Source organism: Erigeron canadensis, chromosome 5 (genome assembly GCF_010389155.1).
Source record: "Erigeron canadensis isolate Cc75 chromosome 5, C_canadensis_v1, whole genome shotgun sequence".
NCBI lineage: Eukaryota > Viridiplantae > Streptophyta > Magnoliopsida > Asterales > Asteraceae > Erigeron > Erigeron canadensis.
This window is the reverse complement of record NC_057765.1, coordinates 9,443,272-9,515,360: the sequence shown is the minus strand read 5'-3', so window position 1 is coordinate 9,515,360 and position 72,089 is coordinate 9,443,272. Positions and strand designations below refer to the sequence as shown.

The following is a 72,089-nucleotide window of genomic DNA, read 5'->3' as shown; positions in this document are numbered from 1 at the left end:
TCCTCCGCCGCCATATAGCTATCCATCATCGCCTTCTGCATCTAAATCTTCTCCTCCCGAGCTCGTTTTTTATCCTCATTGTCGCATTTCAACTCCGCGACCATCTTCAAGAACTCCTCAGATGTAGTAGAGGCGGAAGCAGCAGCCTGCTTACCCTTAGCATTACGGCGGGGTGGCACGGGTCTAGCAGGATGTACTGGTGCATCATCCATGTCATTCCCTCCCTCCTCTTCTTGCTCCAACTGGTCCTCATTCAAGTCAATATGGACCGATGCCTCCCCCGATGAACGTACATGGACAGACCCTTCCGTTCTTGCCCTTTTGCTACCCGACTCCTCACAAATCCCCTCCAAAGTAAGAACCTTCGACTATTTCGGCCCTTTCCTCAAAACTTGCCACGCCTCTACATGTGAAAACCCGGACTTGTTATTGTATTTCCGCATATACAATGCCACGGCCGCCTTAAACACATCCTCGTCACTTTGGCCACTCAACATCTTATTTTTCTTAACATTGTAGATACCACAAAAACCCGACACCTTATGCTTCAAATCCTTCCATTTCGACCGACACATTTCCGGGGTACGTCCCGAATCACGTTTCAAGTGAGTCCATCTGAAACTTCACCTTCTTCCAAAACGAACCCGCTGTTTGGGCGTTTCCGACGTATGGATCCCCGGAAACGTTTAACCAAGCTTTTGCCAAACACGCCTCTTTTTCCTTCCCCCAATTTCGACACTCTCTTTTACCTTTAACCGAGACTTGGGTCTCGGGTATTGCTTCCTCTTCTTCCTCCTCGACCTCTTCTTCTTCTTCTTCTCCTTTTTCTTCTTCTTCTTCTTGAACCTGTTGATTTTGACTCGCGAAGCGTGATGATGAACCACCCGCGAAACCCGAAAACCCGGCTTGAGTTTCATTTGCGAAATTCATAAACCCGGTATTAATTTGTTGTACACTTGATGGGACGGATTCGAAAAACAATGGATCCATTCCACTCAAGAAATCATCAACGGGTTGTGGCGTATACACATTTTCGGTCGTGTTTCTTTGCGAAGGAGGAGGTGGCATAACATCGCGATTGTTTGGCGGTGGTGGGTTTCTGCGTTTTTTCGGTAGATTTGAGAAATTAGATTCTTTTTGTTTCTTCCCCCTATTCATTTTTGATGGTTTAGATTGATGATTTAGATTGAAAAAAAAAAAATTAAGAAGAAATGGGAGAAGGCGTGCGCACAGAAAGAAGAAAGAAGAAAAAGAAAAAAATGAAAGAAGAAGAAAAGAGAGAGAGAGGGACGTTGGAAGTGGGCCATACCCTTTTTTTTTTTTATTGTAACGATCGTCTAGAGCGGCACGTAGACCGGCACCACTGTGCCTAACTTCCTCCCCACCCCACCCAACCGGTACCGGGGGTCGGCGCGGTGTGCCAACCGGTACCGGTCCGGTGCCCTGCCCACTCCGTCCAACCTGAGATGGGTCAATGACAGTTGGTGGTTTCAAGATTTTCTTGTGAAATTAGCCTACTCTTAGATTCACTGTCACTTTAATGCTTTATTTACGTTTGACTTTTATGGTCACTGTCTAAAAGTTGAACTTAATATCAGTATTCATGTTATTTGAAGAATTTTTGTAACAACGTTAAACCTTTTAAAGTATATTACAAGTAAAGATATGCTATGCTCGAAATGTACTTTATTCATCATAATAGTAATCATTCAATAAAAAGTCATCTGCAGGCCTAAAAAGGTCAGATAGTAAGCATCTATGTCCATCCAGAACAAGCTAATAAAGTAAATATATGATATAGGAAACAGGTTTATGACATTTGACCTTTAACAAGTTTCTCTTATGAACATGGTCTAATTAGTTTTCATTTCATGTGTATATCCAACTTTCAACCTTATTATAATCAGGTGGCAAATTACTGTAGTACGCGTCTTCATACCGCTTTACAAGAGGAATTAGAGCCTCTTATGGCGAGCTGGGCTGGAGACGAAAGTGGTATTAACAATGATAATAGTTGCAGAGAAATGTGGAAGAAAGCATTTTTTAATTGTTTTCTTAAGGTTGATAATGAAATTGGAGGAAAACAAACAAACGGTGAACCAGTTGCTCCGGAAACGGTGGGCTCCACAGCTGTTGTTGCTGTAATTTGTTCTTCCCATATCATAGTTTCAAATTGTGGTGATTCAAGGGCTGTTTTATGTCGAGGGAAAGAAGCTATGGCACTCTCTGTGGATCATAAAGTAAGATAAAAATCTCCCTTATGTATCAAGTCTTGAACTTTGGATTTACATATTAGGACTGATTATGTGTGAAGGCACAAATGTTATTAATTTAGGACACATTGCATTATGCTTTTTATCATCTCGTAAAGTAGTCATTTTTGGATAATTAATTTTATGACAGCGGCAACAATACTGAAAATGTTATGTTTTAATCTCATATATCATTTTATTACAACTATCTTAATTGCTAAGTGCTCAACATCTGATTATGTTGCTATTACATCTTTAAACATCAAAAAGAACATCCAAACACCATCTTTTATCATCCATTTTATTACAACTATCTTAATATCTTAATATCTGCTTTTAATTGTTGAATATTTTATCTGCTTTTAGAACCCCCATCAAAACACCCTTTGAAGTATACCTTTGTACTATGTATGATGTTTAGCTGTATTGTTTTATAAAACATTACATGTCCTAGAAGAACCCTTCAGGTTTCATTTAATTGAAGTTTCATATATGTACGTGTATAAATGGAATAGCCATTGTGATAGTCATCAAGAGAACCACTTGCAATTCTTTTACATTTCTTGATGCTATATTTAGCATTCTTGTATATTTATATTGATCTCCTTATTTTTATACACTGGAATAGCCAAATAGGGAAGATGAATATGCAAGAATTGAAGCGGCTGGAGGCAAGGTCATACAATGGAATGGCCATCGTGTCTTTGGTGTTCTAGCAATGTCAAGATCCATTGGTACGTGTTCATCATTTATTTGTCTTATGGGTAAAACTAACTTTTGGGTATTAGTTTATACGTTATAGCCGTGTTTTTTACTTTTAACCAGATGTATAAAACACACTTCAACAATAACAAACCTCAGACAATCCATGGATAATAGGCATTAATGTGGAGTTTCCAATATGTGTGCATTGGACAGGTAGTTTAGTGCGTCCAAACAGGCTCATCCTTACTACGGGTCATAAATAGAAACAATATTGGAGGTTATATACACTATTATTACATTTTGGGCGACTTTTACCCATTTGACCACCTATTACCTATTTAGATATTTTTTGTTCGACCTCTCTGAGATAGAGGCTAACTCATATCGGCTCACTCACTCCTATAGCAAGGAATACTACTATCATGAATACTTTCAGGAAAAGAATCATCTGATTGTTATAAAATGGGAATTTATGTGGGATGCAGGTGATAGGTATCTCAAACCTTGGATCATCCCTGATCCAGAAGTGACATTCATTCCACGAGCCAAAGAAGATGAATGTTTAATTCTTGCAAGTGACGGTTTATGGGATGTGATGAGCAATGAGGAAGTATGTGAAATTGCCAGAAAAAGAATACTTGTTTGGCATAAAAAGAATGGCGGGACCAACCTTCCTCAAGAAAGAGGCGAAGGAATTGATCATGCAGCACAAGCGGCTGCAGAAAGCCTATCAAACCGCGCTTTGCAAAAAGGAAGTAAAGATAACATTACAGTGATTGTTATAGACTTGAAAGCACAAAGGAAGTTTAAGACAAAAACATGATGATAGTAAAACAAATTCATAAGTGTACAATGTTATTGTCTAGTGTATTTAGAAAAACAAAAAAAGCCCATTTGTTTTTGCATATGGGAATTATGTTTGTTTGTCAATGTAAATGTTTAGGATGTTTTTGTAGCGAAGGTTAGGGTTTCATTTTATTTGTTCTCTTATTGTTCATCCTCCAAGTTTAAAAGGCTTTGTGAGGTATTGTAAATTTTATTGGAATAAAGTGTATCATCTTATATGTTTGACAACTATTATACATAGTCATACAGATACAGATGTGTGCGTATATGATATATTTGTTTGATCTACTGAAATTTTTGTAAGTATTGTATCAATTATATATCTGATAACTCAACGCAACATACAAATTTTTATGATCATAGATGAAATGAAATTAGGGCTAATCATCTGCAGAGATGCTAGCTGCAGTTACCAATCAAGGGGGGTTTTGTATTACTTATAAACAAAAAGGGGTGAAGTGTAAATTGTCATTAAAATTTGTTCTTCTTAAAATGCTGTTTGGATGCCGGGATCATTTTCCCATAAAATTATAGGCTTAAGTGAGTGGATGAACGATGTACTTTTCCTCATTTACATGGTTGCCCGTTGAACTGGATTATTAATGCGTATCATCCATATACTTTTCAATTTTTTACATGGTTGGCCAACTGTTAACCTGATGACCTTCTATAACAGGTTAGTCTCTATTTACATGGTTGCTCATTGAACTGGATAACTAATGTAATTTCCCTCACTTACATAATTGTCCATTGAACTGGATTATTAGTATATATCACCAACATACTTTTCTATTTTTTACTTGCTTGACTAAATGTTGACCTGATGACCTACAATAACATGTTAAACTCTATATTTACTTTTTATAAACCCGGAAATTATCTTCATCATCTTCATCAACTTTCCAGGCAAAATTTCCGGTAAAAATTTCGGCAACCATGCTTTCGTTTATATTGCTAGTACAATTATACTATTATGAAGTAAGTTGCGTAATCCCCCTTCCTCCCTTGCAGTAAAAACTCTCCTCTATTATTAAAAATGAAAACATCTTATATATACTATAAGACAGTTGAACTAATAACTTATTAACCAATCAAATCGCTCAATTTCATCAAATTGATTCTCGCTTATGTCATTATTTAGATTAACTACAAACTAAAAATTATAAGAATTATTATCCAAATATATTACTATGTTAGTATTTATATTAATTTATAGAAAAACTCTCATTAATTTACACTTTTTTGTTTTCCATCAATAATTTACACTTTTTAACCCGGAATACTTACTTTATATTTATTTTTAGCCATCAATTTGAGAGAATTTTTTAAAATTTACAATAATTTAATTAATTAAAAAAATTTCAACATATGAAATATTGTCTACAAAAATTTATTTCAAAACCTAATGACTTATTATCAAATATTAAATTAAGATTTTATAAATTATAAATAATAATATTTAGTTTAATATTTAATATAAACACAATTTGAACTCTAAATACATATCTCAAACATAATAACAGATGACTGTATACAACATCATTATCCTAAACACAATAGGAATCACAGAACATGAGACAGTCACTGAACAAAACACGATTTACAACCAAGGGTTACTTAAATACTTACTCCAAATCAATATGAACTTCATTTAAGATTCATTCCATCTCTCAATAAAAAAGAATACATAATTATCTCCTTTTTTATATATTAGTTTTGCATAAAAATGTTTAAAGTTACAGTTGTCACTCAAATCAAGAGTCTTAATTGTTATCAAATAATATAAAAACAATCCTAATTGTTATTATCTAATTATTATAGGACGGGTTATAGAAAATAAACCTATGCGAGGTCTGCATTATGATCAAATACATATACTTGAATGTCAAGTACAGGATCACAAGTATGTTTATATTTTAATTCTTAATTATTTATTTAAAATAATATCACATTATGAGTACAACTGGTTAGATAACATTATGATTAGATAACAATTAGCATATTTTTATAATCCAAATTATTATAACATGTGACTTGTAGGATGACCATGGCAACAATTCCATGAATACTTAATCCAAATCAATATCTCTCAATAAAAAAGAATACATAATTTTCTCTTTTTTTATATATTAGTTTTGCATAAAAATGTTTAAAGTTACAATTGTTACTCAAATTAAGAGTCCTAATTGTTATCAAAGAATATAAAAACAATCCTAATTGTTATCTAATTATCATAGGACGGGTGATAGAAAATAAACCTATGCGGGTCCGCATCATGATCAAATACATGTACTTGAATGTCAAGTACATGATCAAAAGTATGTTATATTTTAATTCTTAATTATCTTTTATAATAATATCACATTATAAGTACAGCTGTCTAGATAACATTATTATTAGATAACAATTAGGATTGTTTTAATAATCCAAATTATTATAACATGTGACTTGTGAAATGACTACGACAACAATTCCATGAATATGTCTCGACTAATAATGTCAGTGACGAACCTATGATTATTGTACTACAACTTGACAAATATAACACTTAGCCGTATATTTTCAAAATTATAAGCCTTTATGACTTAAATGTATGAAGATCTAATATTGATGATGTCGTTAACCCCGTGTCCAGTGTTGGACACGGGTCTAAAATCTAGTATCTACTATATGCTTGTATAGTTATTATATAATATTATAATATGGTTACATAATAATCTCCTTTATTTCTATCCATCGATTGTAATTGTTGCTTTTATATTGCAAGTTTTTATGGAAAATTTATGAAGAGGATAAAATAAAAATAAAAATAGAGATTAACATGTTAGGTCAACATTTGGTCAACCATGTAAAAATTAGAAAAGTATGTGAGTGATATATATTACTAATAATTCAGTTCAATGGCCAACCATGTAAATGAGAAAAAAGTACATTAGTCATCCAGTTCAATAGGCAACCATGGAAATAGAGATTAACCTGTTATAGCAGGTCAGCAGTTGGTCAACCATGTAAAAAATTAAAAAGTATATGGTTGATACACATTAATAATTCAGTTTAATGGGCAACCGTGTAAATGAGGAAAAGTACATTGTTCATCCAATGACTTAACCCTAAAATTATATGTAAGGTTACTATCCTTTGTGAGTTTTGGTGATAAACGGATAGTATCATTGTTTTTATGAGAGGACTCATAGCTTCTTTTAGCTTAATTTATCACAATATTTGATTGAACTTTTAAGCGTATGTATATAAAAGCCAATGCAAAGTATTTTATTTTACAATACCTTTTTTTTACATAAGCCAATAAACTAACCCAAAACAATTTATAAACTTATGTATCAAAAATATAACTAAAAGAGAAATTTAGGGTACACTTGACACCCCTAATTCTAGTCTAATTCTTTATCCTAATTAATGCTCAATTTTTTTTATTCTTTTTTAATTAAATTTTCTAGGGTCAACCTATATTCTATTAAAAAAAAAATCTTTTTATGCTTAAAACTCTCCAAATGATTATATATATATATATTATTCATGTTTAATCTATAAACACCCCAACTAAGGTGAAACAATGAAATGTACTGAAAGTCGAAAATTCAAAACAAAGGATTTAAATAACATTCACCATAGCTTTATTTATTAAAAAGAATTTACAAATGTATAAGCATGTGAACCAATTTTCAAGTACAAATGCGTCCACCATACTGGATATTAAGTTCACAAAACAAATAACAAGCACATGAGATAGTATACTACAATGATCAAGGCGGATTCCATTGCCCATCACAAGGTTTGATCTTTGACTCCAAAGTGCAATGCAAATAATCATGAAGCATATAAATCCTCAAAGCTTAAGCTTATTTCCTGAAAAACATGAAGAAAAAGTGTCAACTACGAAAACGTAGTTAGTGAGTGCATAGGTTTTTATATAAATCTTGGTACATATCCATTTTAACACTTAGAAAACATATTATTGTTACATTCTGAAATACCTAAACCATATGACCGACAAAATTCTCATATCAAACCATCAAGCTTTCCAAATACCAAAATGTCATTTCAAGACTTGGAAAAAAATCCATGGTAACTTATAAAGTTCTCATTTGTCAAAATGATCGTGAGAGAAATTATATCACATCAAAACCATTCGGTCATTAAGATTTCAATATCGTCAATTTCATTAACTTTCAAGATTCCATATAAGGTCCAATGCCCAAACCGTATGTTCAACCATAATATCCATCCATAATAATATCAATAACATTTAGCCAAAGGCATAATTTGATGAGTTTGTGCTTGAGCCACTACTAAAACCGGTTATGTCCTAATAAATATAATATAGAAAAATCCCAAAGGGGTTCATTAATCGATAAGCACATGCTGTCAACCACGTGCGTATTGTAATAAAGGGTCGTGCCATGGAGACGACCAATTAAAGTAATAGAGGACGGACTGGAAATGGAGGTCGCCACGGAGGCAAACCAAACATCCCACCGCTACCTATCTTAATGGGTGAGGGGACAAATCCTAGTTGAGCAACTTTCAAACTACAGGCCTCTCGAAGAGTTAATAGTAGTGAACCGAGGTGAAACAGTTTGACAGTACTCAAGCTCATCATATAATATATAACATGTTGAACATACAATATAATCCCAAATCATAAGCATTCCTTCAAAGCATTATTTCATAAATATAAGGCAATTTTAATTATAATGCTTTTCACTCCGAAAGTAAAACACATCAAAGAGTTTGAAAGGGGGCTATAACTCACCTTGATATGCCACACATTATATTCACATATCCAAAATGGGTACTTCCCATCTATTGCTTCCTTGATCATGTACCCGTCATGTTCTTCAATCATATTTCAAGCCAAGACTATCCCTACAAGAGGACTAATATACATAAGTTCTTATCTTAAGCCATTACTTAGAAATGCCACTTTCATTATATTGCTATCAATTGTGGGATTCAAGTATATTGCTAACATTCGCATCGTTTTGGTTGTAAAGATTGATGGTGTAAAAGGTTACTTCCATTATATATGCAATTATAAGTTGTCAGAATTTCGATAACTTGGCTTCATTTGTAGTTTTGTTTGGCATCTTAGGTTATCATATGCTAATGCCATATTGAGTTATATTAACCTTATTCATCATCCGATGTGCAACCGAATTAGCACAAATTAACATTTGTGATATCAATTTATAGATTGATTAACGTAATTACTTATGTTCATTCTGCTTAGTTATATTTCGCGTTACTTCGTTTACGCTCATCTTTTAACTCACATACTTCGCAGTGTGTCGTATGATTACTTGGCTTTATGAAATTCGTTTAAGTGATATGGGCCATTACCAATTGGGTCAAAGTGTCATGGGATTTTAAATGTTTTGGGCTTACATTAGTTGTTGGGCTTAACCTTATTTGGGTTATATGCTTAATGAGTTATATTGGTTATTGGGCTATTTATGTTATTGGGCCATGTGGGCCTACTGATTTATGGCTCAATGGGTTCATTATTTGGGTCTGGCTAGCCCATTATGTCCTTTGTGTATTTGTTGGCCCATTTACACAAGTTATAATGTTACTTATAAATTTTCTGTTTTTATACTTCAAATTTATGAAATGTTGGCCACTAATTCGGGGTTCTAATTATTTGGAACCTCCTGATTTTTATACCATAACCTATATTTGTTCACTTATTATGTAAATTTTGGCTTAATTTTTAGGTAATGTTTACTACCTCTAAATATTTTTAGAAGTGAAAGTGGTAAAAAAAAGTCATTGTTTTGCATATCCAAATGTTTTGTAAAATTTCTTTGGGTTATGCTCTTAGTAAAAATTCCGTGATTTTATTTTCAGTTTAGCACACATTGAAGCTACTTTTCACCAAGTATGACCTCCTGGAGCCTTTTGGTTTAGGAGATAAAAATTGTTAAAGTTTATAAAATATTCATACAAAAGTGCAGTCTTGACCAGTTTCAGTAGAAAAGTCATATCTTTCGTTTGGTTCAGTATTTTTGAGTAATTCCAGTTGGAGGTTAAATTTAACTATTTTATCTACAAATTTTATTTTGAAAGTTTTGCTTGAAACTGCCCTCACATGCCCAGTTTACCCATTCCAAGACAGAAAATGGTTTCTGTCAGATTTGTTCTTGATCTTATCAACCCACCTATGACCTTTCTTGCTTAATTAACACTTTAATTTATCACTTACAAGATTAACACTCATTTTGTATCATTTTAACATCAATATTTACTGATTTCAAACATATCCAAGATCATTTATCATCATACTAAACTGATTTTATACAACACTTAATCAACAAACATAGTTCTTGCAAAAATCATCCAAGAAGTGAATGCATGTGACCATCTAACCATTTTAGCAACAAAACCTTTATTGAATCTTTCTTGAAACATCAAAAAGAGTTTATTTATGAAAAATCACAGAAACTAAGCTTCATTCTTATTAACAAAAACCAATTTTGTAAAGATCTATCAACAAATTTAAAAGCTTTCTCATGAACCATCACTTTTGGGTCTTATTTGAGTTGAATTCTTGAATCTTTACTCTAGATCTTGACATGCAATGACATGAGAGGAAAGATTCTATCAACATGCCCTCATTAAGGGTATTTTCAAGAAGATAATCAAAGAAAAACATGGTTTTTGATAAAGATCTTTTAGTATATACAAAAATAAGATAGGTTAAAGAAGGAGATGATGAGTTATACCTTTGATGAACTCAGATTTGAAGATGGTTTTTGGGCAGAATTTTCATGGCTTTCTAGGCTCCAAACAACCTTAATCCTTGCTTGAAATAACCCTTAAACATAGCTAGTATTAACCCTTGATTAATCTAGCCTAAACCCTTATTATTGTTGTTGTTTAGATTTGATTTTGTCTTGTCTTTTTCTTTGTTATATGAGCCTAAAGTTTGAAGAAGAGGGTGGAGGAAGAGTGCAGAAAATTTGAGAGAGAAAGAGAGAGATACGTGTGTGTATGGAAAGTGTAAATGGAATTATGGTGGAGTGAAAGGTTGAGTATAAGGTTGGTTTTAATTTTCTTGGTGAGAAAAAGAGTTAAATGACTTTTGATTGGGTGTGGGGTGTTGGGAAGAGGGGGAGGCCGGTTTTGGTTAAGGAAAAAGGGAAGGGATTTCAAATTTTTTATGTATATTAAGTGTATCTGTAAGTATATCTAGCATAGGTTCATGCTTGAAAGTTTATTTACTAGTTATTTAGTTGTTTTCAAAACATATTGTCTAAGTATATATATATATTTATATAGCCGTATGTATGTATGTATATGTTTGTATTTTTGTTTTGTCACTTAATTCATTGTATGTACATTTTGTATTTATATTTGACATATATATACTTATTATTATCGTTCAAGCACTTTTATGAGCATATTGGTTTATAAATATATTTTTGAGATGGTCATCTTATTTTCAAGACCATTTATACACCAATTGGCTTGATGATTAAATTGTTGAACATTTTATAAGGATTTTTTGTTGTTATCACAACTTATGAACCTTTTATTCTTATTTATATAATCCCAACTTCTCGAAATAAAATTTTGGTTCACTGACATTCCACCAAGTTCGATTAGAACTGATTTATAGCTTGAGATTGTATTGAATGATTATGGTTATTGTTTATGGTATTTCTAAGGCAACTGACCTTCTTTTGGCTTTCCATTGAACTAGAGGGCAAATTTCACCATTCCCTAAATGTCTAGAAGGCCAATTCTCTTAACAAACCTCTAGGGATAGATACCTAGATGAATATAAGTAAGTTGTCCTAGTTGGAAATTGAGGGTTGTTACATAATCATTATTATTTGACACTAAATTCTTATGTTATCATTATTATTCATCTCTTTTAATTTAGTTAATAGGATAAAATTCTCACGATTTCTCAAAAAAAAAAAAAAGGTTTGATTACCTCACGAATTCTCAACAAAAAAAAGTTCGACTTACTCAACAAACAAATTTTTTTTTTATATATATATTTTGAGTTTAATCATTATTATTTGACATTGAATTCTGATATTATTATTAATCATCTCTTTTAATTTAGATTGTTGTCTATTATAAGTTTATTATGTCTTCTTCTTCAACTAAAAAAATAAGACCACGTTAGTTCATCTTGAAGATTTTAACCCAACACATGTTAACCATCATCTACGACTCCGTGTTGTGCATGTATGAACTGTTTTGGATTGGAAAAATTCGAAGAAAATCAAAACATTCGAGATGGTTTTTAATGATGAATTGATATGTGTTTTTATAATTTTTTAAAAACTTCTACTATATCTGCATATTTGTTTTTGGGCTTATTTTCTTTCTTTGGACACACAAGTAAATATATAATTTAAGAAAAAGGGGTAAGATTTTGTATTTGGTTACAACTGCAGGAGATCGAAATATCCAACTACCTTTCTTCATTACATCTTTCTTTATTTCTTTTTTCAAACTGTAAATTTTTTATTTAACTAATTATTACAAATTAATAAACAAATATAAAGAATTTTTCAATAAAAAAGGAAATTAAATTTTTTTCTAACTAAAATCGATAAAAGTAAGTAAATAAGTAACTCCCAATGCCGTCTTCCACGGGTTTTGGGTCCCAATACCGTCTTCGACGGTGTATGGGGGAGGTTGATATGTAGACAGCTTTACCCCTACCAAAGGTAGAGAGGCTGCTTCCAGGTTCTAGCATAGGTAGAAAAGGACCTTCAGCCTTGCTCGACATGAGGATCGAACCTATGACCTCTGTTTTCAAAGACATAAGTTCCAACCACTGATCCAACCCAGTTGGTTTTTCTAATTAAAATCGATGTTGATATGAAATTAGAAAATAAAAAAGTAAAAGGGGGGAACGGCTTATATTTGTCCCCGTGCCTAAGAAGAAGAAAAACTATACAATCGGGGCGCAAAAAACACCAACTAACAAAAACAACATAACAACATCGAAGAAAAAGCCGCACACATCCTTTGGTTAGTGAAAGTAAAAAACCCCCTTTGGTTTCATTCGTTATTATTAGTTTTGGTTTTAATTATGTATATATAAAATGTTAGTATATGTATATATTGAATTGAATTAATAAATACAGTGTTGTGAAGTTAGGGAGGGGAATTGGTTTGTTGAGATGGCGTTTAATAGAGGAGGAGGGGGACGTTACGGAGGTTATAGTGCTGGAAACCATGCTAAACAAGAACCATTTGAAGTCTTTCCTGTAAGTTTCTTTTGTTTTTCTGCCTCTTTAGACATATTCTTGTTTTTGTTGATTTTTTATGCGTTCACTTTATGTTACTATCCTTGATATATTTAATTCTCAAAATTAATAAAAGAAAGGGCAGATGGGGTTGGTTGGGTTTTGCTTTTTTTAATCTTGGGTGAGCTCTCCTCGCGGTTACCCAATGGTATTTCTTGGGGGGTGGTAACGAGTTTAGCGTGGGTTCGAGGTCCACATACGGCTCGTTTGGATGTAACTGTGGAATCTCGAGATATCTAACAACTAACTTGGTCAAAACAGGTTGGGTTTAAACGGTTTCGAGTCATAAAGTCTTTGGCTTTCTTTTATACTAGTTGATGTGTTAAATATGACTACAAAAACCATGTTATTACAACTTAGAAGATTGGAAGGATTAATGACACACTTTGGGAAATTTTTAACTTTACGATGCATCTGGTCTTCTTCCATTATGATCTACATTGACCTATTCGTAAGTAAATTTCTCCAAACATCCTGCATTGTCGAAAGTTCATACAAGATTCTGCCTATAATACTTATGTCAATTTGTCAATTCCCAGAGCATGTTCTTTTATTAATTCGTTGTGAAATTAATGCAACACCATAGTTGCAAAAAGCGCATTTCTAGGCTCACACGCCTACCAGACTTGAACCGTGGGTTTTTTTTCATGCTGAGCCAAGTCACATTCAGAGGCTCATCTATGCATATTGCCTTGGTTTTGAGGCTCTTTAGTGCCTAGGCATGCTTGATTAACATTTGTGCCTTTAGTCGTTTTTTGTGGACTATATATTGGCATTTGGATCGTATTATTCTTTTTAAGTCTGGCCATGTTATTCCGACTTAAAAGAGATAACATTGGAAACCGTGACCTGATGTCTAAACAGAATATCACACTGTGCACAGACAACTGTGTGATGTACTGATAGAAACTCAAAAATTAGGCAAGCAAACTGATCGATTAATATTTTGATAGGCCCAATTCGAGAACGGCTATTTCTCCAGTACAAGCAACAAAAAGGAGTACAATATTCTGAATGGAAAAAAGAAACTGAAACTGGCTTGCCATATAATATTGTCACTTAATAACTGCTACTAGAAACCAGGGAGTGGACTGCTTCCCTCCATTCCATTATTACAATGCTTTGTTGACCCATTGGGTCAACCCAAAAACCAAACATAGCATTGAATTGATCAGGTTAACTGGGATCCAGATCGACAGTCGACCCGATTATGTTTCCTCTTGTATACTTGTAGCTGCTTCGTATCATTTACACTGCTGTTGGCTTATTAGATAATCAGCTCCAGGGGTTGGGAATCCAAACACCATAGTTTCTTATCTTATCATCTATGAACTGAGTTTATATTTAAGACATGTTATTAAGTTGGCCTTTTATTTTAGAATGTTTGCTCTGCTTCCCAGCTAGATTTAACGCATTTAGAACCTGTAAATTCATTGAAGATATTATTCAAGTGATCGTCTGGCATTTATAAACATATATTTGTAATTGCAGGAAATCAAGGAACTCCCTGATGTCAATCTTAAACAAATAGGACAAGATTTTAGGAGTTTAGTATCATGGGGTAATGAATTGCAGAAGTTTTGGATTTCATCTCCTTATCATTTGGGGAATATGGGTCAAGATGCTAAAAGTAAGTATTCCAGTTTGTTTGGTACCATTTTCCTATGCAAAGTATCAATTTAGAGTCAATGAATCAAGAACATGCTAAACTGATAATGCAGAACACCCATTAGATTCACCATTACCAGACAACGCGTCAGCTACCGTATTCTCATTTCCATTTTTGTATTGGATTTCAAATTTAAACCCTTGTAAGCCATTTTTGATGCTCTTCTGTCACTAATCATTGCTCCAGTAAATATGTGAAACTATGTTGATGAGTACGCACTAGAAAGTGTCTACCCAATAAGTAGGGTTGACTGAATTAAGTTATTGGCTTAGATTCCTGCTTCAAAATTGCTCCAATACCATGTCCCAATGCATCTGTTAAAATAAATTGTATTCACAATAAAAAGCTTCAAATAAAGTAACATACTTTCTTTCAGTTCCATCTCGACTAATAGCCAAAGATTGCTCATATAACCTTTACCCTCATGGGATTGCTGGAACCACTCCAAGAATCACCTCTTCAGACCATCCCAAGAATGAAAAGGTGCACGCCCCTCGCTCCACCTATACCATCACGAAGCCTGACCCTCCATAGACAAAACTGCAGCCTGTAGTTGATCATAACCTCAATACCTATTTCAAAGTACCTCTCCATTCGATAAATCCAATCTTGTGCGTCTTCACCTTTGAATATGGGCATTATGTAAATTCAACTTCATGTGAAACCATTCCAGTCTCTAACTTGTCACAATCACCCATTCTGATTTGTGCTTGATAAAAATCTCCTTGACTGTTAGATTCATTTCCTAACCACTCTGCTCGTTTTTGTTCACCTGATGCACTAGTTTCCATTTGATACGAAGTTTAAAGAAATGCAACCTCATCATATTGAGGCTTAGAAGATAGTTTTTTGGTTTTTTAAGGGGTTCAAGGGCTGGGATGACTAAGTTCTGTTTGTCAAGCCATTAAGTTATCAGTCTTGTTTGACAATGCTTTAAGTTGCTGTTACACCTTTTAAGAATTTCCAATACCTCTTTACATGCTTCTGATCTATTTTGAACGTATGCCCCCAACATTTTTCTCCAGTGTCTTGAGTCGATGATAGAACCCAGAACTCAACAAGGATAAGTTACTGATTTTTATTTCTAGAAGACCAAAAGATTACAAGATAGTAGACCCAATTCGAGATGGGTTGATCTCCATACAACCCTATTCGAGATGGGTAATTCTCCTAAAACAAACAAAGTTTGCTAATTGTAAATAACCAGACATGACCCAAAATGAAAACTAAGCCTCCTATATAAATGCTAACTTTGCCCATGCTAAGAGTCACCCATGACCTTCTGGTTTCTTGCCAATGAACCACTTCTTCATATTTAATATCCTGCCTAGTAACATTAATTGGGTCTGACCTTTTGGGATCTTATCAGTCGATCATCAACTGCTTTATGATACCCTGCTAATTTAGCTTATGAATCTGTTTTTTAGACTGCATGTTTACTTTTACTTTTGTTTTTTTCTTTTCTACTGCCCAAGATCAGGTATGTGCTCTCTGATACCAATTTGATACGAATCAAATCGGAAAGTATCATTAAATAATGAAAGAAATTAAAGAAACAAAGAAATATAGTTCCTACACTTCGGGAGAAGTAGGTTATCTCGAGTCTATTGACTCCACAAATCTATCGATACCCCTTACTTGGCCTATGAGTTCTATTATAACTCTCCTAAACTTGAGTAACAAGAAAGACTAACAAAATAATTAGGAAACTAGTAAGAACTCTCTAGCCCAAGTTAATTTAGTATTTGTCCGAAACCCCTAAAGGCTCTTGACTTGCTTGGAACACCTTGGCCTTTAAATTTCTCCACCGGCCACCGCTGACCACTATTTGTATCATAATGTTGTCCTGGTGGGTTTTTTACATTATCCATGAAGACTGCATATCTGGTCTTCAGATTCCAATATTTCTTGTGTCGTCTTTTTTGATGCTGATATCATTTGATTGTCATGTATTCTTACACAGAAAATGCTGGTGTCTTTCCAATGATGACTGATGAGTATTTTCCTGCTGAACTAGGTAAAACATTTATGTGTAACAGTATCTTGTCACATGTTATACCTTCATCTATTAAAGACTGCTGAGAAGTTTGGTTGCTTTTTCAAACAGTTGCAGGGAAGGTGAAGCATATCAATAAGAAGATTCGATGGGATCCGCAGTCAGGTTTGAAATTGTGATTTACAAAACTGTCTTAATCTTGGTTTCAAGTCACATATCTAACAACAATATTTTTTTACGGTAGACCTACAGAAGTTGGATATTTTTGAGAAGCTGGATCAAGGACCTCAGGTAATTTTGTTTAGTCAATTTGAAATATGATTAGTTCTTTAAAAAAAAATGCCTTTGGCAGTACGTGTCTTTAAAAGAAGCAAACCGTGCTCTTATATCTGTTGACTAGGGTCAAGATGCTGGTGACAAGGAAAAGAACGAGGATGAAGATGATGATGATGAAGACAACGAAAATTTCGAGGAGGAAGAAGACGCTAGTGGTGATGATTATGATCAGGTATGTAAATTTGATCTCAATCATGTAACATTGGTATTTTCATATGTAGCTAAGCAGTTAAACTATAACTAGGAGGATGTTATTAAACTATTTCATATGTGCAAGTAATTAGAAAACTATGGTATATATGATTTTTGAAACAGTTTTTTTAATCTAAACCACTAGGGTTCTTCAGATACTAAATTCATTTCACTAATGCAAGAATTAATCATCCCATTCTATCATAGTATCATTGCACTATGTAGTTAATATATAACCATTTATTTTATTAAATAAGATTAATAGAATGATTTAGGACGTTGTAAGCTTTTGAAAGCATGTTTTATGATTTTGGGGATGTTTGACGTGCTTGAAATGTTTTAGTTATAGCTAATATTGTTTGACCTTATGTCAATCAAATAACACTCAAATTGACCCGTTCTTATACGAATGGGATAAATCACCACCTGTAGGACTTAATCTGGTCTTGTTTAGCTATTTGCTTAGGTTTCGTAAGAGATGCTTCTTTTTTGAAGCATAGATATATTGGACATTCTGGCTTCTTGGAGCATACTTTAGACCAATTCTAGTTATTGGACTCAGCTAGCCTGTTACATTGGTGGAACCAGTAGGTCAAAGTGTCTATCCTGGTTAGGGCACTTTCAGGGTGAAAATGGTACTCGCTTTATGATGTAATGTCTTTCTGTTGAGCAATTATTTTTATTTCATTCTAATATTGTGCAATTTATGCACATTCGTTAAATAAAGATATATATGGTATTTATTGTAAATTTGATAACCCCGCAGAACATTGAATTTGATGATGATGAAGACGAATTCAACCCGGTTGAGGATCATGGTGATGGTATGCAATCATCCCTTTTTAAATCCATATTAGTTTAACAACTTGAAATATATCCACATATTTGGCATATCTTCCTGCTATAATATATATATATATATATATATATGCATATGGGCTCTCTGGATATCCAGGCCATGTACTAATTGGTCTACTTTTTGTTGCAGATGAGGGTTATTACTAGGAGATAAGAAGTCTACAGGTATTGATAGTAAATCTCTTGATATATGTTTCTGTTTATAGTCAGAGTTCAAAGATGACAAGGATTAAATTTGAGGGTGAGGCTATTCAACAAGGTTATTCAGAACCTTGATGCATTCTTTTTTCACATATAACCGAATTCCATGACCCAACAAATGAAGATAGTAAAAAAAAATTTAAAAGATAAGTGCTTATAATGTTAAAGACTAAAAAAAAAAATTTTAAATAAAATAATTTAGTAAGGGCAAATTTGATATTTTATAAAACCTCTTTTCATAATGGGTGTTTATTAAGGGTAATTTATTAATTCCGTATGTAACTAATGAAATATATAGAATATCAATCCATCCCCCCCTTTTTCAAACTTTGAACTACCCAAGATTCCTCTATTTTTTATTCATTAATTTAAACATCTCTACCTAATATACTTATAATACCCTTAATGAAATAATTTACAACATAAACCATTCAACCCTTAAAATAACTACACAACCACCTTTAACATCAATTATTTTAACAATTGCCATCATTGCCGTCCCCACCACCCGTCACCGCCACCATTTTCGACACCATCGCCGTCGTCACTACCATTGTCGGCGCATTTTGCGGGTATATAATTCGTATCTAAAAAATGAGGGTGTGATAATTTTTATAAAAGAGTATAGATTATTACGTGCTAACAAGATATGTTATTTGTTGAGCGTGAAATAGATGTGCAATATGGACCTGTAAATTTCATTATCTATGTGTAGATAACATCCTTAATTGACATTTTTGAAAAAATATAATTCTAAAGCAGCTACTAGATTAATATTTTTTTCGTAATTGCTTCATAACTTTTTCGTTTTTCACTATTTTGTAAGACTACATTATCATATGATATTTAATATATGTCTCCAAAGAATATTGTAAAACTTGTAACTGTTGGGTCTATTTAAATACTGCTAAGACTAGCCTAAGACTAGTTTTTGTGTAAGTTCTTTTTTGACAAACTATTTCATCATGTGTCTATTGCTAGCAAGAACATATAAATAGTATAATGGTGTTCCTTGAGCTAGGAGGGGATCATTAACTTTCGTCCATATATTGTTAAATGTTAATTTTTTTTTTTTTTTCAATCTTTATCTTGATGGTTGTAATATCATAATTCTTGGAACTATTTCCATCGGTGTCACTCGGATCTTTTTGAAGCCAGATCAAAATGTTGTATACTTTTAGTATTCCATGGAGTGTCTAAAGCCAATTATATTATAATTATAATATATATTAAAAACAAATTATCGAAAAGCGTGTAAAAATAGTATATTTTTTTTATTTTTATTTTCACCACATAAGTTTCAATCTTTACATTTTTAGCACTAAACTATAATATTTTTTAGTAAACTTTTTGTTCTATTTATTTTCACCACAAAACTTTCAATCTTTACACTTTTAGCACTAAACTATAATATTTTTTAGTAATAGTATACTTCTTATTTTTTTTACTTTCACCACAAAAATTTCAATCTTGACACTTTTAGCACTAAACTATAATACTTTTATTAAACTTTTTAGCGTGTAAAGAATAGTATATTTTTTTATTTTCACCACATAAGTTTCAATTTTTACATTTTTAGCGTTAAACTATAATACTTTTTAGTAAACTTTTTGTTCTATTTATTTTCACCACAAAACTTTCAATCTTTACACTTTTAGCACTAAACAATAATATTTTTTAGTAATAATATACTTTTTATTCTTTTTACTTTCACCACATAAGTTTCAATCTTTATACTTTTAGCACTAAACTATAATACTTTTATTAAACTTTTTAGCGTGTAACGAATATTATATTTTTTATTCTCACCACATAACCTTCAATTTTTACATTTTTAGCGCTAAACTATAATACTTTTTAGTAAACTTTTTGTTCAATTTATTTTTACCACAAAACTTTCAATCTTTATACTTTTAGCACTAAACTATAATATTTTTTAGTAATAGTATATATTTTATTCTTTTTACTTTTACCACAGAAGTTTCAATCTTTACACTTTTAGCACTAAAGTATAATACTTTTATTAAACTTTTTAGCGTGTAACGAATATTATATTTTTTATTTTTTTATTTTCACCACATAAGTTTCAATTTTTACATTTTTAGTATTAAACTATAATACTTTTTAGTAAACTTTTTGTTCTATTTATTTTAATCACAAAACTTTCAATTTTTACACTTTTAGCACTAAACTATAATATTTTTTAATAATAGTATACTTTTTATTTTTTTTACTTTCACCACAGAAGTTTCAATCTTTACACTTTTAACACTAAACTATAATACTTTTAGCATGTAAAAAATAGTATATTTTTTTATTTCTTTTATTTTCACCACATAAGTTTCAATCTTTACATTTTTAAAACTAAACTAGAATTTTTGGTAAACTTTTTATTCTATTTATTTTTACCACAAAATTTTTAATCTTTACACTTTTAGCACTAAACTATAATATTTTTTAATAATATTATACTTTTTATTCTTTTTACTTTCACCACAGAAGTTTCAATCATTACACTTTTAGGACTAAACTATAATACTTTTTAGTAAACTTTTTATTCTTTTTATTTTCAACACAAAACTTTCAATCTTTACACTTTTATCACTAAACTTTAATATTTTTTAGTAAACTTTGTATTCTTTTTATTTTCACTACAATATTTTAACTCCTTACACTTTTAGCACTAAACTTTCATAGTTTTTAATTTTATTTTATTTTAAGGTACGAGAAAGCGTTTATAGAATAGTATACTTTTTATTTTATTTTTTATTTTCACCACAATAGTTTCACTCATTACACTTTTAGAACAAAACTTTTATAATTCTTAGTAAACTTTTTAATCTTTTTATTTTCACCATAATATCTTAACCCCTTACAATTTTAACACTATGTTTTTCTACTTTTTGATAATCTTTTATTTTAACTATAACATTTTAACCTCTTACACTTTAGCAATAAACTTTTTAACACATTAAAAAGAAATGTACGGGAAAACTTATAAAGAATAATAAACTTTCTATTCATTTTATTTTCACCACAACATTTTAACCCCTTATACTTTTAGCACCAAATTTTTATACTTTTTGATTTTCTTTTATTTTCACCACAACATTTAAGTCTCTTGCACTTTTAACACTAAACTTTTATGTGAACGACTTTCACTTTCACACAAAACTTTTACAGTTCATTTTTAACTAACAAATGTCAGTTTTTAATAATTTGAATAATACATATTTTTTCAAAAAGTTTATGGCACATTATCTCTTGAATAATATTTTTATTAAATCGTTAACAAATGTAATGTCTCCCGGGGCAACGCCCGGGTGACATATCTAGTTTCTACGTAAAGATGGAGAAATTGTGTGAACAAATTCAATTTTCCCTCAAAATGGATGGAAATCAATTTACGAAGAATTTGAGGTGTTCATCACTACGTCAAAACTAACAAGACCACCCAAATAGAGCCAATTCAACGATGTTTTTTTTTTTTTTTTTTCTGTTTTATGCACTGGAACCTTCTCCTCGTAGCTCTTGACACTTGCCACGTTGCTTGGGCTCTCCGTTTGCCTGGTGAATTAGAGAGGAGATTGCTAATACCTCGGTATAAGGGTAGTACAAGAAGTCAGTATGATAGCTTGAAACATAAAGAAAAAAATATGTCAAACCAAATCACAATGATATTGGCTTTGGGTCAGTAATATATGCTAAAATATGTTAATATGCTAAAATAAAAAACCTAACAGATAGTTTAATTGGATTTCGATACTGATTATTTAGTTATTACAAGCAGTTTCTTCTTATTTTTTTGGTAAGACAGCTAAGCCATTTGACCATTTCTAATGATAAATTTATAGAAAGCTTACGAAATGAACCTGAAGTTACCATGTAACATTCGTGACTTTTGACCTCAATTGACTTGTAATTAAACGTAATTAAGTGAGGACGATTTCGTGAATGTATATGATTTATTGAACGTTTTGATATGTATTAACGTAACGTTGAGTTTAAATGTGTTAACGGCTTCGTTTTGGCATTTAAATGACGAATAGCTATTTGTTGAAATTAGCGGAGCGGGGCCTCAAAAATGAGACCCCATGACTAACCTCTCTCTTCCCTTACCACACACTCTTCTCTTCTCTTTTCCTTATCCTTTTTTTTATCCTCCCTCTCTCCCCCATATCATTCATTCTCCTTCTTCTTCATTTACCAAAATGCTCCACCATAAATTGTTCATGAATCCTTGCAAATCTTGTGTTGTTAGTGTTAAATTAACTAAACTTCTTAGCAATAATAACCTACATCATCAAAATCTAAGCTTCTTACAAGTTTCAAGTGTTCATCCTCCTCCTAGCTCCAAATTCGGATTTAAGGGCTTTTGGAAGATTTGGTAAGTGAAACCTAACTTAATTTCTCCATTTCATGTCATTAAACATGTTTCCTAGTCAAATCTTATGGGTTCTTGCTTGATTTCGGGTCAAAAACGGATTTGGGTCGATTTAGGGTTTCATTAGGGTTTTGGTTGAATTTGAGGTGAATCCGGATTTGTATGATGTTATGAATGGAATCTATGATAGGGGTTTTGTTTGTTTATGTCAAATGATGTTTGTTTGTGCTTCAAAACATGTCTTGAACCTTCCTTAGTCGATCTTGAAGTCAAGAATCTGCCCAGTCGGAGCACGGCCGCTCAGACAGACGCATCGTGCTTGTGGCCGTGCTACGTGCCCAGTTATTCCCGTACTGCAGACGCTCACACGGTCGACCGTGCGAGCGGCCGCAGTTTTTCTGTCCTTTCCTCAAGTTTTTCGTTCGGTTATCGGTCGACTTTTAATGATCCAAAACTTGTTTATTAGTCTTATATCATCATTTTAAGGTCAACAAAATTGATTAAACACATTCCTAAACACTTTGATTTTTACGTCAAATTTTGGTACTAATTAAGTCATTAAATCGTATTTAACTAAAACTCTTCAATATGGTTTAAGCATTCTTGGATCACTTTTAGATCACCCTTGGAAAGTGTGGCGTACGTAGTTTAACTAGTTAGACCTTACCGTTGGGATGCCTTTGTGATATTTTGATATTATAAAGTAGGTTGTGATCGTTGTTGAAGTTTGGTTGTGGACCCTTGATGACCGTTGGACATTCTTAGCGTGATGTTAACTTGTTGTAGCCGCTTAAGGTGAGTTTCGTAAACCCTCCCTACTCAATTGAGATTCGGGCTGAAAAGTGTACGTGCTTGTTATTGTCGTTTAATCGATTGATTGATTTCTTGATTAACGTATTGACTTGTTGCTCGGTTATTATGCTTTCGTTTATGAATACTTGTTGTGGTTTGGGTAGTTGTACATACATGGAAGACGGTTATACTTTCAATGAATAGGAGATGTGGTGGGAAGGCTGCGGGTGACCCTATATATAAGCATCAATGATTCCTTGAAAGTAGAATCGTATGAAGTGTATGTGCATTGTGTTGTTGGATGATGGAAAACGTTTTGAAATGGAACGGGACATAGGATCTCGCATGATAACATTTCCCCCCTTAACGTATTATAGATTTGTGATTGTGATACCAATTAAGTTCATGTTGATGGCATAGCGATAAGCCCACGATTTGTGGCATAACTTTGTTGTTAATGATGTTGTTTAACATGTATATTGAATATGAATGCTTAGTTGTAACGTAACGTTGATCATGCCGTTGAAATATACGTAAGACATGCCGTTGAAATATACGTAAGACATGCCGTTGAAATATACGTAAGACATGCCGTGATATTACGCATTTGAAATATATGTAAGTCGTGCCTAGAACGTATTTTACGCATTTGAAATATATGTAAGTCGTGCCTGGAACGTATTTTACGCATTTGAAATATATGTAAGTCGTGTCTGGAACGTATTATACGCATTGTTTATCATGTAAGTCGTGTCGGTTTATCGCGCATTATTTATTATGTAAGTCGTGCCATTATAACTATAATTGAACGTAAACGTTGACTTGTATTGATTTGTGATAACGTGAAACCTTTTAGGGTTTCCTTGGAACGTGATTAAGTACTCTAATCCTCGTATATCGTTGACGGTTGTTATCCCGACACACTTATTTCCTGTTACTTGTCCCTACGAACTCACCAACTTTATGTTGACGCGTGTTAGTACACTTTTCAGGTGACAGGTTAGCTCAAAGATGTATTGGATGATTGATTGCCTGGTTTTGCTAGAATTGGATTTGGACTTGGACTTCTTGGATCCGTGATTCATTATTCCCGATTAGGGTTTATGCTTAGATGTGATCCGGTTGCTTGCACTACTAAATGGTTCGTATGGATTTACTTGATCCTTTTATGCATTTAGTTTACTCTACATAATTTCCATATCGTGCTGTGCTTTTCCTGTGATACCCCATGATTCCGCCTTGTTGGGGTGTTACATACCAAGCCTATGAGGCTATGATTTGTGTTAGAAGAAAATGAGACACAGTTATGAGTTGTATTTTTCCTGCATTTTAATATATCGTGGGCGGATTATTTGGGAATTGAATTTGCATACACTCGCTAAAGGCAATTAGGCAAACTAAAGTTATCATACTTATGATACGATATTTACACTATGAAAATAGAATATCATACCAAAAAAAGGGACAAAATAGTGTGTATGAATCAACCCAGCCTTTCCGGCCCATCTCCATTCACACTAAAAATGACCCATTTCAACAAGCTGATCCATTTTGATCCATTTCTACCCTGCTAGCAGTACTAGATAAAAGAACTAAAAAATCACTAAGAAATGATTTCCGCTAAAGTGCTTTCTTCTGTTAACTTTGAATGGAGCTTTTCAAGTTCCTTTTCAACGCCAACAGCTCCTAGATGCTTCAAGATATACCGACAATGCTTCATTTACAACCGAAACTGCACATCCATCTGGAGCGGGATCATTTTCCGTGAGTACCTGACAATTGTATTAAGAAACATATAGATATCATAACAAAAAAAAAAATTAAAAATGGAGATACAACTACAAATGTCGAAGACACACAGCTGAAGTTGAAGATAAATCCCAATAATATGGCATGATAATTGGGTGTACCGTGAAAGATGATAAGTTGGCTAGGGCTGAAACTTCCTTTGCATGGCTTCTCAGAAGGTCTGTAATTTCATCTGTTCGAGAAACTGCAAAACCTGCTCGCCTGAAAAAGGGAGAACATTTTTTATAATACAATATGAATACTAGATGATCACGTAAAGAATACCATCGATAAATTTACATGCACTCATTGAGTAATAGCTGAGACGCAGAGTTCAAAATCTCTAAAAATTAAAGGCGGACTTAGTGATATATGTATCTTAAATATGCCCGACTGTTCCAATTTGATATACGGATGCTGCTTCTAGATGGTAAATGGGAGTTGATTATATTTCATGTAGCATTTCTATTTTTTTACCAAAAATATGTCCTCCCTTCTCATTTTATTTTATATAATAAATATTAAGTAAATAAATAGTTAAATTTCTTATACAACTGGATTTTTACAGATACAAAAACATTTGACTACTGTAACTCTAAAGAACATAAGCACATAAAACGCTACCACAATTCAAACAGTCTAAAATGCAAAGTACCTCTCATTCCTTATTGATGCAGGCAGGTCAGCCCTAATTGATCTGATTGATTTGACCGCAGACTCGATCACTTCCATCTCCTTCTCTGCCGTTTCATTTGTCCAGGACTGCAAAAAGTGAACCATAACACTAGTATAAATTTCTGCTCACTTGATCCAACAAAAGACCTGACATAAGTAATGATAATTTTGCATCTTAAACACAACCTAATACAGCCAAAATAGAGTTATTTGTTGCCTTTTCTGGACTAAAATGCCATGGGTCAACCTGGACATACTTAAGAACGGATTGATTACTCAAATGGGTAACGTAAAGTATAGTTGAAAAAGGAAACGGATCAAATGGGTCAAAAGTCACACAAAGTCCATTTCAATTCACAAACCCTCCTAGCTCATTCCATTTAAAATATTACTACAGTATTATCGAAACTATATGACTTTTGTAAAATATCCAGTACAATAATTTATTATATATATAAAATAATAAAATGGGACAATGTTCAGGGTGAACCCTGTCCGGCCTGCTTTGGCCCACTTGACTGGCCAATTTACCATATCTGATTCTAGAAGGAAAAATTAGAGCTCAATATCTAACCTCCACAACCGACGGATATTCACATATCATAATGGATGTGATGTCTCTCGTGTATAATGCTTTGGTGAGGGAAGACGTTGCCACAATTCTTCAGTAACATATGGCATAAAACTGCAGAGACGGAGCCAGTACCTTTTTTGCGTGGGGCAATTTAGAAAGTTATTTGTTAAATTTCTAAGAGTTGTATCCGAAAATATAAAAAAAATGAGCCCTAGCTCGAGAATACAAAATGGACCCTCAAATTAATTTCGTCACCACGAGTGTAACACTCATATTCAAAAATACGAGTTTATTTTGAAAAAATAAAGACTGCACGCGTGAGACAAAGTTTTATTAAATGAAAATGTAAATAATGCAAAAAATCCAAAAAATATATTTATTATTTAATAATTAGCTTGTATATATATCTTTCCTACATAACTATTGTGATTATTATAATTAATTGTTTGTGATAAACGTATATAATATTTTGAAAGAAAATCATTTTTCAAAAACGACTACATTATTAGTGTACTACACGTTTACATATCCAAACAAAGAAATCTTTTTCTTTACCTTTTTTTCATTTGTTCTATTAAAAATCAAAACAACTCAAGTTTTTTATTCTGCCAATAGAAAGATCTATCTCAAAGTTAATGCTTCGATGACCAATGACTTTTAAATAATAAGCTTATAACAACGAAGATAAACATGTGTATGTATTTCTTAATTATTTTTTCCTTAATTTTAGAAAAGAGTTACAAATATACCATTTAATTTTTAAAAATTTACATTGTACCAAAATTGGAGTGGAGACAGTTGACCCCACTGCCCCCATAGTAGCTCTGTCCATACCTCATCGCCATAGAAGTACGGTTTAATAATTTCAATGAAGATATCACACAGCTGATATCTCCACCAACTGTATACAGCACTCGATGCATTTGAGAACTTGTAGGAATCCAACGATGATATGGTTTTTGAATTTGATATAGCTTTGTTTAGTACAGAAAGTATCCATTGGCAACTAAATGGCATCTTCTCAACAACAATCTTTGTTGGAGGAGTATAATCGTCCCCAAATTTGCTCAAGGCAAATCTCACAGCATTCCATAGTTTATTACACCACTGTCGATACCCATTAACACGTAATATGTCCAGATTTATTTTGTCGGACTAGAGAGAATCAAAATCCAAATATTAGCATTCAATTAGATAAAGATTTAAAAAATGACAAGGAAATAGTATTGTGGAGATGAATTCAACCGATTTAACTTGCAGATATGTCAATTTCAGGTTATGGTTTTATACTTGCAAATAATACAAAATGATAGCATAAAAGAAAATAGGTCAAACGGGTTGCATGTATCAAACTAGTTGAAATTCAAGTGTCTTCTTAGTGTACAACTTTGTCAATCATATGAAGAATAGATAATTAAAAGAACTTTCCTTTCTTTCCCATAGTCACATAAAACGTGGTACGTTTTGGTACGGGTACGCAATTCGCTCTTTGTGGCGAATTCGGTACGTAGGGGGTATACTCATTTCGGTACGAAGCGGTACGAATGTTACAGTGTATTATGAATTCGGTGAGTGTACCAAAATTTAAAACCACAAGTAAACAAAAGTTTATAATAAAAAGATAGAACATAACATTAGGAAATACAATAGAAATCAATCACCAACTAAAATCTAATCAATTAGGTTTTCCCAAAGCATTTCTTCAAGGCGAGCACTTGAACCTTCCAAATATGAACTCTCGGGATCCATGTCCCACCTTTTGTGGGGGCCTGATTTATAGGATTCTTGGAGACGGGGTTGACATCGAATATTTGAGTGAATAAACACAAGTTTATCCGCTCTCTTGGTGTTTAAACGATTCCTCTTTACATTATGGATATGGGAGTATGTACTCCAATTTCTCTCTGCCGAAGAACTACTAATTGGTTGGGAGAGTACCTTTATAGCTACTTCTGCCAATTGAGGAGTTGCTGATCTGTAAGTACTCCACCAATCGATTGGATCCATTGTCATTGCATCAGCTTGGGTTGTTCTCTTAGCATAAATTCCTTTTTTCGTATGAAAGAAAGCAAATTGATCTCGGTATATCGTGAATTCATTAGCATCTTCAGCAATTCTTTGAAATGCTTCCATAACACCGTTCACAACTTCTAAGTCTTTGTTAGGTGTTTTTCTAGGCATACCACCAGGAGCCAATTTCTCTAAGTAGGATCTATCATAAAAGAGCGAATTGCGTACCAAAATGAGTATACCTCCTACGTACCATTCGTACTGAAATGAGTATACCCCCTACGTACCGAATTCGCCACAAAGAGCGAATTGTGTACCCGTACCAAAGCGTACCACGTTTTATGTGACTAGGCTTTAGTCTCTGGTTAAGACCATCCAGGGATATGCCAGAAATGATTTCAACAGGATCTATCACATTGCCCAAAGACTTGGACATCTTGCGCCCCTGTGCATTGCGGATCATGGGATGTAAATATACCTAAATCATAATTCAAAATCGATTAATAATTAGATTAAAAGAGTAGTCAAACTAGACAGCAGCTCATTATGACAACACTAATGATGACTACAGGAATTATACATTTATGAATGCGTTGATCGAGTTTATTATAACAAGTCAAGCGTATACATAGATATATAACATGGCAAAAAGGGGCACAGGCAAGGTGTACAGCCTCGAAGCGAACCGAGGCGTAAGTTCGAGGCGATAATAAAAAAAGTATATAAATTATATATCTAATTTCTTATATTAAAAAAGAAAATACTAATTTATTAAAGTTATATGTAATAAAAATTTATAAATATACCAAAACTCATACATATTGTACTCTTATATGACCTTTTAAAGAAAAATAAACGAAAATGACATATATATATATATATATATGGGTTTTGATCATTTGAAAACTAAATTTTTCGTTAAAACTTGGAAAACTGTCAAAACACATTGTGTTCTGAATTTAACACAATGTGTTTTTAATATGTTTTTCGAAAACACATTGTGTTAAGTTCATGTCACAGTGTGTTTGAACAATTTTCTGATTTACAACGCTATCAAAAACACACCGTGATTTAAAACTTAACACAACGTATTTTAGATTATACAATAAAAACACATTGTGTTTTATAAAAACACAATTAAAACACATTGTGTTAAATTCAGATCACAATGTGTTTTGACAGTTTTCTAGTTTTCACAAAAAAGTTAGTTTTCAAATGAACATTTCACTATATATATATATATATGATTATAAATTATAAATAGGCTTGACATACTTTTCAAAAATATAAATAGACTTACATACTTTTCAAAAAAATAAATAGACTTGACATAATAAAAAAAAGAGAAAATTACATTTTTGGTCCCACAAGTTAGCAGGATTTTTAGTTATTGCCCTTAAGTGAATTAATTACAGAAAAAATCCTGAAGTTGGTCAAATTTTTTCACTTTTTACTCTGTGACTAACAACCGTGTATTAGCTCTGTTAAGTGAGGGGCAAATTCGTCTATTCACCATGATCCCTTCTTTTTATTCTTCCAAACTCAAACACAAACCCAAAATTTGAAAATTACAACGACCGGAAAACAAAATGTTAACTGAAAAATACACACCGATCGCACACACACACACACACACACACTTGACACACACATATCTGAGATCGGAAACAAGGGTTTTTGGATTCGGAATTTCTTGGATCGGGATCGGGTTTGGCTAGATTTGGTTGGATTTGAAGGGCAATTGCTTTGTTTTGTCTTTCTTTCCGTTTCAAACAAGTTTTTCAAGTGAGTCAAGTTTTTCTGGCGAAGTCTAGATCGGATTTATTTTGGCTAGGGTTCATCCGTGATTGATTTCCGAGTCCATATTGCAACATGTTTCGTGTTCTGATTCGGAGCTAACAAGAGATAAATCTAGATTTTACTTTTTCGATCATGATTTTCAAATTTCCGGCCGTCGTGAGTTCAGTGGACATTTCATTTTCAGCAAAACCTAACGAATCTGGTTTGTGTTTGAGTGTGAGAAGAAGAGATCATGGTGAAATAACGAATTGGTTATTCACTTAATGGACCTAATAGACGGTTGTTAGTCACATAGCTAAAAGTGAAAAATTTGACCAACTTTAGGGTTTTTTATGGGCAATAATTGAAAATCCTGCCAACTTAAGGGACCAAAAATGTAATTTTCTCAAAAAATAGTAAAATTTTTCAAAAAGTTGACAAAAGTGACCGACAAAGTCCCGTACAACTGTTGACAGCTGTACTATACTAATAATATATATATATATATATTAATATAAAAGTTTCTCCTTCCCCATCTCCTCCTCTACTAGAGGAGGAGTTCAGCTGATGTCACGAAAAAGTGGTGTCAACTAGAGGGATAGTCCACATAGGATTTTGATGTCATGGGGTGATGAAATTCGTGTGTTTTTTGAGGTGTTTATACTATGTGTAAACGTATAGGAGGAGATGGTCCCCCCCAAAAAAAGGGAAAGTAATTTGTGGGGTTTGAATGTAAAAAATGGGCGTGCCTTTCAAATAGATGTGTGGGAATGTGTAGAGAAAAAAGAGGCTGGATTTTAAAGGAGAGAGAGAAATTTTATATTTTGAGTAAATCTGTATGTGTGCGTATGGTTTCTTAATTTTTTTTCTCATTCATCTTCTTTATTTTTCTGCAACTTCTCTTTCTCTGCATCTATTTCATCTTCCTCTTTCTCTACATACATATAGTTATATTATTATTTTGGTGAATCCGATTTTATGTAGTACATATATATATATATTGATTAGGTTTTTTTTCTCCAGATTGGATTAGGTTGAAGCTAAAAATAAAAATGTGTGAAGGTATGATTTTGGTTACATATCTGCATTCTTTGAACTCTTAGAAAGTATGAATTTCTTAACATGATATTTATTTTTTATTGATTATTACTAATTTACTATTTTGATAGAATGTGATGGCTGTTAATAAATTTTTAATTTTGATAGATTTGGTGCAAGCTTTCTTTGCTTCGATTAGAGAAGAAGAAGACTAACAATTAAAGAATTTGATATTGGTAAGTTTTAGTTTTATTCATTCTTTATTCATGAACATCTTCATGTTTATTTGGTTTCTTCTTCTTACTTTTTTGGTTTTTTTTAACAAGTTTTTATATCCGAAAAATATCTAAGATGGTTTTTTATATAATTTTTTTAGATCTGGAATTATTCAAGATGGCTCATGTTTTGAAGATGATTAATATAAGTTTTGTTTGGTAAGTCTTTTGTTTTCTATATGTGTATGTAAATATATATGTATATATGTAAATCCGAGCTATGAATTTGTTTGGTATATCATCTTGAATCCAAAAAATAGAATTTTGCTCGTGTTTTCTTAACCATCATCATGAATTAAGAAAAAATGAATAGGATTAAAAACAGGGGAAAGAATATGAAGTCTTTATTTCTGTGTTTTGGAAGTGCATATTATGTTGCACCTTGCACCAGAAGTTCTACATAGATCATATAGCCTTGAAGTTGAAATTTTCCTCCTCTCATATTGTACTCATTTAAATCGTTACAAGCTATAAACTGGTTGAATTCTCTAGCACACCTCGCTTTAAGTTGAGAGCCTTTTCTTTCTTCCGATGTCCTAACGGTATTAAAGTCACCCATGATTAACCAAACTCCCGATTCTCCACCTATAATTGTTGACAAAGAGTTCCACAAGTTTCTCTTATCATTGCTATTTTGAGGAGCATACACATTCACCACAAACACAACATCTTCTATCTCCTTGATTTTGCCTGTAAGAATCAAGAAATTATTATGCTTTATACAATCAATTTTTTTGAATACTGTTGGATCCCAGTATCCCACATACTAACCAATCCACCCGCCGACCACGTGGCTCAACCACCTCGAACTCCATACTTTTTATACCCCAAAAACCACGAAACGTCTCTTCAAAAACCCCTGAAGCATGGATCTCTTGAAGAGCAATGAACGAAACACCTTCTTTATTTTTTATACTCCGAACCCAATTACCTTTTCCAACCCCCCTAACCCCTCTTATATTTAAGGACAAGCAATTCATTGATAACCTGCATTAATACCTTCACCTGCTAAAACCTGTTCGATCTTCTCATTGTTACTCTCTATAAATTAACTGCCAATTCTATGCCAAATTTAATAGTTTCCTCAACCTCAATCTCCATACTTACCGAACCTTGGACTTTATCCTTCCCATGATCCCGACTAAACGTATTGTTCACCACTACATCAATGGACTCACCAACCTCCTTCGTACTCTCTTTGTCACTCAAAAACTCCCTATCTTTCTGCCCTTCCAAGTCTTCCATGATCACAAGAGGATCATCCTCTTTTGGTCTTTTCTTTGGCCGAGATGAATCGCTGCCCACCCCAAAACTCCATTCTCTATTATTTTTAGACATTCCTCCATTATGTTTCTTCCCTTTCTTATTAGTAGGAGGGGACAAAAATCGAAATGGAGGAGACTGAGCCCCTTCTGACCCACCTGTCGCCTCTTTATTAACAATCTCTCCCTCTTCAGTTTGCACATCTTCATTGGACTTGTCTTGTGGCTCAGAATTGTTCGTAGAGGAAAATTTTATTGTACCACACGACGGACACCAATCGATCAATTTCTCTTCCACCCACACCCTAAAAATCTTACTACGCCACCGTAAGGAAAAAACCTTCTTGACCCTCTCCCCATCACCAACTAGAACACCCACACATTCCATAGACTTGTTGACGTCGCTCTCCTTTTCCACAGAAGGGCTGACCAACTTGCCAATCCTAGCCCTTACTTTGTTAACCACCTATGCAGATGCAAGGTGCAGCGGTAGACCAAACAGATCAACCCAAGCAACCCTCTCAAACGGAATTGACTGACCAATCCACGTCTCCAAACTTGAGAACCATCCCTCCCAGATCGTCTTATTACTCAAAAAGGACCCTGCCTCATGTTTATCATTGAAAACCAATAACATATTTAAACCGTCCAAGTATTGTAAAAATGAGACATGCCTATCACTATCTCCCAGAATTGAATAAATAGAATTCAAATATTCAAACTTGAACAACGTGCAACTAATGCACGTTTGAAAACTTGAGATATACCTAGATAAGAATCGTCAAGCGCGATTTCCTCAACCTGGTGACGATTGCTTGATTGCACTGACTGCCCTTTAAGAACGTCTTTAAACAAAACACCTTTTTGGAAATTACTACCCGAAACCCTAGAAAAAATATTTCTAGGTTTAGGGTTTTCAGAACGTACCCCTTCCTGATCTTTCTTTCGAAAAGAAAATGATTCGTTCTCCTTAGCAAACCGCGCCACGTTGATTTTCAGAGTCCACTTCCCCATGTTGACATTTTGCATTGATGTCTCCATTTCGTTAACATTTTTTACACCTTTGAAGCTAACAAACCCAAAACGTTGACCCTCCTTGTTTTTTTTTTTTTTTGGCGATAAAAACCCTAAATAAATCTCTAAAACCCCTCATAATATCTGCCAGATGCCATGGTCGGCACCCCTCCGGGATGTTGGCCACAAAGAATTTGGTGACCGGGATTTCAGTCGATCCTTGTGATGACCTATGTTTCTCTTTGTACGAAACCCTATGCCATTCTTCCTTCCCTAGATCGCCGTCTTTGGTTGCGTGATCGCACATTAAGCCTAATAATATTGACAGAATTGTTGTTTTACATATTGTTTGGTTATATGTATATATATAAATAAATTAGCAAGTTATCAAAATCAAAAAACAAAAATAGAATAACAATTAACTATAACTCTATTGATGCAAGAAACAAAAATAGAAAAACATACGATTTCTCCACGACACTAGGGCTATACGACTTCGCCATCTGACGAGAAAGTTTTTTCTTTTCACCTGGAGGTGTTGCAGGGTTGATATAATCTTCCGGATTGTTGTTCGACATTTTTTCACGAGTAAACTTTACAGGTCGATTATTATAAACTAAAAATAAAACTTGTGTGAATTTTAACTAATTAAATACAACGTGATCAACTCATATAATAAAGTCCTTCCTAGTTAGCTCAAGTGGTTGAGCACCTGCTTTACAAGCAGCAGGTATTGGGTTCAAGACTTGGGAAGTACATAGGAAGTTTTTCTATGAAGGCTTGGCTTGGGTATACCCAGGTTCAAGTCTGAGGAGGCAGGGTTTACCCCTATTGATCGTCGTGGCTTCAGGCAGATTAGTAGGGGGTTTTCCACCCATCGGGTATTTGAAATAGATATTTCTACTTTGAAGGAGCTCTCTAACGCGGACCCGGTTAAGACAACGTATGTTAGACCTCCTGCTGTCGAATCGTGACACGAAGTTCTCAAGCAAAATTCACTTTTCCAAAAAAAAAAAAACATTAATAACAAAATAATAATAATTAAATACATATAATAAGGAAAGTTATAAGAACTCTCAATACTATATATATATATACCCTTTATACGTGTATTTTATTTTAATATATTTGCCTCAAACCATTATGACTTTGTTGGAACGAATACCCAGATAAATCGATCACGTAATATTTGTATCCTAATAATTTTGTTATATTATGAATGAACACTTGCGTATATCTGGTCTTCACACGGATATGAGTGATACACATTGAAAAGGGCATATAATAGAAAGTCAAATATCATATTCGTACCACTTCGTACCGAAATGAGTATACCCCTACGTACCGAATTCACCACAAATAGCGAATTGTGTACCCGTACCAAAGCGTACCACGTTTTATGTGACTATGCTTTAGTCTCTTGTTAAGACCATCCAGGGATATGCCAGAAATGATTTCAACAGGATCTATCACATTGCCCAAAGACTTGGACATCTTGCGCCCATGTGCATCACGGATCATGGGATGTAAATATACCTAAATCATAATTCAAAATCGATTAATAATTAGATTAAAGAGTAGTCAAACTAGACAGCAGCTCATTATGACAACAATAATGATGACTACGGGAATTATACATTTATGAATGCGTTGATCGAGTTTATTATAACAAGTCAAACGTATAAGTAGATATATATATATATATATATAACATGGCAAAAAGGGGCACATGCAAGGTGGACAGAAACAAGTCTCGAGGCGTTATACCTTCGGCTCAAGAGGCGTAAGCCTCGAAGCGAACCGAGGCGTAAGGTTGAGGCGATAATAAAAAAAATAAAATAAATTATATATCTAATATCTTATATTAAAAAAGAAAATACTAATTTATTAAAGTTATATGTAATAAAAATTTATAAATATACCAAAAATTTATTAAATACCATTGTGATTTGTGGACTTCACCAGTGGTATCCAACACAGGTTACAAGTATTACATGATATTAGTTGATGACTACACTAACTATTCCTGGGTATTTCCTCTTCGCTATAAATCAGAGACCGTCACCAAATTCATTAAATTTTTTACATATGTTAAAACCCAATTTCATTTACCTATTAAATCCTTTCAATGTGACAACGGTGGTGAATTTGATAATCACCACTTCAAAACTTTTGCATCTGAAAATGGATTACAATTTCGTTTTTCATGCCCACATACCTCACAACAAAATGGTAAAGCCGAACGAATGATTCGCCGAATAAATGAAATTATGCTTTCCATTTTAACCCATGCCTCCATTCCCACTATCTACTGGGTAGAAGCAGTTCATACTGCAGTCTACCTTCACAATATCCTACCCACCAAGCTTCTAAACAACCACACCCCAACTGCCGCTTTATATCTCCGTCATCCCGAATATGATCACCTTCGGGTTTTCGGCTGCACCTGCTTTCCAAACCAGACCTCCACCCGTCCCCACAAACTTGCACCCAGGTCTTCCAAGTGTGTATTCCTTGGTTACCCCGCTGACTACCGTGGATATAAATGTCTCAATCTTGAAACGGGCAAAACCATTTTTTCCCGCCATGTCACATTTGATGAAAGCTCGTTCCCATTTTCGCAAACCCAAATGCCTGTTGACTACTCCTCCTTTGAAAATGAACTCTCCAACCCCATGCTCATTCATTCATACTCTTTTCCACAACCTACTGTTCCTTCTACTAACCCATCCTCTTCAACTCCAACACCCACGCCAACCTCTAGTCCAACTACAATACCAAATCCAAACCCTCTTACCCCTGTTCACACTAGTCCAGTATTAGACCAAACTCACTCACCCCTAAACCAACAACCGCTGAACCACTCAAACCAACACCCTTCGACCCAAATCCAAGCAACGCCTCAACTACCTACCAACACCCATCACATGACCACTCGGTTGAGAGCTGGAATAACAAAACCCAAAGCACCATTGAACCTCCACACCTCCAGCAAACTCGATGTATCCCCTTTGCCGAAATCCTACACTTCCGCCATGACTGATCCCAATTGGAAAAAGGTCATGTACGATGAATATCGAGCTTTAATGGATAATAAAACTTGGGAGTTAGTTCCCAGACCTTCAAATGCTCCCATTATTCGGTGCATGTGGCTGTACCGCCACAAGTTTCATGCTGATGGTACCTTACAAAGATATAAGGCTCGTTTAGTTGTTAATGGAAAATCACAACAGGTCGGTATCGATTGCTTTGACACTTTCAGCCCGGTGGTTAAACCGGCTACCATACGGACTGTCCTTAGCATTGCGGTGTCTAAACAGTGGCCTATCCACCAGCTCGATGTAAAAAATGCTTTTTCTTCATGGTGATCTCAACGAGACAGTATACATGCATCAACCACCCGGCTTTGTTGACACCACCAATCCCTCTTTTGTGTGCAGGTTACACAAGTCTCTCTACGGTCTTAAGCAGGCCCCCCGAGCTTGGTATCATCGGTTTGCAACATTTATAAAGAAATGTGGTTTTTTGAGTACCAACTGTGATACATCTCTATTTGTCTATCGAAAAGGTTCACGCTCCGCGTATTTACTCTTATATGTCGATGACATCATCCTCACTGCATCAGACACAAGTTTTCTTTCCCAGATAATCAAGTTACTTTCATCTGAATTTGCAATGATAGACTTGGGCAATCTTCATCACTTTCTGGGTATCAATGTCACACGCACCTCAGATGGTCTTCACTTATCTCAGGCATCATATGTGCGTGACATCCTTGCACGTGCAAACATGTCAAACTGTAAGCCGTGTAGCACACCTTGCGACACTGACTCTAAACTCAGTGCTCAAACTGGTCCTCTGTTACCTGATGGCACTTTATACCGCAGCCTTGCTGGTGCTCTACAGTACCTCACGTTTACCAGGCCCGACATCTCTTATGCGGTTCAACAGGTATGCTTATACATGCACGCTCCACGGGAACCACATTTCAATTACTTAAAGCGCATCTTGCGTTACCTTAAGGGCACCTCCGACAATGTACTTCACATTCGTCCATCCAAGTCTCTCAAATTGACAGCCTATTCCGATGCCGACTGGGGGGGATGCCCTGATTCTAGACGTTCCACGTCCGGCTATTGTGTTTTCTTGGGTGATAATCTGGTCTCCTGGTCTTCCAAACGACAACATACTGTTTCAAGATCGAGTGCCGAGGCTGAATACAGAGGCGTTGCAAACACCACCGCCGAAACTTGCTGGCTTTGCAATCTTCTTCTCGAGCTACATCTTCCCACACGTGAGGCCACACTCATTTTTTGTGACAATGTATCAGCAGTCTACCTCTCTAATAATCCTGTGCAACATCAGCGTACCAAACATGTGGAGATCGACATTCATTTTGTTCGTGAAAAGGTTCGTATTGGGGACATTCGGGTCTTCCACATTCCAGCTGACTACCAGTATGCAGACATATTTACTAAAGGCCTTCCGAAGCATCTCTTCAATCGTTTTAAATCCAGTCTTTGTGTTTATTCTACTGCCGCTGCGACTGTGGGGGACTATTAGACGTGTATATATATATGGAATATATTGTGTTTGTAATTCTATTGGTTATACATTAGTTGTGTTTCCTTATATGTCTCATAGTTAGGTAGAACTCCGTTGTATATATATTCTTGATCATTGTTAATGAAGATTATCAATTGAATACCAATTTACAGTTTTTCTGTTCCCCTCTATAGAGATTCTGTAAGCATAAAAAGATAGATATTAAAAAACTGGACGATTGTTACAATAATATTAATAAAGAACATAAGAATACCTTGGACTTCAAAGCTTTGGTTATTGCCCCGCGAGCTTCAAATTAAGCATGGCATGCCTACAAAATCAGAACCTCCATTACTATTGATCTTCCTATCATCAGTGAAAATGTTGATGAACTCCAGTTTATGATGCTTCCCAACCTCAAAATCATCTGGATCATGAGCTGGAGTTATCTGCATTATTACCCTCAAAATCAACACAATAAAATGATAAATAAATTTTATATCAAGCCATTTCTTTGTCTTCAATAGAGATGGCAAAGTTGACTACTCATTTAACTATAGACAAGTCAAATAGATTATATATCATTAATGAACAAACAGTTTAATGGTCATCCGAAGTGGCGAAGTGTATGGAAATGCATAAGAGGCCTTGGACTGGTTTATTTAGAAAGGTTGCATTCATTTTAATAACATAGTTTTGTTATCTTATTTATCACCCTACTTGACCCGCACCAAAATTAACTCACCTAGTTGGCCACCTTTTGTATATAACGAATCATTTTACCTTCACTGCACCAGTTCCAAATTTGGGGTCAACAAGTATAGCATCACAAACTATAGGAAGTCTTCTTCCATTAAATAGATGATGGCAAACTTTCCATGAAGATGTTTGTATCTTGGGTCTTCAGGGTGAACAGCAATTGCAGTATCTCCAAGCATTGTTTCCACTCGGGTAGTAGCCACAATAATTTCTCCAAGATTTTCCTGGAGAGGGTATGCAAATGATGTCAAAACACCAAATTCCACCAAATTTTTATACCCAGGAACCTTTAGAGGCGTCTTCTCTTTGATATCAATATGTTCTACCTATAAGTACAACCGTAAAATGAAAAGTGAATCTGATTGTTCATTTAGGTCTCAAGAACTAGTTCTTACGACCTACCTCGATATCAGATATTGCTGTTCACAAGACGCAATCCCAGTTGACTAGCCGTAGATCTCTGAATAAGAAGCAAAGGAATCCATATCATCTACTATATAATTACAGAAAGTCTAAGAAGTATGTTTAAATTGTAACGTTACGTGCAAAAGTCTAGTGTCAGTGTTATACATGATGTAAAACTGTAAAGCCTGTAAACCCAATGCAACAAGCAAGTAGACAAGATGCTCATTGAAAAAAAAATCGTTCATGTCTTAATGGAGGCTTCTGAAAGAACATGCTTACAATGAAATTTCAGTGAAACATAAAATCTTTCTTTTAAAAAACAGATACTCTGTACTTGCAACACTCATGTCAAGACCTATTTTGAGAAAGAGCAAAGGATATCAATAATACCTATAGATAAGACCCTCCTCATAAAGCCTGACAAAAGCTTCTGTCACAGCATTTGACCTTTTCTCGTCCATAGTAAAACACTGCCAAAAAATATAAGCCAAGTTCAAGAGTTTCAGTGAGACCGGAGACGAACAAATAAAAAGCAAAACTTGAAGGATGCATTATATATTCTAAAGTAAAGACTCTTAAAAACTCTTCGGGAATTTAGCTCACGTGACCAATCTAAAGAATAAAGATGCACCCAAGCACCGAAGTTGTTGAAGTATTGTGCCCCCGTAATCTTCTTTCCACTTCCATACCTTTCATCAATACGTACAGAAGTTATCAAACTTGATGCTAGCAGCATCACGTGTCAAGAGTTCAAGACAAAAGGTAATCTAGGGAAATCAAGCTCACTTCAGACACAAACTTTTCTCTGCCCACATCATAACGGGTCATTTGTCTTTCTCTCATGATTTTCTTTTCCACAACAACCTATCAATGAGGCAATGTTAGATAAATATAACAAAAGTAACGAGAAATATATTAGAGCTTATGGAGAATTTCTAATCCATTTACATATGAAATGGTCAATATGGGTTATATTTTATCTCTACTGATAATACCTCCTAAATTGGCTATGTAGAAAATGGATCAAAGTTGTCTAAAGGGAAAAAAAAGAAAATAATGTATAAAAGACCGATCAACTACAAAATAGTGCACAATTTGACCCGTTACCCAACCCGCCAACTGAACATGTACGTTGAAAAAACTTTTCACTATATATATATATATATGAGGTTGAGGTTTATGTAGCTGTTAGACACCTAAGCTTGGGTGTAGAACCTCTCACATCTTGTTTTTTAATCCATAAAAAACAAGGGGGCCAAACATTTATATGTATGTATATATAGGGGTGAGTTATTTTGAGAACCACTAAAACAAAAAGAACGCGAGAATCAATCTCAACCCTCCATTAATCAAGATCAGAAAGGGCATGTTTGTCATTATTAAAAAAGTTGTCCAACACTCTCTTTCTTCTTTCCTCTTATTAAATCAAAAAATATCTAAATCATTAAAAAAAATTTATCTCACAAACCGTACATCGTTAGACGGAAAAAAAAGCATGGGTAGTCTTGAAATTTCGTCCTCTTTCATTAGAGATGCGATTCGATATACTTTTGACGACTTTTTAAATTTCATTTTTTTTCATCACGTTCATCCTACACATGTGTAAGTACAACCTACACATGTGTAGGAAAGACCTAGAAGTAGTGAGTTGTATAACCTGCCCATGCGTAAGTACAACCTGCCCATGGGTAAGTACAACCTACACATGGGTAAGTTACTTATAAAGTTCAAAAAAGATGATGACGCATTGTAAAACCCTAAAGCTTAATTTCTAATCCGAGGGGGAAGCTACTTTCTAAAAACCCTAGAAAATCTAAACCTTAAATGCTAAACCCTAAAAACCTAAAACGGATGAGGGTTCCCACTCTAGGGTTTAGGGTTTGAAGCCCAAGGGTTAGCCCTCGGCTAACCCTCGACCTTCAAACCCTAAACCCTAGAGCGGGTACACGGTACGCTTTAGGGTTTAGGGTTTGAAGTTGTAGGGTTAGCCCTACAACTTCAAACCCTAAACCCTAAAGCTTAATTGCTAATCCGAGGGGGACGCTACATTCTAAAAACCCTGGAAAATCTAAACCTTAAATGCTAAACCCTAAAAACCTAAAAAGGATGAGGGTTCACACTCTAAAGTTTAGGGTTTGAAGCCTGACGGTTACGTCTAACCCTCGACCTTCAAATCCTAAACCCTAGAGCGGGATGTATTAAGGGTAAGTACAACTTGCCCATGGGTAAGTACAACTTACACATGTGTAAGATAAAGATGATAAAAAAAAAACAAAATTTAAAAAGTCGTCAAAAGTATATCGAATCGCATCTCTAATGAAATAGGATGAAATTCTAAGACTACCCATGCTTTTCTTTTCGTCTAACGATTTACGGTTTGTGAGATAAAAGTTTTTTAGTGAATTAGATAGAATTCTATTAAAGTAAGAGAGAAAAAAAAAAGGAGCTGACGAAAATACCCTTCTAGTGTTGAGAGGAGTTTTTTTTATTTTTAATCTTGTCCATCAATTTTCATTGATCCAAGGGTATATAGGAGTTCTTGAGTTTTTTTTTTAGAAGTTCTCAAATAACCCTACCTCTGTGTATATATATATATATATGTTTGAATTTAATTTAACCTAAGTAGCTATCCCTGCATGGTCCATCCCAAGCACCCATAATGTATATATTGTATCATAACATTCTCATCCAATGAATGATTGTATCCTGCAGAAACGACAATCAACAGCACCCCGATTGAGTGAAACTAAAAGCAGAACTAGTATGAGAGTAAGTCATGAAACCTGAAGAGCGACAGTTAGGGCGTGACCAATATGTAGAGCTCTAGTCACACGTCAGGAGGTGGAAGAACCTGCATTTTCGCATAAACGAAATCATTATCTACGGATTTCTATTCATATTTAACAGGCCCCACTTAGACTAATAAAAGTCAGTGCAAAAGCCTCACCATAGTAAATGAAGGCTTAGAGCTGCTGGAATTTGCCTCAAAGAAACCGGACTCCTCTCACCATTCATACCATCTATAAAATTAATTCACAAAATTATTTATAAAAATAATATTAAAAACAATTAACTTTTTTTTTGAAAAGTAAGAATCTTTCATATATCAAACTACTCCTAAATTACGGAATAGCAACGTTACATCATTGATTACCTTACATCAAAATTAGTCCATTCCTCCCAACACGACCTACTCTTAAACCATAAATACCCTATCGATTTAATCTCAAGATAGGCATCATCACTTGTGATTTCCGCTTGATCGAACACCTTAGCATTTCTTGTCTTCTACAAAATCCAACACATAGTAAAGATTATACATTTGAGTACCTTTCTTTTCTTAGAATTGAGCTGCAACTTATTTGCCAATTCGATTAAATCCTTGATGTTGGACACGACTATCGTTCCCAACTTGCACCATTGCCCCACAAGATCCCATACTCTGCCTGCGAATTGACAGTAACAAATCAAATGTTCAATTGACTCGTCCCAAGCTCCACAATTCCCACATAGAATAGACTCAAAGTTACAATTGCGTACTTGAAGGGCCTTATACGTAGGAACCCGATCAAGAACCGCCCTCCACATGATAAAATTGCACTTTTAGGGCACCCCTTTAGCCCACTCAAAAACATATCGGCCACTGACATCCACCCCACGTCGAATGAATTTCTTCGCGCTCTTAACCGTAAAAACACGACTTGAATCCCCCATCCACTCCCAAGAGTCCACGTTAGACGATAATCGCACCCCAGCAAGTAAATTCACCAAGCTTTCCCATTCGTTCACCACCTATATACTAACCGGAATCGAAAACCAGCTATCTCCTCAGAAAAACGTCTTATTAATAGGACAAAATCTGCTCTTCACTACGCATTTCTTCTCCTTTTCAATTCTAAATAACAGGGGGTACCTATCTATGAGACACGAATCGATGACCCATGGATCCAACCAAAATCTGATACGCTCACTATTACCACACACTCCTTTGATTAAATTCGGGATATTTTTCTCGTTAACTTTAAATTGATCCACTGCTAATATGAGTGCCTTCCAAACACTAGTCAATGTTTTCTTCACTGGAACTGAAAACCAGCTTCTATTGGACCCGTGAAGAGAATCGATCACACCAAGCCATAGAGCAACCGGTTCGACTCTATACCTCCACACCCACTTAGCAAGTAACCATATTTGAATCTTTCAATCGAGTTATACCCAACCTTCGTCCTTAACAGGATATGTGACCCGTTCCCAAGCTACCCAATTGATTTTTTTCGTCTCTGTTGATCCTCCCCATAGAAATCTACGCATAATAGATTCCAGTCCTTCAATGACCTTTTCCGAAACTTTAAAAAGAGAGAGATAATATGTAGGTACACTTTCCAAAACAGCTTTAATCAAAGTTACCCGACCACCTATCGATTTGTATCTCGCTTTCCATCTTGAGAGGCGAGACTCAAAGATCTCAAACAGAAAATCCCAACTAGCGATCTTGTTCATGTTACCCTCTATACGGATTCCTAAGTGATTGAATGGCATACTATCATCCTTACATTTAATCATATTTGCCATTCTTTTATTATCCTGCACTTCAACCCCCACACCGTACAAACTAGATTTCCCAATATTAATTCTGAGCCCCGAACAAATGTGAAATACCCTTAAAGTCTTTGACACTGTGATAACGTTTTCTTCAGACCATTCCCCGACAAAAAGACAATCATCCGCATACAAAAGGTGTGATATTATAGGCCCGTTATTTGGTAACCGTAAACCCATTGAATGACCCGATTCATTTTCTTTTTTGATCAAACACGTCAATCCCTCCATCACCATTAGAAACAGAAAAGGAGAAATTGGATCTCCCTGACGCATACCTTTTTGACATTGAAATTCGTAAGTAGGTGATCCATTAACCAAAACCGACGCCCTCGCAGTTGACAGCAATCCGTGAATCCATCTACACCACCGAACTGGAAACCCCATTTGAGACATCACAGCTTGTAAGAAGTTCCAGTTAACGTTGTCGTAAGCCTTATTAAAGTTGATCTTCATTAAGAATGTCTGCTTCTTGTTATTCTTTAACCGCGAAACCAGCTCATTCAGAATCAATGGCCCATCTAATATCAACCGATCACTCAAAAACGCTGTTTGATTGTTTGATATAAGTGGACTCAATACCTTCTTCAACCGGTTGCTTAACACCTTAGAAACCGTCTTGCTGATTATCCCTACCAAAGTAATTGGTCTATAATTGTTTAGCCCTCCTGGATCTATTTTCTTTGGAATCAAAGTGATAAAAGCAGAATTGCAGCCTCTGCTAAAACTACCTGCATGGAAAAAATCGTTAAAAATAGCCAAGAAGTCGTCCTCGAACTTGCACCAGAATTTCTTCAAGAACTTAAAATTAAAACCGTCCGGGCCCGGTGCTTTATCTTCCCCGCATTCAAAGACAGCAGCCTTAATCTCTTCTTTAGTAAATCTCGCCGAAATATGTTTAGCTTCATTAGCAGCTAGTTTTGATCTTAAACTTAACTCCGGAATCGGCCTGTTTCCCCAATCCTCCTGGAATTTATCTCTAAAGAACCCATAGATATGCTTCTTAACCAAACTCGGTTTACTGACCCAATTACCATCCACCATAAGCCCCGGAATGCCATTGCTTCTTTTCCGATTGTTGACAAGTCCATGGAAAAATTTTGAATTCTCATCACCTTCAACTGCCCATTTGACCCCTGATTTCTGTTTTAAATCAAGATTTTTAATCCGTTCCATCTTCAATAAGTTTCTTTTACACTCCATTCGAGTCCAGATTTCATCCTCCGTTAAATCGTGATCTTCTAATCTCATGTCTAACTCTTGCAATTCTTTTTTACACATATCTGAATCCCCCCCCCCTCTCGATTTGCCATATCATCACACCACTCCGTCAACTTGTCTCGAATTCATCTAAACTTCATTGTGAGGATGACATCAGGAGCCCCAAACCCCACAAACGACTCGAGAGCTGAATCTACGACTTCTTCAAAACCCGGTTTCTCCATCCAAGAATTAAAAAGACGAAACGGTTTCGGAGCATAATTATTCTCCACCATTTTCAAGAAGAGAGGATTGTGATCCGAATATAATCTAGGCAGAACTCGTAAACAAGTTGTCGGCCATCTATCCATCAATTCCCTACTAACCAGAACCCTGTCAATTTTACTCATTTTCCTCCCACGATCGTTTTCCATCAAAAACGTGAACTTTCCTCCTCTCATATTGTAATCATGTAAATCATTACAAGCTATAAACTGGTTGAATTCTCTAGCACACCTTGCTTTAAATTGAGAGCCTTTTCTTTCTTCCGATGTCCTAACGGTATTAAAGTCACCCATGATTAACCAAACTCCCGATTCTCCACCTATAATTGTCGAGAAAGAGTTCCACAAGTTTCTCTTATCATTGCTATTTTGAGGAGCATACACATTCACCTCAAACACAACATCTTCTATCTCCTTGATTTTGCCTTTAAGAATCAAGAAATTATTATGCTTTATACAATCAATTTTTTTGAATACTATTGGATCCCACATACTAACCAATCCACCCGACCGACCACATGGCTCAACCACCTCGAACTCCATACTTTTTATACCCCAAAAACCACGAAACGTCTCTTCAAAAACCCCTGAAGCCTGGATCTCTTGAAGAGCAATGAATGAAACACCTTCTTTATTTTTTATACTCCGAACCCAATTACCTTTTCCAACCCCCCTAACCCCTCTTATATTTAAGGACAAGCAATTCATTGATAACCTGCATTAATACCTTCACCTGCTAAAACCTGTTCGATTCTTCTCATTGAAACCCTCTATAAATTAACTGCCAATTCTATGCCAAATTTAATAGTTTCCTCAACCTCAATCTCCATACTTACCAAACTTTGGACTTTATCCTTCCCATGATCCCGACTAAACGCATTGTCCACCACTACATCAATGGACTCACCAACCTCCTTCATACTCTCTTTGTCACTCAAAAACTCCCTATCTTTCTGCCCTTCCAAGTCTTCCATGATCACAAGAGGATCATCCTCTTTTGGTCTTTTCTTTGGCCGAGATGAATCACTGCCCACCCCAAAACTCCATTCTCTATTATTTTTAGACATTCCTCCATTATGTTTCTTCCCTTTCTTATTAGTAGGAGGGGACAAAAATCGAAATGGGAGAGACTGAGCCCCTTCTGACCCACCTGTCGCCTCTTTATTAACAATCTCTCCCTCTTCAGTTTGCACATCTTCATTGGACTTGTCTTGTGGCTCAGAATTGTTCCTAGAGGAAAAATTTTATTGTACCACACGGCGGACACCAATCGATCAATTTCTCTTCCACCGACACCCTAAAAATCTTACTACGCCACCGTAAGGAAAAAACCTTCTTGACCCTATCCCCATCACCAACCAAAACACCCACACATTCCATAGACTTGTTGACGTCGCTCTCCTTTGCCACAGAAGGGCTGACCAACTTGCCAATCCTAGCCCTTACTTTGTTAACCACCTATGCAGATGCCAGGTGCAGCGGTAGACCAAACAGACCAACCCAAGCAACCCTCTCAAACGGAATTGACTGACCAATCCACGTCTCCAGACTTGAGAACCATCCCTCCCAGATCGTCTTATTACTCAAAAAGGACCCCGCCTCATTTTCATCACTGAAAACCAATAACATATTTAAACCGTCCAAGTATTGCAAAAATGAGACATGCCTATCACTGTCTCCCAGAATTGAATAAATAGAATTCAAAGTATTCAAACTTGAACAACGTGCAACTAATGCACGTTTGAAAACTTGAGATATACCTAGATAAGAATCGTCAAGTGCGATTTCCTCAACCTGGTGACGATTGCTTGATTGCACTGACTGTCCTTTAAAAACGTCTTTAAACAAAACACCTTTTTGGAAATTACTACCCAAAACCCTAGAAAAAATATTTCTAGGTTTAGGGTTTTCCAAACGTAACCCATCCTGATCTTTCTTTCGAAAAGAAAATGATTCGTTCTTCTTAGCAAACCGCGCCACGTTGATTTTCAGAGTCCACTTCCCCATCTTGACGTTTTGCATTGATTTCTCCATTTCGTTAACATTCTTTACACCTTTGAAGCTAACAAACCCAAAACGTTCACCCTCCTTGTTCCTTTTTTCACGATAAAAACCCTAAATAAATCTCCAAAACCCCTCATAATATCCGCCAGATGTCGGCACCCCTCTGGGATGTTGGCCACAAAGAATTTGGTGACCGGGATTTCAGCCGATCCTTGTGATGACCTATGTTTCTCTTTGTACAAAACCCTATGCCATTCTTCCTTCCCTAGATCGCCGTCTTTGGTTGCGTGATCGCCATTAAGCCTAATAATATTGACAGAACTGTTGTTTTACATATTGTTTGGCTATATGTATATACAAATAAATGAGCAAATTATCAAAATCAAAAAAGAAAAAAAGAAAAACAATTAACTATAACTCAATTGATGCAGGAAACAAAAACAGAAAAACATACGATTTCTCCATGGCACTAGGGCTATACGACTTCGCCATCTGACGAGAAAGTTTTTTCTTTTCACCTGCAGGTGTTGCAGGGTTGATATAATCTTCCGGATTGTTGTTCAACATTTTTTCACGAGTAAACTTTATAGGTCGATTATTATAAACTAAAAACAAAACTTGTGTGAATTTTAACCAATTAAATACAACGTGATCAACTCATATAATAAAGTCCTTCCTAGTTAGCTCAAGTGGTTGAGCACCTGCCTTACAAGCAGCAGGTCTTGGGTTCAAGACTTGGGAAGTACATAGGAAGTCTTTTTATGAAGGCTTGGCTTGGGTATACCCAGGTTCAAGTCTGAGGAGGCAGGGTTTACCCCTATTGATCGTCGTGCCTCCAGGCGGATTAGTAGGGGGTTTTCCACCCATCAGGTATTTGAAATAGATATTTCTACTTCGAGAGAGCTCTCTAACGCGGACCCGGTTAAGACAACGTATGTTAGACCTCCCGCTGTTGAATCGCGACACAAAGTTCTCAAGCGAAATTCACCTTTCAAAAAAAAAAAGAAACATTAATAATAAAATAATGATAATAATAATAATTAAATACATATAATAAGGAAACTTATAAGAACTCTCAATACTATATATATACCCTTTGTACGTGTATTTTATTTTAATATATTTGCCTCAAACCACTATGACTTTGTTGGAACGAACACCCAGATAAATCGATCACGTACTATTTTTATCATAATAATTTTGTTATATTATAAATGAACAATTGCATATATCTGGTCTTCACACGGATATGAGTGATACACATTGAAAAAGGCATATAATAGAAAGTCAAATATCATATTCTTACTGGTGACCTTGCTTCGATAGATAAGATCATTGAAAGGGGTGTTGAAGGTGATGGAAATTCAAAGTTTTTTGATCAATTCGAGACGAAGGAACGGGTCGCGCATAATGGAATATGGATAGACAACCCTTCTAATATAAAATATTGTTTTAAGGATTTTTTTGCTAACAAATTTTAAAAGTTTGCAGGTGTCCCTTTTTCTTTTCAGGAGGACTCATTTGAAAAACTTAATGTTTCTTAAGCAATTAGACTCGAAGCACTTTTCTCTTTAGAAGAAATCAAGTCGGGTGTGTGGGGTTCAAAAGGCTTCGTGAGGACTGACGTATTGTAAATTTTATTGGAATAAAGTTTATCATCTTATATGTTTGACCATTATTATAGATACAGTCATACAGATACAGATGTGTGTGTATATGATATATTTGTTTACTTTACTGAAACTTTTTCTTGTACTTACTGTATCAAATATATATCTGAGAACTTGTTAGGTACCGGTGACCCTTGAAGATCGAGATCTGTACGAATTCAGGTGTGCGGAATTCACCTGAATCCGTTCTTGAGGTTTTTAATATAATCACATATATACATAAACAAATAGATACGAATAGGAGATAGAACACTTATGTATAACTCATATATTATCATTAATCATAAGATTACAAGTATCAAATGAGTATAAATCATGGTGAGACGGGGTATAGATCTCTACCCCATGCCAGTGAATAGTTTTCAGACTAGTCCAAAACAATTAACTAAAACCCTAGACATATCTGACATATATATAACTGACTCATAATATATGGGCTGGGCTTAGACTTCAAGTACACGTACACTACATTATCATCTCATAGAGATTAATGTAGCATAAATAGCATCTCATAGATTAATGTAGTATAGACATCATCTCATACACAATGTACTATAGATAATGTCTCATACACTATATGCAATCTAGTACAAATGAATTTCTTATAGCCCATCTCTTGAATTGCATTGCAGCGGACAATAATAGATGCACAGAAACTGCACCAACAGACTCCCCCTTTTTTGGTGCAATTAATTCTGTTGAACTCCAATATACATAATTAGTTATAGAAAATCTGCATCAACAGACTCCCCCTTAACTAATTATAACGGGTGATCTATGTTTGAGACTCAATCTTGTAACACTGCATCTTGATCTTCAAACTGCAAAATATCTTTATGACAACTAAATAACCCAACACATCTCATCGTAGTTTCCCCCTCAACAGTAACCACCTTCGAATTAAACATATGCAATCTTCCACCCTTGGATCATTGCCCGAGAAATTAACCACGTCTTGCTTAACCGACATATAATAGAGAAATTGAATTTCCAACAATCAGCGCGCATCAAATCAATCAGCTCTCACAAAGATAAGAAACCCTACAACCTGAATCACAAAATGTAATACCATAGACCCTGTCTCGTGTGCTTCAATGGATATGAAAGTGTATGCACACAACTTGGAATCTCTTTACTCGATTTGTTTCTTGTTATCTTGCATAAATGAAAAAATAAGCTTGTGATGATGGAAGCACGGGGACAAACCTCTACGTGATAACATAAACACGAACTTATAACAAGAAAATAGACATCTTCTTGATGATGCAAGCACGGGGGACAAACACTACAAAAAAACAGGTCTTCAGAGACTGAAAAATAAAGACTGATTTTCCTGTTTTCTATAGGCTTGTACTTTCTATGACTAAGCTTCCGTAACTGAATAATCAACAACGACTGATTTTTCAGTCTCTGAAGGCCTCTTTTTTTTGTAGTGAAACCTCTACATGATAACATGAGCACGAACTTGTTTCAGATAGATATATCATTTTATTGAATAGTGTCAATCATAACTGAAAACACTATGATCTCCGTTACTCGAGAATTTTGAAAGTATAAACACTGTCAACTGTTAATCAGAAGAAGAACTGAGCAGAATAACACTTTGATCACTAACTAATCTCGAGTATTTCAAAGTTTTGCTCAGAAATCTAACATCTGGGTTTTATCCCCCCCCCCCCAATTTTTCTGCAAAAACTGTGAATAGTAGCGCATCATCTGTCTTCCGTTTCAGCTATCTCCCATTCTTTATCTTTCTTTCAAACAAGTACATAAATAAAACCTATCTCATTAGTAAGTTCATATGAACTTAAAATGCCTTAGGTTAAATTCGGTCAACATTTTGAAACCCCTGTATATGTGAATATAGTATATGATAAGGTAGTATAAGAAAAGGCAGTATAAGAACGTGTAAGGAAATTAAGGTTGTATAGGAACAAGGTCTTATAGGGAGGGCTTATAGGTAATGTCTTATAGGATAATGTCTTATAAGAAGGATAGGAATGAAGTAATGGCTAATGTCTTATAGGAAAAGGTTTAATGTCTTATAGGAGAAGGTTTAATGTCTTATAGGAGAGGTTATTGTAGTATCAGGAATCACATATTTGATCTTTAACAACGCATCTGACCTTCATCTTCATCAAATACATCGAATCAACTTGAATCTGGGCAACATTTTTAAGATCTCGAATCTTGAGACATAAAGCCAACCTGGCTCTGATACCACTGTTAGGTCCCGTTGACCCTTGAACATCGAGATCTGTACGAATTCAAGTGTGCGGAATCCACCTGGAATCTGTTCTTGAGGCTTTTAATATAATCACATATATACATAAACAAATAAATACGAATAGGAGATCGATAGAACACATAGATGTATAATTCATATATTATCATTAATCATAAGATTACAAGAACCAACTGAGTATACATCATTGTGGGACGGGGTACAGATCTCTACCCCATTAATGAATAGTTTTTTGAGTTGTCTAAAACCATTAACTGAAACCCTAGACATATCTGACATATATATAACTTACTCATAATACATGGGTTGGGCTTGGGCTTCAAATACACACACACTATATTATCATCTCATAGAGATTAATGTAGCATAGATAGTATCTCATAGATTAATGTAGTATAGACATTATCTCATACACAATGTAGTATAGATAATGGCTCATACATGATGTCTCCTACACAAATATGCAATCTAGTACATAGCCCATCTCTTGAATTGCATTGTAGCGGACAATAATAGATGCACAGAAACTGCACCAACAGAACTCGATACGCAACATAGAAATTTTAATGATCATAAATATTATATGTAAGTGAACTATTCTTTGTGTGTGTTTTGGTGATAGTATCATTCTTTTTGTTATACAGAAAATAGATGAGAATTCATATGCTCAGTTATATACACATTTCCCACATCTCTTTTTAGAATAGCTAAAATTTTATTAATATGCTTCGATAAGGCGCCTAAGCAATAATAAAAAAGATACAATTACAAAAGAAAGGAAGGACTCATCGCCTATACATGCCATGAAAAACTAGATTTTCTATGATGAGTAGATAACCAACAATAAGAAGTAGAAACAATAGACTGAAATACGTCACCACATGAATCATCATTAGCCTGGTGAACAACCTGATTTCTGTGTTTTCAAAGTGACCACCACCACACAAAGCAAGGAGCTTCTAAAATTCTTTTGAATCTGGATGTAAACTGTGAATCATGAATCCAAGCTAAGAGCGACTTTGGGCTACTGATAGGCATATCAACATGAAACCACTTCACAAAAAGCTGAGAAAGCCGAGTATAAAAGATGCATTACGAGTATAGATGCTCAACAGATTCAACATTATGCTGGCAAAGAGAACATGAGATATCATTCATGTCTAAACCTTTTCTACTTAGATTGGAACGAGATAGTAGTCGATCTCGTAAAAGACGCCACATGAAGATATTGACTTTCTTAGGCACCAATGAGTTCCACCTGGTCTTGATTGGCTTGCAAGGCAAAAGAGCACGTTCAAGACATAAACGAAATTGTCAAACAGAAAAAAAAAGTACTTGGCCTGGCACACTTCAAACCTACTAACCTTCTCTATCATCAAGGCTTACAAAATGTAACGTCTTTAATTCATCTAAATGTGATGATTCAGCCCCTCCCTATAAGTTTCTATGCCATGACCATGCCCAATCACCATCCCTACACCTATCATTAACATGAGCAAAGCTTGTCTGACTCCAAATCAAAGAGACGTGGAAATCTATTACAAAGAGTTTCATTCCCTACCCAAATATCCTTCCAAAAAAAAGTCAGTACCCCATTACCAATTCGCCTAGTGATAGTACTTGTAGCGACCAAAGGCAATGCATAAATTTTTCTAAAAGTTTTGCAAATTGAAGTTCATACACCACGATTCTTGGATGAAAAATTGCATTGAGCTTTCTTTGCCATGAATTGTCATAATAACTTTCACCCACAACTGATCCATGTTAGAAAATGACCACCATCGCCATTTATATATAAGAGCTAAATTAAGTGCATAAATACTACCAATGCCTAACCCTCCAACATCGTTATAAGCTAGTGCAAGTTTCCATTTAATCCACCCATCTTCTTACAATCGTCCGTTGTGCCCAAAATAAATTTGGATCTCAATGATTCAAGGGTCTTATTGACCATTTTAGGAAGCTTAAAAATAGATAGGTAGTAAATCGCAGCGGATCCTAAAACCGAAGAGATGAGCGTAGTTCTCCTACCGATAGAAAGGAGTTTAGCATTCCAAACCGAAAGTTTCTTTTTGAATTTTTGGATCATGCAATCCCAATCATTAACCCTCAACATAGATCGACCAATTGGAATACCAAGATAAGTGAAAGCTAGCATAACTGGTTTGCATCCCATTCGCACTGCCCAAAAGAAGCCACATCTACATCTTGTACACCGATTTCAAAAGTAGATGACTTGCACATCTTTAGACCCGAGATTACATAGAAAAACTTGAAAGCCAACTGGATGGTTTCGAAGTTAAAGGGAGACCACTCACCGAGTAAAATCATGTCATCCGCTACAACAAATGTGAAATCGGGAGAAATCTCCCTGGTCTCACTAGAATATCAAATGCAACATGAAGACCTTCCATCGCAAGGATGAACAAGAACGGAGCCATGGGATCACCCTGGCGAATTGAAGACCCCTACTTATAGAAAATTCTTTTGTTGTACTCCCATTCACAAGAACCGATGTTCTAGCCGATTTCAAGCAAGAAACAATCCAATTGATCCATATTTGTTACTGAAATTTTTATTTTTTTTTTAATGTTCTAATGTATTTTTTATTTTTAATGAAGTTGTGTTTTATTTAGATTTTGTTTTAATGAAGTAATGTGTTTTATTTATATTTTGAAGGGTTAAAAGTGTAAAGTTTAAATAAAAAGATAGAATTAAATAAATTTTGGATCCAAAATTAGTTCTTTGCATTGGGTATATTTTAGGGGGAAATTAGTCTTTACAATGTTTTTTTGTTGATGGACTGGAACTAGTACTTCTAAAGATAGTCCTGAGAAGCTCCTAATAGATTGTCTAAAGCCAATTTTTACGTAAAAAAAGAGAAACTATGTTAAAGAAATTTGACTTTCGCTTTAAATGGATGGAAATCAATTTATCAGAAACAAAGGATGTTCATGAGTTAATCAATACGTCAAAACTGACATAATATAATCACACATATAGAGGCAAGTAGGCTGGTTTGGTATGTGTAAAATTAGGCAATTTCTTTTTTTTTTATTAATATATGGATGATCGTCCATATGGTATTGTTTTTTTTATTAACCTTGTCATAAGTATTTTTTAGCTCATAAATACCCTTATTAATCTTTTAATCTTAATCTTAATATATACTATAAGACAGTTGAACTAATGACTAATTAACCAATTGATGTGTATTTTCTAGTCTTAAATTTATAAAAACGACATACCTAGCTACTGACTACTACACACTTACGGGCAGTGAACCCGTTCGTATGCAATATAGTTGACTTGGTAAACCGAGGTCGAACACAAGGACTTATTAAGCAGATGTTACAGTAAAGTGATTCAAATTAAAAGGGGGGGTTTTTCTGACCGAATTGTCACGTTGCAAAAGTTAGTGAGAAAAGTCAGTAATCCCGTAAGATTAATCGCAGAAGAATATTTGATTGTTGAATCTTAACACCGATTTAAAAGGAACACCTACTTGGGTCAGCTCACATGTCAATCATCGGGTCTAAATATTACTTGCATTTGTTGAACGACTCAAAGGATAGACAAGATGAACTCCCGTTATACTTGAAACTTTAACTGCTCAAAGCATAATTATCACTCCCGCATTTAATTTCTACTCTAAACAGTTAAGCATTAAATACCTGAATTGATTTTATGATTTAATCTTTTGAAAGCTTTCTCCCGAACTGCTTATTCGCCTAATCGGATCCCTCTATCATAAGCGTTGACACACTCGAAATGAATTTAATTGTTTTTAATCTTTATCGTTGATTTCTCCCGAACTCCAACGTTTAGGTTAATTATAGACCGATACCATTTCATAAATCAATGACAATGGACGTAGATTTCCTCCGAACTTCTAATTACAATTATCAATCGATTAATATAAAAGTTGAAAACAATATTTAAATCCAAATAAATGTGGATCTTCGATTAAACATATAAACCTTGTCCAACATTTACAAGCAATATTAATTCGACCCTATGACATGCTTACTACCCAAGCGGGTGCTAAGGATTTAGCTACTCATATTAAAAACACAAGAACAAACAAATAGAGAAGAAATTATATTATACCAAATGATTAAAGATAATCCGGTAGCAATGATGATTACAATCCAAAGCTAAAAAGATGTAAAACCCTAACCACTTGTTTGCTCCAAAGTGTTAAAAGCTATGAGAGAACTTTGAAAATTATGCCAAGAATTCGTCCAAAGAGCAGAACCCTAACTGAACTTATATACAAACTCAGCGTGTAACGGCCGTTAGTGTAGTAACTGGCCGTTACACTTGTACTAGATGACTAACAACCATTAGCTGAGTAACGCCCGTTACAAATCAATGGGAGACTAACTGCCGTTAGGATACTAACTGCCAGTTACAGACCAAAACCAAAAATCACTATGTAACACCCGTTACAATAGTAACGGCCGTTACAACTTCCAGATTTGGTTTACTTCATCTTTCGCTTGATTTCAACCGAATCGTTCTCCCATTTCTTCCATAACTCATCAAAATCAACCAATTCATTCGTCTAATCAATTTCCAACCTGAAAACACTTAACACACCTTCAAAGCATCGAAAGTTGGGTATAAAACTATCAAAATAACGAATAATTGGTTCTAAAATCACGTGGGAAATGGTATAAAATATGACACATCAAATCCCCCCACACTTAAGCTTTGCTTGTCCTCAAGCAAATCCAAGTTGAAAATCATAAAACTCCTTGGCACATCATGGAACCACATTTTAGTAATCAAAAAGAAGCTCAACCACAATCAAGAATAAGGATAAATGGTTAGGCAGTTTTATTCTTAAATGAAAACCGGAATGTTTGACAATATGTAACCCATACACAAGCCTTAATAACACGACTAAGCACAAATGAACCGAATAAGTGACAAATCGCCTATCCTACTCCAACTAACTTACTTTTGGGGTTGAATATTTGAATAATCACTCAATGCCAAGTCGTGATGCATAATCTTTTAACCATAGGCTTGTACTAGGTTCGTTCCTACATCGCCAAGGCGCTAGCGCCCTATAACGTCTATCAGAAGAGGACTTTAAGGGTTGTATCATTTATGAGGCTTAACCGGGTAGTTAAACAGGGTATGGAAATTTGCGTAAACAAATGGTGTTAACAAAGAACTAACACAACATTTAACAAAATTTTCACATATAGTCTAGTCCAAACAAACCCATGTCATTAGTTGCCAACGGTCCACATCCCAAGAAGTTCTCCCGACCACAGCCCCAATAGAACGATCCAAAAACCGACACCATAGTGGTGTATGACAATCAAACAACTTATCAACCATATCTAACCAATGTTGACTTCAAACAAACTTGCCAACTCCAAACACTCTAACCATATATATATTAAACTTCAGCACACTTTGTTGGTTATAATGACGAACCAACTTTCGCAAAATGAGTTGACAAAAAGGAGAAATACCAACTGACAGCCCAAGCTCATTTTTTTTCATTTTTCTGTTTTTCAATTCTTTTATTCTTTTTTTTTTATATTCAAATTTTTTTTTTTGTGAGCTACTTTTACTCTGCCTAATTGGTATTCTCTTACATAATGAAGAAACAGTGACACATCATTACAACGTATTGCTAAGATGAACAATCTAGACTTTATCCACGAACCACGACGAAATCAAACTACCCCCATAAAATGAGAATATCCCGACCCGACATAATAAGGCAAAACCCAAACCATCCAATCTAGCAAAGGCAACCAATAACCCACCAGGACGTCGACTATCGGTATTGCTAGGAAAGGTATATATTTGGTGGATTTAATACAAAGAACGGGCTAATGACAACATGTTTTCTATTGTTTCTTGCACTAAAAGTGAGTGCAACACAAGGGTTTTAAACGGGTGGTTCACTAACCAGTGTAGTTAACTACTAAGCACATTACAAAACATGCACATAAAACAGATTTTCACGAAACAAGGGTGAAACATACAAAGAACAAAGGTTTAATTCTAAATTTGCCTCTTCTTCATCTAGAAAACCACGGAACGATCAACCAGGACAAGTTCTAGAATCAACGCTATCACCGGCACACTCATAGAAAATTAAATAATCCGGAAATGGAAAACCAACCTCAAACTTGCACATCATAGTTCAGAGCTCTAAAAGAGACCCTTACTTCCGGATAAATCCAAAAGCCTATGAGAGGGAAAAATTTACAAGGCTAATAGTTCCAAAACCGTAACACCTATCATATCTAGCAATGAATCAATAATATCTCACAATTTTGGTGTTTTGGTGCTATAAGCACGCTAGTAATGTTATTAATCCAGAAGGGATGCCACGTTAATCAGTCAAAACACATTCCACATATTAAAATTTTGCCAAGGGTGTAGTTACATTGCTCAATTATATGTATAATTAGGTGACAAAAGCAATTAACTACAAGGACAAGCAAGCAAAAGTTTCAAAATTCCTCTAAAATACCCGACTTTTTCCTATTTACCCCCCCCCCCCCCCCACACACACACACACACTTAAGTTGGACAATGTCCTCAATGTCCAATAAACTAAGTCAATCTAAGGGAAATAGGGAAAAGTAAACTAAGAAGCAAAAATAAGGAATAAGAAAAACTTGTCGGGTATGAAAGGTGTTCCATGCGTGAATGATGCCAACAAGAAACATGAGCGCTGAACTTACTGCCAGCATATGCATATGACAGTCAACGTGCTATCACCATGAACACACAATAAAATGTTAACGAATATATAAAAATAAGCCCTGCAATGTAGAATTCTACCCAATCAAACCATCATAAAAGGAAAGGAAACTAGTCTCATCACCTCACTAAGGTGGTTACAAACAAATAAACACACATCAAAATATAAACTGGAAATATAAAAATGTAAAAAAGTTCCAATAATTATAATCATAACCATCAATAATCAAAACTCAGGAGGAAAAGCTGAAGGAGCGCCATCACCGTCACCATCATGTCTCTCCCAAAATATACCATAGAAATCAAAGGCATTAATTACCAGAGTACCTATCACCACTGTAGGAAGGCGGTTGTGAACTACTGGTACCTGAATCAGAAGGGCCCGCCTGACCGTACTGGGGATAGTAGTGATCAAAAGCATTCTGGCTGATGGGATAAATCGACGGTGGGGCATAAACGGCTGCTGAGGAGGGAACTGCTAGGGAGGCACCTGCAATGGCATAGAAGGAACCTGTGGAGGAGACCCAGAAGCAATCCAACTCTGCATATATGGCTGGAAGTACTCCTGCTGATACGCCATTCGGTTAACCTGACTACCCACAAATCGCGACCAATCATCCTGGCGGTCCAACCGGTCGTTAATTCCAGTCATCCCATGAAAAATCTCATCCATACGATGCCCTAAACCTGAAAAATCAAAAGCATGTGAGCTAGAGGTAGCACCTCTAGCAGGCACAGAAGCACCAACACCAGTCTCCTGCTCCTCATCCATCTCATCCTCATCATCTTTAGCATCCATATCCTCTCCTTCATCCTCCGATTCCTCATTCTGGCTAACCATAACCATCCTAATCATTGTCCCCCTATCAAGCACCCCACTGCGACAATAAGCTTGAAAGCCCGGTAAAAGACCAAATTGATCAGTCTGGACCAATCCCATCCGCCTCGCCAAATGACAAACAAGGAAACCACCGGCTACATGCCCCTTAACTTTACCACGCCCCTTTTCATACAAATATAAAGCTACGACCCTAGCTAAGTTACAAGAGACCTTCCGAACCATGCAATACAAGAAAAATAGATCGGTACTAGTAGCATTATTTGAACTACTATGTCTATTAGAAATGGTTTCGGCTATCATTCTCAAGAGCAACTTATACACTGGATTCCTAACAGCAGATTGTTTGACATTATAATGGAATTCTTGGTCACTCAAATCTTCCTCCTCCCAAAACCTAGTTGCAGTCATAGATGCAGGCCATTGAACAATTCCTTTAGTAAAAGCCACCCTCTGAACATCCTCTTCACTATAAAAACCCAAATGGACCCCAAACTCTTGATAAGACATACAATGAATTTGACCTCCTAAATGGAATGTCATAACCGTTTTCTTACAACTACCTTCGTCTGTATTCAATCCAAACGAACTAAAGAATTCATTGCACAAATGTCTCCAGATGTTAGTGCTAATGGAGAACAAGGCCCTCCAAGGGGGTGTCAACAATCCATTCAATTCTTCAACATCTATCCCTAACTCCCCTAAGTTATCAAAATCTAACCTCCGATTAGCGATCATAGGCTTACGCCTTACCACGTCTAAAGTAATCTTAGGTTGGTACTTTGCTGGTACCTCATCGGAAGTACGGATGACGGGGGCTCGAGCTTCCGGTTGTCGAGCTCTTGAAGCTGAAGCTTCAGCTGCAGCAGCAGCCCTCTGCATATCACGCTGTCTCTTGGTAGCTGTCTACAAAATGAAACATAAACATATGTAAGGCTACAAAACAATGTAATGACTTTCAAGTCTTCAACTTAAAACTTGATCACATTCTATCCATTCAATTAATTCATAACAATCAACCTTACTCTACAAAAATGTATTCCAAGAATTAAATCTCATAAATCATCTAATTAAAATCTTTCTCTAAATAATAGAACAAAAACCTTAATTTCGACAAAATCAATTTAAGTGATTTATCATACAAATACTCCCATCATCATTATCCTTTCAAATTCTCAAACCTTATCTTTGTTAAATAATCACAGAAATCATCACATTAAAGTTCATCCTCTAATTAAAGAAAAATTAAACTCTAATTACGACAAGATCAATTTAAGTGACTATTAACAAACATCATCCATAATTCTTAATTTAACAAACTTTAATCTTCCCCCACACTTAAACTAAATAATGGGGAAGAAACAACTATCACCATGAAATTTATGGCTATGGTTTCGAAATCTAACATGAATAACAATAACCATACCCAATTGACTTGAACCCTTCACTCACAATATCTTCAAGAACAATAATTATCTTTAATAATAAAAACGAAAATTAAAAGAAAAGATTGAAGAATCATACCTGAAGAATTTGATGATTGAACAAAGAATTTGGAGATTAATGTGAGAAAAAGAAGAAAAAAAAATCAAAGCAAGAACACCCCCCCCCCTTTTTTTCTGTTGTTCGTGTGTGTGTGGATGATTTGATAGATTTGATTTTGAGATTTTCCTGACAATAATCGACCTTATCTATCCTATCTTCTCGCGTGTAACGGCCGTTATAGGACTAACGGGCGTTACAAATCAAAGTGGCGTATAACGGGCGTTAGTAGGCTAACGGCGTTACAAAATTAAAGTGGGACTAACGGCCGTTTGGGCCCTAACTGGCCGTTACAGGGGAAACCAGAAAACACCCTTCTAACGGTCGTTACCATGGTAACGAGCGTTAGAAGACAATATGGGGTCTAACGGGCGTTATTCAGCTAATGGGCGTGACAAAAGCAAAGGAAACTAAGGGCCGTTACTATCCTAACTGGCAGTTACAGGAGAAATCACAAACCCCCCCTCTAACGGCCATTACTGGGGTAACGGGTGTTACACGCGTCCTGAAAAGTAAAAGTTTAACGACTTTTGACACTTAACGGACGACAGGACCAAAAGTGACAGCTTACTAACGACACTTTTACTTACCTTTGCACATTACTTACCTCGACGCTCGAGACGACCTTCGCCCCTGCAATTCTTGATACAAAAACATTAAAAACTGAAGAATAATTGAAAATAGAGAAATTAAACGACATCTTTTTTTTTTTAAAAAAAATTTTCAATTTTTATGGATTTTTTGATTTTAGGAAAAGAAAATGACAAGATAAAATGAATAAATAAAATGAAACAAACTGGGGTTGCCTCTCGAGAAGCGCTTAATTTATTAACGAGTCCTTAGCTTGACTCGATCACCTTTTACTTTCACTTGTTGATGGCATAAAAGCCAATTTCGAACACCTCCGCATTTTCTTCATCTTCTTCATGATAATGCTTCAAGCGTTGTCCATTCACAATAAAACTCTCATCATTGCCATACAACTCCACATATCCGGATGAATAACTTCTTTTCACCACATATGGTCCAATCCATCTCGACTTGAGTTTCGGTGCTTTGATTTTGTACTTTGATTGAAATAAAAGTACTTTGTCACCGGCTTTAAATTCCTTCCTCTTGATCTTCTTATCATGCCAAGCTTTTGTACGCTCCTTGTATAGCAAGGAATTGTCATAAGCTTGTAACCTCATTTCATCCAACTCGTGCAATTGAAAAAACCTTTTCTCACCAGCCAAGATTAGATCCATATTACAATTTTGCAAAGCCCAATAGGCTTCGTGTTCAATCTCAATCGGGAGATGACAAGTTTTTTCATAAAGAAGCTTATAAGGAGTAGTACCAATTGGGGTCTTGTAGGCGGTACGAAACGCCCACAAGGCATCATCAAGCCTCTTTGCCCAAATCTTTAGGTTATCATGCACGGTCTTTTCAAGAATCCTTTTCAAAGCCCTATTTGTGTTTTCCACTTGGCCGCTTGTTTGAGGGTGATAAGAGGAATAGAACCTATGGGTGACCCCATACCTCTATAAAACCTTAGCAAGCTGGTGATTCGCAAAATGGGACCCGCGATCACTAATTAAGGCCTTGGTACACCAAAACGACTAAACAACTTTTTCAAGAATTCAATTACAACTTTAGCATCATTAGTCGGAAGAGATTTAGCCTCGGCCCACTTGGACACATAATCAACGGCTACCAAAATATAAAGAAACTTATGTGACGGAGGAAAAGGACCCATAAAGTCAATCCCCCATACGTCAAAAACCTCACATACCTGTATCATTTGTTGAGGCATTTCATCTCTCTTAGTGATATTACCTTGACGTTGACATGCATCACAAACTTCTACCAAAGTCTTTGCTTCCCTGAAAATGGTGGGCCAATAGAACCATGCATCATATACCTTCTTACCCATCACGGATGGTCCATAATGACCACCGGTAGGACCATGGTGGCATGCATCCAGAATCTCACGAGTTTCGGCACCGGAAACACATCTCCTGATCATTCCATCTGCACACATTCTAAACAAATACGGTTCCTCCCAAAAATAATGCTTAATCTCAGAAAAGAATTTCTTCTTTTGTTGAGATGTCATTTCTTCAGGAAGAACGTTAGCACAAAGATAATTAGCAATGTCTGCAAACCACGGTTCTTCTTCTCCTTGTACCTGCATCAAATCTTCATCAGGAAAATAATCATTAATCTCATGCTCTTGCAACTCCTCAAGGCGAGGGTTTTCGAGCCTACTCAAGTGGTCGGCCGCCACATTTTCCGCCCCCATTTTATCCTTGATCTCTATGTCGAATTCTTGCAAAAGCAAAACCCAACGGATGAGACGGGGTTTGGCATCTTGTTTGGAAAACAAGTACCTCAATGCGGAATGGTCGGTGTAAACAATAGTCTTATTCAAAACCAAGTAGGGACGAAATTTGTCAAAAGCATACACAACGGCCAACAACTCTTTCTCAGTCACAGTATAATTTTGTTGGGCCGGATTCAAAGTCTTGCTAGCATAAGAAATGGGACGGAAATGTTTATCCTCCCTTTGGCCTAAAACGGCCCCTAAGGCATAATCACTAGCATCACACATTAACTCAAAAGTTAATGACCAATCGGGTGAAATCATAATTGGTGCATTAATCAATTCTTTCTTTAACAAGTTAAATGCGTTAAGACAATCATCATCAAACACAAACGGGACATCTTTTCTAACAACTTGGTCATTGGCCGGGTTATCTTTGAAAAATCCATTATGAACCTATGATAAAAACCGGCATGAACCAAAAAGCTTCTAATCGACTTGACATTAGTAGGTGGAGGTAATTTAGCGATAACATCAATTTTTGCTTTATCAACCTCTAGACCTGCTTTAGAAACTTTATGTCCCAACACAATCCCTTCCTTTACCATAAAGTGACATTTCTCCCAATTTAAAACCAAGTGTGCCTTTTCACATCTTTCAAGCATTTTATCAAGACTCTCTAAACAACTCTCAAACGAACTACCAAAAACAGAAAAATCATCCATGAAAACCTCCATGGAAGTTTCGATCATGTCTTGAAAATTGGCAATCATACATCTTTGAAAAGTTCCGGGAGCATTGCAATGACCAAATGGCATCCTCCTATAAGGATAAGTGCCATAGGGACAAGTAAACGTGGTCTTTTCTTGGTCTTTAGGGTCAATGGGTATTTGGAAGTACCCGGAGAACCCATCCAAAAAGCAAAAATACTCGTTTCCGGCTAACCGTTCGAGCATTTGATCTATAAAGGGCAAGGGAAAGTGATCTTTGCGGGTTGCATCATTCAATTTCTGATAATCAATACATACCCTCCACCCCATGACAGTTCTAGTAGAAATCAATTCGTTCTTTTCATTCAAAACTACGGTCATCCCACCCTTTTTCGGTACACGATGCACCGGACTTACCCATGAACTATCCGAAATGGAGAATATGATTCCCGCATCAAGTAATTTTATTATCTCCTTTTGTACCACATCTTTCATGTTCGGGTTCAATCTACGCTGTCTTTGCACAACCGGTTTAAAATCATCAATAAAATTTATGGTGTGCTTACAAAATTCTGGACTTATACCCGGAATATCGGAAATTTTCCATGCAAAGGCCTTTTTATGGGCCTTAAGGACGGTCATAAGTCTAGATTTTTCATCCTCCAAAAGTGAGGAGGAAATGACAACGGGCAACAAAGATGTACCTTCAAGATAAGCATACTCTAGATGGTCCGGAAGTGGCTTGAGTTCTAAATCGGTAGGAGGATTCTCAACCGAAGTTAGCACTCGTCTTTTATCATCAACAGTGATTTCTTCAAATGTTTCATCTTCCGGTGGCGTTTCATCAACACTTGATGCCATGATCTCCTGCACCATTTCACCAACCATTTCTTGTTCTTCTTCACTACAAGCTAGAATTACTTCATCTCCCTCTATGTCCAAAAAATCCAAAAGCTCCTTTTCCAAAGCATCTTCTTCATCGACTACATCAATCCCGAAACAAGATTCATCACATGAGTAAGGATGCTTAAGAGCTCTATCAATATTAAAAACAACCCGGTCATCGCCAACCCCTAAGGAAATCTCCTTAGCTTTTACACGGATGATAGCATCTGCGGTCATGAGGAACGGTCGGCCAAGAATTAGAGGGACATTAATATCCGCCTCCATTTCAAGAACAACAAAATCTACCGGGAATATCATGGGACCTACCCTAATTTGCAAATTTTCCGCTATCCCCATGGGATATTGGAATGAACGATCCGCTAGCCTAATGCTCATGCGGGTAGGGGTCAAATCACCTAAAGACAATCTTTTGTACACAGAATAAGACATTAAATTTATGTTAGCTCCTAAATAGACTAATGCCTTATACAATATAGCACCAAAAGCACAAGAGATGAGAAAACTCCCTGGATCTTCCAACTTAGGAGGAATCTCATTCTTGATGATAGCTGACACCTCGGCACTCATTACAGTTGTCTTTGCCTCTTCTAACTTCTCCCTATCCGAAATAAGATCTTTGAGAAACTTTGCATAATTTGGCATACCTGCAAGAAGATCAACTAAAGGAACAGTAATGTTAACATTTTGAATCAAATCAACAAACTTTTTAAAATTTTCCTTGATCTTCGCTTTCCTCAATCGTTGAGGAAAAGGTATCTTTGGCTATGGTTTAACCGGTGGTTTCTCAACAGGAGTTTTCTCAACAGTCTTGGATGAAACGGTCGGTGTCTTCACGGCTGGTTCCAGTTCCATCTCAATCTCATCATCAATGGCTTCATCGGCTTCAACCTGCACAAGAGGAGTAACTACATTAGGCAACGGGTTTGCAGAATTATAAGTGTTACCTGCTCTTGTTGTGATCGCGTTGACTTGCTCGTTTCTAGCGTTCGGGTGGCTATACTTGGCTCCTGATCCTTGGCTATTTTGCTGAGGCTTTGGATTCTGCCGAGTATTGCTCGGTAATGTACCGGGCTGCCTATTTGATGTTCCTAGCCTTTCAAGCTTAGCCTCGATATCCTAAAATGTTGCTTGAGTACTCTTTGTACTCTGCTCTAGCTTACTAGCCAACCCGTCCAACCTAGTAGTCATAGCATCCCATTTAGAAGCCATCTTCTTATTCTGTTCTTCGACCTTCTCATTGGTGGCTTTCTGAGCGCCAACCAAATCCTTCATGATCTCCCTCAATTCAGCATTCGCATTCTGCTGACTGTTGAACCTGTTGAACCTGTTTCCACTAAAACCAGAATTATTAGCATTATTAAATGAGGAGGAGGAAAAAGAAGTACCTGATGGCCGGTTCTGATAACCGGTGTTCTGGTTGAAGTTCCCTTAGTGATTTTGCACATAATTGACTTCCTGAGCCGGCTTATCCGGACAATCTTCTGAATAGTGCATGTCTCCACAGTAGTCGCATCCATCAACAATCACCTTTACATCTCTTTCAATGTTTTTGAACCTCATTTCTTGGTTGTCAAATCTCTCATTCATCTGCTTCGAGAGTGCTTTGACTTCAGCAACCAAACTGGACTCCTCGCCACTTTCCACTTTTGCAACAGTCTTACCTCCAGTTCTCTTACTTACAAGTTCTCCACGATCCGAAAACTCCTTAGCCATATCATCTAGGATTTTGTAACCTTCAGCTGGGGTCACATTATTCAAACTACCACCAAATGCTCCGGCTAATTCCCTTCGAGTTCTCTTGAGCAAACCGTCATAGAAAATTTCAACCACTGCTTCCGTGTTTAGATTGTTTCCTGGACAGTTTCTAATCATCTCCTTATACCGTTTCCACGCATCTACTACATCTTCCCCTGGATCTTGAGTGAATGACCGGATCTTGTTTTCCAATTGTCTTTGAGTCCTTACAGAATAGAACTCATCAATAAAACCAACACGAAGCTCATCCCAAGTGGTATACAAATCGTCTGGTTGTTCCTTGAGCCATGCCTTAGCTTCTCCACATAAAGTGAGTGGAAGGAGCTCAAGCTTCACATTATCATCCTGATTCGCGCCATAGTGGTAAAACCTGCAAATTTTCTCAGACCTTTCCGAATGGCCATACGGATCATTGTTTGTCACCCCATCAAACTTCTCCTCCTCCAGACTTTTCAAATGACTTCCTTTGAGAGAAAAGTTAACTCTGGTGGTTGGAAGGCGGATAGGAGTGCCCCTATTAGTGGGTACATTTCTCCTACGGTTACCATAAAGACGGTTATTGGGGTTTACCGGTTCTGGATCACCCATTCTCCTATTTCTAACTGGTTGAGTTACTTGAAGATTTACTCAAGGAATTTCTGTTGAATCCCGTTGATGAGTTTTATCGCTATTATCTTCTTCCTCTGAGCTATCACCAGTTTTGAACAAACCACTACCTTCGGATAATTTATCACTTAAGTGAACCTCGGACTTTGAACCTTTCTTTGAGTAATGTTGATCCAAATCTACGTCCGGGTAGTCACGGTTTTCGGTACCTGAATCTATGTTGTCGGTGTTTGAGGGCTCCGTGTTGTTTGATCTAAGTAAGCGTCGTCTGGCTTTCCCTGGATTAGATTGAGGACTAAGCAAAGGTCTACCAGAGGCTCTTGTGCTCATCAACTACAAAGCATCTGCACACGCACCACAAGAAATACCGTTAACCGCACCAGAAACTAACACAATAAAACTAAAATGAAAATGAAATCTATCTATTAAAAACAAATATCTTCCTCACAAATGAATACAAGGAGGGATCGAATCACAAAACCAACAACTACTTAATTTAAGTCCCCGGCAGCGGCGCCAAAAAACTTGATGTGTATTTTCTAGTCTTAAATTTATAAAAACGAAATACCTAGCTACTGACTACTACACACTTGTGGGCAGTGAACCCGTTCGTATGCAATATAGTTGACTTGGTAAACCGAGGTCGAACACAAGGACTTATTAAGCAGATGTTACAGTAAAGTGATTCAGATTAAAAGGGGGGTTTTTGTGACCGAATTGTCACGTTGCAAAAGTTAGTGAGAAAAGTCAGTAATCCCATAGGATTAATCGCAGAAGAATATTTGATTGTTGAATCTTAACACCGATTTAAAAGGAACACCTACTTGGGTCAGCTCACATGTCAATCATCGGGTCTAAATATTACTTGCATTTGTTGAACGACTCAAAGGATAGACAAGATGAACTCCCGTTATACTTGAAACTTTAACTGCTCAAAGCATAATTATCGCTCCCGCATTTAATTTCTACTCTAAACAGTTAAGCATTAAATACCTGAGTTGATTTTATGATTTAATCTTTTGAAAGCTTTTTCCCGAACTGCTTATTCGCCTAATCGGATCCCTCTATCATAAACGTTGACACACTCGAAATGAATTTAATTGTTTTTAATCTTTATCGTTGATTTCTCCCGAACTCCAACGATTTTAGGTTAATCATAGACCGATTAACCATTTCATAAATCAATTGACAATGACGTAGATTTCTCCCGAACTTCTAATTACAATTATCAATCGATTAATATAAAAGTTGAAAACAATATTTAAATCCAAATAAAAGTGGATCTTCGATTAAACATATAAACCTTGTCCAACATTCACAAGCAATATTAATTCGACCCTATGACATGCTTACTACCCAAGCGGGTGCTATGGATTTAGCTACTCATGTTAAAAACACAAGAACAAACAAATAGATAAGAAATCATATTTTACCAAATGATTGAAGATAATCCGGTAGCAATGATGATTACAATCCAAAGCTAAAAAGATGTAAAACCCTAACCACTTGTTTGCTCCAAAGTGTTAAAAGCTATGAGGGAACTATGAAAATTATGTCAAGAATTCGTCCAAAGAGCAGAACCCTAACGGAACTTATATACAAACTCAGCGTGTAACGGCCGTTAGTGTAGTAACTAGCCGTTATACTTGTACTAGATGACTAAAGGCCGTTAGCTGAGTAACGCCCGTTACAAATCAATGGGAGACTAACTGCCGTTAGGATACTAACTGCCAGTTACAGACCAAACCCAAAAATCACTATGTAACGCCCGTTACAATAGTAACGGCCGTTACAACTTCCAGATTTCGTTTACTTCGTCTTTCCCTTGATTTCAACCGAATCCTTCTCCCATTTCTTCCATAACTCATCAAAATCAACCAATTCATTCGTCTAATCAATTTCCAACCTGAAAACACTTAATAAACCTTCAAAGCATCGAAAGTTGGATATAAAACTATCAAAATAACGAATAGTTGGTTCTAAAATCACGTAGGAAATGGTATAAAATATGACACATCACCAATCACATCGTTCGATTTCATCAAATTGACTTTTGATGATGTTATAATTTAGATAAACTACAAATTAAAAATCCTAATAATCATTATCCAAATATATTATTATATTAATATTTATATTAATTTGTAAAAAAAAAGTCTCATTAATTTACACTTTTTTGTTTTCCATCAATAATTTACACTTTTTAGCCATGAATACTTCATTTATATTTATTTTTATCCATCAACTTGAGAGAATTTGTTAAAATTTACAATCATTTAATTAAATAAAAAAAATTAACATATGAAATATTTTCTACAAAAAATAATTTGAAAACCTAATGACTTATTAACAAATATTATAAGAGCCCTAATTGTTATCAAAGAATATAAAAACAATCTTAAATGTTATCATTATATCATAGAACAAGCCGTTGAAAATAAACATATGCATGTTATGAACGCGCATCATGATTAAATAAATATACTTGAATGTCAAGTACAGGATCACAAATGTGTTTATATTTTAATTCTTAATTATTTTTCCTAATAATATCACATTATGAGTACATCTATTTCAAAATATTCTATAATGGAGAAATTACTATATATATCATGTGCCTTGTGGAATAACTACGACAAACAATTCCATCAATATGTCTAGATTAATAATGACAGTGAGGAACCTATGATTATTGTACTACTACAACTTGCAAAATATAATACTTAAGACCGTGTTTTTTAAAAATTGTAAACTTTTATAACTTAAATGTATGGAGATTTAATATTGTTAATATCGTAAATCCTATGTCTAGTGTTGGACACGGGTCTAAAATCTAGTTATTATACTAAAACACAGTTGCTTTAATAATTTATCAACCAATCACAGCCCTCGATTTTTTAATGTTGACTTTTGTTTTCAATTCTGACTTTAAATTATACTTTTTTGTTTTTCCATCACAAATTTACACTTTTTACCCAATAACTTTAATATAAATAAATAAATAATACTCAGTTAATATATATCAATATTAATAACGTGTAAAACTCGTGTATTAGACACGGGCCTAAAATCTAGTTATTAAAATATATCATAAATAATAATATGTATAGATTAATCGACTCTTATTCCCTTCTTTACAAATTGTGTTATTATTAGATTAGTTATTTATTATTATATAGATTTTAGACCCGTGTCCAACACTGGACACGGGATTTACGATATTATCAATATTAGATCCTCATACATTTAAGTCATAAAAGCTTATAACTTTGAATATATACGGTTTTAAGTGTTAAGTTTTGCAACTTGTAGTATAATAATCATATGTTCGTCATTGCCATTATTAGCCGAGACATATTGATGGAATTGTTTGTCGTAATCATTCCACAAGTCACATTTTCTTTATTATTGAATATTTTGAAACCAGTTGTACTCATAATGTGGTATTATTATGAAAGATAATTAAGAAATTAAAATATAAACATACTTGTGATCTTGTACTTGACATTCAACTATATGTATTTGATCATGATGCGGACCTATAACACGCATAGGTTTATTTTCAAGCACATGTCCTATTAGAATTAGATAAAAATTAAGATTGTTTTAGATTCTTTGATAACAATTAGGACTATTGATTTGAGTGACAACTGTAACTTTAAACATTAATACGCAAAGCTAGTATATAAAAAGGGAAAAAACTATGTACCTTTTTGACTGAAAGATAAAATGAATCTTAAGTGGAGTTTATATTGATTTGGGTTTAGTATTAAAGTAACCATCTGTTATAAAGTGTTTTGTTTTGTGATTGTCCCATGTTCTGTGATTCCTATTGTGTTTAGGATAATTATATTGTATATAGTCATCTGTTATTATGTTTGGGATATGTATCCAGAGTTCAAATTGTGTTTATATTAAATATTAATATTTTTAGTTTATAAAAATCTAATCTAATACTCGTATTTGTTAATAAATCATTAGGTTTTGAAATAATTTTTTTAAGATAATATTTCATATGTTGAAATTTTTTAATTAATTAAATGATTGTAATTTTTATTATTCTCTCATATTGATGTCTAAAAATAAATATAAATTAAGTATTCAGGGCTAAAAAGTGTAAATTGTTGATGGAAAACAAAAAAGTGTAAATTAATGAGACTTTTTTTACAAATTAATATAAATATTAATATAATAATATATTTGGATAATGATTATTAGGATTTTTAATTTATAGTAAATCTAAATGATGACATAAGTGAAAATCAATTTGATAAAATTGAACGATTTGATTGGTTAATAAGTCATTAGTTCAACTATATCTATAATATAACTAAAAGAGGGGGTTGGGGGTACACTTGGCACCCCTAATCCACCTCCTTGAGTCTAATTCTCCCTCCTTATTAATCCTCTAATTTTTTTAATATTAATCTAAATTAATTTACACTTTTTGGTTTTCCATCACCAATTTACATTTTAACCCCAATCTAAAACAATTAATATACACTTTTTAGTTTCCCATCACCAATTTACACTTTAACCCAATTTAAAATAATTAACTTACATTTTTTGATTTTCCATCACCAATTTACACTTTAACCTAATTTATATTTAACTATACTTTTATATATATAGTTTACACTTTTCGAATATAAGAAACTGTAAATTTTTTATTTAACTAAAGTTGAAAAAAAATGGGTAAACTGAAATCAATATTCATATGGAGTTAATTTTCGTATGTTTCTTCGTTGGGCGGATAATTTTTGGAGTATTTTGACCGATGGAGTGGCTATTCAGCTAGCAAATTTTCAAGTTGATTTCGGTATATCTATTTAATATATTTGAAAATCTAATTTTTTAGCTTTGATTAATATATTTTGAGACTACCCGTCCATTGGACGGGCCTGACTACTAGTTATAGTATACATAAGATTAATATGGATGATTCCAAAATGTAAATTAGGATTGTTATTGTATTATAAGTTGGCAAAATTACACAATTTCTTTTTTTTTTTATTAATATATGGATGATCGTCCATATG

At 35.1% G+C, this 72,089-nt stretch overlaps 3 protein-coding genes across 3 annotated transcripts in view; 2 read left to right on the top strand and 1 right to left on the bottom strand.

Annotated features, from left to right (window-relative positions):
• LOC122599760 (probable protein phosphatase 2C 6) overlaps positions 1-4,034 on the top strand; it is a 6,864-nt gene extending 2,830 nt beyond the window's left edge. The window contains exons 3-5 of the mRNA XM_043772325.1: positions 1,908-2,240; positions 2,881-2,986; positions 3,443-4,034. Coding sequence (XP_043628260.1) covers positions 1,908-2,240; positions 2,881-2,986; positions 3,443-3,780 — 777 coding nt within the window. The 3' untranslated portion in view covers positions 3,781-4,034. The remainder of the gene's footprint in view (positions 1-1,907; positions 2,241-2,880; positions 2,987-3,442) is intronic.
• An 8,671-nt stretch (positions 4,035-12,705) lies between these two features.
• Positions 12,706-24,880, top strand: LOC122600283 (protein PFC0760c-like). The gene is made up of 10 exons (XM_043772986.1): positions 12,706-12,815; positions 12,942-13,054; positions 14,585-14,723; positions 16,726-16,779; positions 16,870-16,923; positions 17,003-17,049; positions 17,159-17,266; positions 18,053-18,110; positions 18,275-18,309; positions 24,514-24,880. The coding sequence occupies exons 2-9, from the start codon at positions 12,968-12,970 to the stop codon at positions 18,289-18,291; spliced, it is 564 nt and encodes a 187-aa protein (XP_043628921.1). The 5' UTR covers positions 12,706-12,815; positions 12,942-12,967; the 3' UTR covers positions 18,292-18,309; positions 24,514-24,880.
• A 20,710-nt stretch (positions 24,881-45,590) lies between these two features.
• Positions 45,591-46,436, bottom strand: LOC122601151. Its single transcript, XM_043773920.1, has one exon. The coding sequence runs from the start codon at positions 46,434-46,436 to the stop codon at positions 45,591-45,593; it is 846 nt and encodes a 281-aa protein (XP_043629855.1).
• Between the last annotated feature and the right edge of the window lie 25,653 nt (positions 46,437-72,089).

Coding starts and splice junctions, on each gene's coding strand:
- LOC122600283 (XM_043772986.1), top strand. CDS start 12,968: ATGGCGTTTAATAGAGGAGGAGGGGGACGTTACGGAGGTTATAGTGCT. Junction 16,924..17,002: donor TCGATGGGATCCGCAGTCAG/GTTTGAAATTGT, acceptor TTTTTACGGTAG/ACCTACAGAAGTTGGATATT. Junction 17,267..18,052: donor GTGGTGATGATTATGATCAG/GTATGTAAATTT, acceptor ATAACCCCGCAG/AACATTGAATTTGATGATGA.
- LOC122601151 (XM_043773920.1), bottom strand. CDS start 46,436: ATGAATTGCTTGTCCTTAAATATAAGAGGGGTTAGGGGGGTTGGAAAA.